The sequence below is a fragment of the Lontra canadensis genome, unplaced genomic scaffold (genome assembly GCF_010015895.1).
Source record: "Lontra canadensis isolate GAN:19392208 unplaced genomic scaffold, GSC_riverotter_1.0 scaffold23, whole genome shotgun sequence".
NCBI classification, from domain to species: Eukaryota; Metazoa; Chordata; class Mammalia; order Carnivora; family Mustelidae; genus Lontra; species Lontra canadensis.
The window spans coordinates 21,908,511-21,980,599 of record NW_022631017.1 but is presented as its reverse complement, the minus strand read 5'-3'; the positions used below and the strand labels follow the sequence as shown (position 1 = coordinate 21,980,599).

The 72,089-nt window shown below is 36.2% G+C and overlaps 1 protein-coding gene across 1 annotated transcript; it reads right to left on the bottom strand.

The window, feature by feature from the left end:
• Positions 1-15,221: 15,221 nt before the first annotated feature.
• On the bottom strand, positions 15,222-56,104 carry CUNH6orf58 (chromosome unknown C6orf58 homolog). Its single transcript, XM_032861964.1, has 7 exons — positions 55,804-56,104; positions 54,102-54,188; positions 52,233-52,417; positions 50,945-51,045; positions 46,001-46,250; positions 19,554-19,615; positions 15,222-15,378 (listed from the first exon to the last, which is right to left on the bottom strand). The coding sequence occupies exons 1-7, from the start codon at positions 56,102-56,104 to the stop codon at positions 15,222-15,224; spliced, it is 1,143 nt and encodes a 380-aa protein (XP_032717855.1).
• Positions 56,105-72,089: the final 15,985 nt, after the last annotated feature.

Sequence of the window (72,089 nt, the reverse complement as noted above, 5' to 3'; positions counted from 1 at the left end):
TGGTAAAATAATCAGCACTGTTATCAGAAAGACTTGAGTTTACATCTAAGCTCTGCCATTTTTCAACCAATGTCAACTGGTTAATCCCAAGCAATTTATCAGATTCTCCTGTACCTCAATATACTTATTGAATAAATGAAAATTATGGGAAAGAAATGAAGATGAATGAAGAGTCCACAAGATTTTTGTTCTAAAATTTGGCTAGTTTGGGGTGTCTGGGAGGCTCAGTAGGTTAAGCATCTGCCTTTGGCTCAGGTAATGATCTCTGGGTCCAGAGATCGAGCCCCACATTGGGCTTCCTGCTCAATAGGAAGTCTGCCTCTCTCTCTCTCTCCTTCTGCCCCTCCCCACTGCTCGTTCTCTCTCTGTCTCTCAAATAAATAAATAAAAACTTTTAAAATGGCTAGTTTTTAAAATTAATTATTTTTATTAACATATAATATATTATTTGCCCCAGGGGTACAGGTCTGTGAATCGTCAGGCTTACACATTTTACAGCACTCACCATATCACATACCCTTCCCAATATCCATAACCCAACCACCCTCTTCCTACCCTCCACCCTCCAGAAACCCTCAGTTTGTTTTGTGAGATTAAGAGTCTCTTATGGTTTGTCTCCCTACCGATCCCATCTTGTTTCATTTTTTCCTTCCCTACCCCCATACACCCCACCCTGCTTCTCAAATTCCTCATATCAGAGAGATCATATGATAATTCTTTCTCTGATTGACTTATTTTGCTCAGCATAATACCCTCTAGTTAAAAATTGGCTAGTTTAATAACCAAAAGGCAATGAGCATCCAGTCTAAAACCTACAATACAGTAATTGTGATACAAAATATAGGTTTGATGAATAGGACATCAATAAGATAACTTGAATCAAAACTACAGAAAGCCCAAAGCATGAAACATACATATAACAAACTACAACTCTACCATTCCTAGAAATCATATTCATTTGCTAATAACTTTTAATCATTTGTATTTGTTCCCTTTTGCTATTGTAACAAATTGCCATAAACTTGGAGTCTCCAATATAACAGATTTATTATATTACAGTTCTGGAGATCACAAATCAAAAATGGATTTCACCATACAAAACTCAAGGGGTTGGTAAAGCCTTGTGTTTTCTGGAAGCACCAGGGAAGAATTAAGTCTCCTGACTTCAGCAACTTCTAGAGGCGGCCCTCACTCTTCAGCTCATGGCTCTTCTTTTATCTTCAAACCAGTAGAGCAGCATCTTCAAATTTCTCTTTGATTCTGATCTTCCTGCATCCCTTCTTTAACTTATAAGGATCATCATGATTATAATGAGCTCTCCCAAATTATCCAGGATATCCTCCCATCCCAAGATCCTAATTTAATCACATCTGCAAAATCTCTTTTGTCATCTAAATTAACATCTTCATGTGTTCAGGAGTTCACACATGGACATCTTTTGGGGGCCATTATTTTGATACCATATTATTCATAATACTATCACTGTACTGTATGCATTCAAAGAGGGTTACAGAAGGGAGGTGGGTGGTGAAATGGGGTAACCAGATGGTGGGCATTAAGAAAGGCACGTGTTGGATTGAGCACTGGATGTTATATGCGACTAATGAATCACTGAACACTACATCAAAAGCTTATGATGTACTATATGCTGGCTAATTGAACATAATGAAAAAAAACTAAGATAGATGTAAGAAAATGACACCTAATATTTGCATAGCAATAAACACACAATAAATTTCTGAGTATATCATTACAAAGTAATAGGTGTGTTTTCTATTGATGGTTGTAATGCAGTAGGAATGGATTCTGTATCTGAAATGGTGGTTGGCAATATCTTAATTGTTAACAACATTACTAATTAAAAATTAGAGTAATTCAATTTCATGGAGTGAAATTGCAAAAAAATAAAAATAAGCAAAAAAGGAGAAAGATTTATGTAAAGAGTACAAAAATACTGCATGGAAACAGTGGGACAGAAGAACAAGTGGTTTTCTTTGGCTACTAGAACAAGAGCTAAAAAGTCATCACAAATCTAACAAAGTTGTCTTTATGTATTCTTCAGTTTTATGAGAACTCACTTCTTTTTCTTTCTGGGCGTAATATTTATTCTTTCCTTGATATACACAGACTGTTTCCCTTTCTCCATCTGTACATGACTTATCATTTCTGACTAAAGCTCTAGAGTCTACATCAGTTTACAAGTTATAGCTGTGAGCCCATATTCTTGTCAATGTACAGACTCCCTTGAGATAGATTTCATCTGGTGGAACGTACTCCCTGTACTGATTCCCCTGTTAGTTATGCACACTAGCTCCAATGAGCTGTGGACAAAGGCTAATATAGTCACAGAGTAAAATCATCCATTTTATGTAGAGAGTGAGTTGTTTTTGCAAAAGAGCATATGCACCCAACAGTTATGACCAGACTATTCATAGATGGCCACCCACACCTGAGGTTCAGGTCAAATACTGAAAAATGTACAGGAAATATATACAGAATATATTTGAAAGACATATCTGTATCTATATATTTTCTTAAACATCTATGAAAGAAGACTTCAAAAATGCAAGATTTTTTGTGGTCTCATATTTGCATTATTGCTTTAAGAAAATTAAACTTTTAAGAAGAAAATTTTGGAGACTGGAATTTATGCCACATTAATCTCCTGATTATCTTATTTTCTTATATTACCTTTATCTTTATCTTATGTTTACACCTTATGTCATTGGGTCTTGATTTTTCTATCCAAACAGTGTCTTTAACTTTTATGACTAGGCCATTGACTACTATACATCAGTTACTATAATTTTAAATGTTTAAATTAAAACTACCCATAGCTAAGAAGTATGTCCCTTTGTTATCACACTTGCCTCTTGCTACCTTTCTTTTTTGCAGAGAGTATTTTTTCTATTATTTCATTTTATCTCTACTATTTGCTTATTGCTATTCATGCCACTTTAAAAATACAAATTATTTAAAAATAACAATCTGTTGTGTTTAGGAGAGTAGCATACAACTTTAGTCTGCCATCAGGTATTGTGTCACTTTGTGTGTGGTACTAGAATATTCCCATTTCATCCTCTTCTTTGCATTTTTGATACAAATTTTACTTATACATAGGGGATAAGCAAGTTGGCATAATTTTTCTTTAAATAGCAATTGTCTTTTAGAGAAATTACTAGTGAATACACACATTTTATATTTGCTTTGTTTTTTATCATATCTAGCAGTGTTTTGTGGGTTTTTTTGTTTTTGTTTTTGTTTTTTACTTTCTGTATAGTATTAAATTCCTTCTGTCTGAAGAGCTTCCTTTACCATCTTCTGTAATGCAATACCTCAGGTGATGGCTTTCATTTTGTTGTTGGTAGTGGTAATGGTAATAGTAGCATGATAGTCATGTTGGCTTTCATTTGTTTCATTGAAAATCTTTATTTCTCAATTTTTAAGTGCATATATTTCACATTATAGTCTAGTGACTTGATGGTTTCTGATAGGATGTCTGTTGGAATCCTTACATTTATTCTTCTTTATGTAATTTGCCTCTCTGTCAAGCAGCCTTCACTATGTTCTCTTTAAATTTGGGTCCCATCAGTTTGAGTAAGATGTGTCCAGGTGTGTTTGGGGGGAATATTAATTAATTAATATTAATATTAATTCTGCTTGGTGTTCTAGGAAATTTTTAGCTCTAGGGGATTGATATTTTTCATTATTTTAAAAAAAATTTCCACCAATATCTCTTCAAACATTACCGCACCATTTTCTCTCCTTCCTCCTTCTGAGATTGCAAGTACACCAATGTTAGATTGTTTAATCACAAAGCTCCTTTATGTTCTGTTCTAGTTTTCTACTCTTTTCCTCTTTAGTTTCATTTTGATTAATTTTTGTTGACTTATCTTTGAGTTCGTTAATTTTTCCTCAGCCATGTAGATTCTACTGATGAGCCTATTAGAGGCATTTTTCACCTCTATTACCATTAATTAAAAAAAAAATTCTAATATTTCCCCTTGCCTCTTTCTCATGGTTTTAATCTCTCTGCTGAAATTACCCATTTATTTGAGCAATTATCTGTCTTTTTTCACTAAAACCTTTAATATCATAATTATTGTTTAAATTCCCTCACAAATAGTTTCAACATCTGAGTCCTAAGTGACTAGTTCTGCTGATTTCTGTGCCTCTTACTTTTTTTGTGTGACTCATAATTTTTGGTCGAAAGCCCAACACATGTGCAAGACCAGAGAAACCAGAGTAAAGAGTGTTTATGCTCAGAACTGGGGAGGGAAGAGGTGAGCAAATCTAGCCAAGAGTTGAGCTGTTGTGTTTTGTTGTGTTGTTGTATCACTACTCTGTAATGTTCTCTTGTGGTTAGGGTATAAACAGGACTGCAGGAGAATTCTACTCAACAATGCTCTTCCACCCTCAGCTTTAGCTTTTTTTCTGCATCAGCCTGTGCCACAATGAGGGTCTCTTTATGGTTTTTTATGTTTTTTTCTCTTCCTCTAAGGTTAGAAGTTTGTTATTATTTGATGCTTGTTAGCCTGGGATAGATATGCAGGGTCATTCTCCATTGTCCTGGTTCATCCTGGGCCTTAGGCCTTGCATTGTTGACTCTCCAAGCCAGAACTTTAGCCGTGACTGAACCCCAATTAAAGGTAAGCATTTCTAATGAGCTAAAGTCAGGTTGATTCCCTGCCTTTCCCACAGAGCTAGGATTTTTTTTTTTTTCTGTGCCTTCTCCCAGTTGAATAAGGCAGTCAGACTTGCTGCCTCTCTACCAGCAGATTAAGGATTTTGTGCCATTGAGTAGATATGAGGAGAAAGCTCTGAGTGGGGTGTGCCTTTTTGTCAGTCTCCCTTCCTCCAGGCACACACCAAGAAGGAGCCTTTTCCAGTTCTGCCTTGTCCCCAAACTCTAGCAAATACCCAGGAAGGCTCATGGAGAAGAACATTTTATTGCATAAGATGTGACTTTAAGTCTGAGGCTCCCATGGATTCTATTCTCTCATGCAAGCCTATACGCAGCAATATTCCAAGATCCTTCTTGGGTTGGCTATGGCTTTGGGTAGGGGGAGGGTCTGCATCACAGTTTGCCTTGTATCTCTGTCCAATTCTTCTTCCTTCTGGTTTGTTGGTCTCTATAAATGTGTTGTAGCCCAAACTCCATCTCAGCATATAAATCCAGAAGACCCAAATCAAAATAATGTATGTTGGCTAATTGAACATAATAATTTAAAAAAAAAAAAGAAAGAAAGAAAAAAGAATTTAAAATTTTTAATTATTTTTTTAAGTTGAAAATTTCCATTTTTCAATATGATTGAGTAAAAACATCTTTGCCTTCTCCATTCCCTAGCAAAACTGAACCTTTCCAGGGATTTTTTTCAATGGAAAATTTTCTGACTTTTCTGACACTAAAATCTACTTAAAATCACACCACTTACTATAGGAAAGGAATCTGAATAAGGGAGTGAAAATAAACAGGGGAGAGAGGAAGTACTTAAGGAAAGAAAATAAAATAATGAGTCTTTCTTGTATTACTAAAACCACTATTAAATGGCAGTTACAGGAAAATCCCTGGACCCTCACTGATAGATACCACAATGTGTCAGAGAGTCAAGGACTATAAGAAAACACAGCCTTGCAATCTTACCAAATGTTATAGAATTTGGGAGACAATGTTTCAATAAGCCACTAATTTAAGAAAGTATCGATTAACAAACAAATAAATAAGTGTTATTGAATGATAGAGTATGGTTCTAATTATGGTGAATTTGAGAGGAAAAGAAATGAATAATATATTACCCCTTACCTGGAATGGTTTATGATTTCATGAAGAAGGAAGATTAGATATAATTTGTATTTTAATATATTTATGCATCAAAAATTTATTTCATTTAATACACACAAAAATTTGTTTATTCAAAAAATACTTATTTGTACCTGCTATACAAGAGTCACCTTCCTTGGCCATACTTACACGGTAACAAGAAAAATAGAAATCTCTGACCCCATGAAGGTTATAGTCTCAGTCATGAATTAGATAATAAGAAACTTCATAGTTTTAGTAAATATTAATGCAAAGAAAAAATAACAACTTAGGGAAAAGTGATAAGGAATGTTAAAATACATTAGGCATCTTAAATGTAAAAAGATTCATCTGTGAGGTCTTGGTAAAGAGGAGGTATTTCAACAAAGATGAAGCTGAAAGGGAATGAGCCTTGAGGGTATCTTGGGTAGGACTATTCCAGACAAAGAGGAAGAGCAAGCATTATGGCTGGAAATTGGGAGCAGGCCAGGACTTTTAGAGGAGCAGAAAAAGACTATTAAACAAGGTGAAAAGAAGTAGGAGGTATAATTAGAGCAATATTGAATTTGGGAGGCCGATGATTAGGACTCAGGTGTAAGGGCAAATTATGTAACTTCTTGTAGTTCATTGTGAGGATTATTAAAAAAATTTTAAAAAGCTTACAATGGAATAGAGAACAAATAGAAGGCTTTTGAGCAAAGTAGCTTCTCTGGTTGAAACTAGACTATAGAGGTAATGGGAAAACAAGAATGAGCCTATTGAGATCATCCAGAAAAAATGTGCTGTTATCTTGGACCATAACAGCATGGCAATAAGTAGTTCTATTCTGGCTATATTATGAATATAGTGCTAATGTAATTTGTTAATAGACTGGTTGTGAGATATAAAAGAAAAAAGATGTTATAAATGATTCCAGGCTCTTCCTTCCCTTCCTTTCCCTTTTTTTCCTCACAATTCAGTGCAAAACCGATTAGGGAAACAAGGTAAGATGGGAAATGGGCATAGGAGAAGGGGAGACAACCTAGTGTGAAGATCAAGAACCCAAGTAAAGTGAAGAAAGTGTACCCACAAAGAGGAGTCTCAATGTAAGAAGAGTCTAAACCAGGCTAGAAAGATATTCTCAGAGAGGAGAGGCCCAGTATGGACTGCCAGAGTTCAAGTAGTAAGAGGAGGGAATTCAGTGATAGAGGCCACATAGCATGGGATATTGGAGACCAAATAGAGTGAAGAGGTCATCCATATGGAGGACAAAGTTGTGACATAGATGACAGATTGACTTATGTACAGAAAAATTAATTAAATAATGGAAGCGAGTTTTTTTCATTATTGGAAACGGATGTTACAAATATGAAAAGTATGATAATTAAAATAACCCCTATGCTGTTGAGTTAGAACTGGAGGTATTGGAAGTCTCATGGTTTTCAATATAGAGAGATTAGATGAGACACATGAATGGTCTGTGAGTAGAGACCCAAAATTCCCAAAATGATAAACATATCTACCGCTCAGATCGTGACTTCAAAATATCATTTTCTGATAAATGGAATAGAATGCCTTAGAGAAATGGCTGATTATGCTTGAGGCAGGTATGGAAAATGATAAGCTTGGAATGCCTGGTTAGTCCAGGAAACAATGAAGTGTTCTAAAATGGATGGATATATTGTCAAAGGGGCTTCCACTGGTCAATACTGAGACAACGGAAAATTTAAACCCATTGAATAAAATAACAGAACAAGAATACATAGAGATACACATAAATAAATGAATACATTTAAAAAGGAAATTTACATATGTTCAAAACCCCTTCCAAATACATATCTATAAAATAGGGTGGGAGTCAAGATGGTGGAGAAGTAGCAAGCTGAGACTACATCAGGTAGCAGGAAATCAGCTAGATAGCTTATCTAAAGATTGCAAACACCTACAATCCAATGGCAGATCAAAAGAAGAAGAACAGCAATTCTAGGAGCAGAAAATCAACCACTTTTTGAAAGGTAGGACTGGCGGAGAAGTGAATCCAAAGCGATGGAAAGATAGACCGCGGGGGAGGGGCCGGCTCCCGGCAAGCAGTGGAGCAACGGAGCACAAAATCAGGACTTTTAAAAGTCTGTTCCAATGAGGGACATCACTCCAGAGGCTAAACCAGGGTGAAGCCAACATGGGGTCAGCGTGGTCCAAGGTCCCTCAGGGTCACAGAAGGACAGGGGGTGTCTGAGTGTCGCAGAGCTTGCAGGTATTAGAATGGGGAAGCCGGCTACAGAGACAGAGCCGAGGAGTGAGCTCTCAGCTTGGGGTTACCTTGAACCGGTCTCAGGCTCGGTCAGCTCGGAGCGCAGCCGGAGGCCAGGGAGACGGTGATTGGGCGCTATTCTCTGAGGGTGCACTGAGGAGTGGGGCTCCAAGCTCTTGGCTCCTCTGGGCTGGAGATTGGAGGCTGCCATCTTCATTCCCGTACTCCAGAACTCTACGGAAAGCGCCCAGGGAACAAAAGTTCCTGAAAGCAAACCCAAGCAGATTACTCAACCCAGCGCCTGAAAAGGGTGGTGCAATTCCGCCTGGGGCAAAGACACTTGAGAATCACTACAACAGGCCCCTCCCCCAGAAGATCAACAGGAAATCCAGCCAGGGCCAAATTCACCTACCAAGGAGTGCAGGTTCAATACCAAGGAGAGCAGCGGAATTCCAGAGGAGGAGAAAGCAAAGCACGGAACTCAAGATTTCTCCCCATGATTCTTTAGTCTTGCAGTTAATTTATTTTTTTTCAATGTTTTTTTCTGCTTCTGCTAAATTTTTTTTAACTTTTACCCTTTTCTTTTTTTAATGTTTTTTAACTAGTTTATCTAATATATATATATATTTTTTCTTTTTTTATATTCTTTCTTTATTCATTTTCTTTTTTTAATTGTTTCTTTTTTTTCCTGAACCACTTTTTATCCCCTTTCTCCCTCCCCCACGATTTGGGATCTCTTCTGATTTGGTTAAAGCATATTTTCCTGGGGTATTTGCCACCCTTTTAGTATTTTACTTGCTCCTTCATATACTCTTATCTGGACAAAATGACAAGGTGAAAAAATTCACCACAAAAAAAAGAACAAGAGGCAGTACTGAAGGCTAGGGACCTAATCAATATAGACATTGGTAATATGTCAGATCTAGAGTTCAGAATGATGATTCTCAAGGTTCTAGCCAGGCTCGAAAAAGGCATGGAAGATATTAGAGAAACCCTCTCGGGAAATATAAAAGCCCTTTCTGGAGAAATAAAAGAACTAAAATCTGACCAAGTTGAAATCAAAAAAGCTATTAATGAGGTGCAATAAAAAATGGAGACTCTCACTGCTAAGATAAATCAGGCAGAAGAAAGAATTAGCAATATAGAAGACCAAATGACAAAGAATAAAGAAGCTGAGCAAAAGAGAGACAAACAGCTATTGGGCTACGAGGGGAGAATACGAGAGATAAGTGACACCATAAGACAAAACAACATTACAATAATTAGGATTCCGGAAGAAGAAAGAGAGAGGGGAGCAGAAGGTATATTGGAGAGAATTATTGGAGAGAATTTCCCTAATATGGCAAAGGGAACAAGCATCAAAATCCAGGAGGTGCAGAGAACCCCCCTCAAAATCAACAAGAAGAGGTCCACACCCCATCACCTAATAGTCAAATTTACAAGTCTTAGTGACAAAGAGAAAATCCTGAAAGCAGACTGGGAAAAGAAGTCTGTAACATACAATGGTAAAAATATTAGATTGGTAGCACACTTATCCACAGAGACCTGGAAGGCCAGAAAGAGCTGGCATGATATATTCAGAGCACTAAATGAGAAAAACATGCAGCCAAGAATACTATATCCAGCTAGGCTATCATTGAAAATAGAAGGAGAGATTAAAAGCTTCCAGGACAAACAAAAACTGAAAGAATTTGCAAACACCAAACCACCTCTACAGGAAATATTGAAAGGGGTCCTCTAAGCAATGAGAGACCCTAAAAGTAGTAGATCAGAAAGGAACAGAGACAATACATAGTAACAGTCACAGGCATTACAATGGCACTAAATTCATATCTCTCAATAGTTACTCTGAATGTTAATGGGCTAAATGCCCCCATCAAAAGACACAGGGTATCAGAATGGATAAAAAAACAAAACCCATCAATATGTTGCCTACAAGAAACTCATTTTAGACCCGAAGACAACTCCAGATTTAAAGTGAAGGAGTGGAAAACAATTTATCATGCTAATGGACATCAGAAGAAAGCAGGGGTGGAAATCTTTATATCAGATCAATTAGATTTTAAGCCAAAGACTGTAATAAGACATGAGGAAGGACACTATATCGTACTCAAAGGATCTGTCCAACAAGAAGATCTAACAATTTTAAATATCTATGCCCCTAACGTGAGAACAGCCAACTATATAAACCAATTAATAAAAAAATCAAAGAAACACATCAACAATAATACAATAATAGTAGGGGACTTTAACACCCTCACTGAAATGGACAGATCATCCAAGCAAAAGATCAACAAGGAAATAAAGGCTTTAAATGACACACTGGACCAGATGGACATCACAGATATATTCAGAACATTTCATCCCAAAGCAACAGAATACACATTCTTCTCTAGTGCACGTGGAACATTCTCCAGAATAGATCACATCCTGGGTCACAAATCAGGTCTCAACTGGTATCAAAAGATTGGGATCATTCCCTGTATATTTTCAGACCACAATGCTCAGAAGCTAGAACTCAATCACAAGAAGAAATTTGGAAAGAGCTCAAATACATGGAGACTAAACAGCATCCTTCTAAAGAATGAAAGGGTCAAGCAGGAAATTGAAGAAGAATTGAAAAAATTCGTGGAAACAAATGATAATGAAAACACAACAGTTCAAAATCTGTGGGACACAGCAAAGGCAGTTGTGAAAGGAAAATCTATAGCGGTACAAGACTTTCTCAAGAAACAAGAAAGGTCTCAAGTACACAACCTAACCCTACATCTAAAGGAGTTGGAGAAAGAACAAGAAAGAAACCCTAAACCCAGCAGGAGAAGAGAAATCATAAAGATCAGAGCAGAAATCAATGAAATAGAAACCAAAAAAACAATAGAACAAATCAACGAAACTAGGAGCTGGTTCTTTGAAAGAATTAATAAGATTGATAAGCCCCTGGCCAGACTTATCAAAAAGAGAAGAGAAAGGACCCAAATAAATAAAATCATGAATGAAAGAGGAGAGATCACAACTAACACCAAAGAAATACAGACAATTATAAGAACATACTATGAGCAACTCTATGCCAACAAATTTGACAATCTAGAAGAAATGGATGCATTCCTAGAGACATATAAACTACCACAACTGAACCAGGAAGAAATAGAAAACCTGAACAGACCCATAACCAGTAAGGAGATTGAAACAGTCATCAAAAATCTCCAAACGAACAAAAGCCCAGGGCACGATGGCTTCCCAGGGGAATTCTACCAAACATTTAAAGAAGAACTAATTCCTATTCTCCTGAAACTCTTCCAAAAAATAGAAATGGAAGGAAAACTTCCAAACTCATTTTATGAGGCCAGCATCACCTTGATCCCAAAACCAGACAAGGATCCCATCAAAAAAGAGAACTACAGACCAATATCCTTGATGAACACCGATGCGAAAATTCTCACCAAAATACTAGCCAATAGGATTCAGCAGTACATGAAAAGGATTATTCACCACGACCAAGTGGGATTTATTCCAGGGCTGCAAGGTTGGTTCAACATCCGCAAATCAATCAATGTGATACAACACATTAATAAAAGAAAGAACAAGAACCATATGATACTCTCCATAGATGCTGAAAAAGCATTTGACAAAGTACAGCATCCATTCATGATCAAAACTTTTCAAAGTGTAGGGATAGAGGGCACATACCTCAATATTATCAGAGCCATCTATGAAAAACCCACCGCAAATATCATTCTCAATGGAGAAAAACTGAAAGCTTTTCCACTAAGGTCAGGAACACAGCAGGGATGTCCATTATCACCACTGCTATTCAACATAGTACTAGAAGTCCTAGCCTCAGCAATCAGACAACAAAAGGAAATTAAAGGCATCCAAATTGGCAAAGAAGAAGTCAAACCACCACTCTTCGCAGATGATATGATACTATATGTGGAAAACCCAAAAGACTCCACTCCAAAACTGCTAGAACTTGTCCAGGAATTCAGTAAAGTGTCAGGATATAAAGTCAATGCACAAAAATCAGTTGCATTTCTCTACACCAACAACAAGACAGAAGAAAGAGAAATTAAGGAGTAAATACCATTTATAATTGCACCCAAAACTATAAGATACCTAGGAATAAACCTAACCAAAGAGGCTAAGAATCTATACTCAGAAAACTATAAAGTACTCATGAAAGAAATTGAGGAAGACACAAAGAAATGGAAAAATGTTCCATGCTCCTGGATTGGAAGAACAAATATTGTGAAAATGTCTATGCTACCTAAAGCAATCTACACATTTAATACAAACCCTATCAAAATCCCACCCATTTTTTTCAAAGAAATGGAACAAATAATCCTAAAATTTATATGGAACCAGAAAAGACCTCGAATAGCCAAAGGAATATTGAAAAAGAAAGCCAAAGTTGGTGGCATCACAATTCCGGACTTCAAGCTCTATTACAAAGCTGTCATCATCAAGACAGCATGGTACTGGCACAAAAACAGACACATAGATCAATGGAACAGAATAGAGAGCCCAGAAATAGACCCTCAACTCTATGGTCGACTCATCTTCAACAAAGCAGGAAAGAATGTCCAATGGAAAAAAGATAGCCTCTTCAATAAATGGTGTTGGGAAAATTGGATGGCCACATACAGAAAAATGAAATTGGACCATTTCCCTACACCACACACGAAAATAGACTCAAAATGGATGAAGGACCTCAATGTGAGAAAGGAATCCATCAAAATCCTTGAGGAGAACACAGGCAGCAACTTCTTTGACCTCAGCTACAGCAACTTCTTCCTAGGAACATTGCCAAAGGCAAGGGAAGCAAGGGCAAATATGAACTATTGGGACTTCATCAAGATCAAAAGCCTTTGCACATCAAAGGAAACAGTCAACAAAAGACAACTGACAGAATGGGAGAAGATATCTGCAAATGACATATCAGATAAAGGGCTAGTATCCAAAATCTATAAAGAACTTAGCAAACTCAACACCCAAAGAACAAATAATCCAATCAAGAAATGGGCAGAAGACATGAACAGATATTTCTGCAAAGAAGACATCCAGATGGCCAACAGACACATGAAAAAGTGCTCCACATAACTCAGCATCAGGGAAATACAAATCAAAACCACAATGAGATATCACCTCACACCAGTCAGAATGGCTAAAATTAACAAGTCAGGAAATGACAGATGCTGGCGAGGATGCGGAGAAAGGGCAACCCTCCTACACTATTGGTGGGAATGTAAGCTGGTGCAACTACTCTGTAAAACAGCATGGAGGTTCCTCAAAATGTTGAAAATAGAACTACCCTATGACCCAGCAATTGCACTACTGGGTATTTACCTTAAAGATACAAATGTAGTGATCCGAAGGGACACATGCACCCAAATGTTTATAGCAGCAATGTCTACAATAGCCAAACTATTGAAAGAACCTAGATATCCATCAACAGATGAATGGATAAAGATGTGGTATATATACACAATGGAATACTATGCAGCCATCAAAAGAAATGAAATCTTGCCATTTGCAACGACGTGGATGGAACTAGAGGGTAACATGCTTAGCGAAATAAGTCAATAGGAGAAAGAGAACTATCATATGATCTCCCTGATATGAGGAAGTGGAGATGCAACATGGGGCGTTAAGGGGGTAGGAGAAGAATAAATGAAACAAGATGGGATTGGGAGGGAGACAAGCCATAAGTGACTCTTAATCTCACAAAACAAACTGAGGGATGCTGGGGGGAGGGGGCTTGGGAGAGGGGGGTCGGGTTTGGACATTGGGGAGGGTATGTGCTATGGTGAGTGCTATGAAGTGTGTAAACCTGGTGATCCACAGACCTGTACCCCTGGGGATAAAAATACATTATGTTTTTAAAAAAATAATAATAAATTAATTAAAAAGAAACAAATACATATCTATAAAATACACATGTATATATAATGTAAACATATACATACTTATATATGTATACACATATGATACATATGCATGATATACAGTATATAAAAATACATATATAATATATACATATTAAAAATAAATATAACAGTATAAGAAACAAATATGAAACATACACAATAACAAATAATAAAGTAAAACATTAATATGCACATAAATATATAACAAATATAAAGAAGAACATGATTTCATTGGAGAAACCTGGCAGACACAACCTTAAACAAGTGAACATCATAAGTAATGAGAAAAATTAAAATTGTGTTCTCTTACCTGATGCACTGAAAGAATACAATATCAAATTAAGTGATATTTCTGCCAAAGATGAATAGCCTATATCTAATTATGAATAAACATAAGACAATCCAATTTGTGCAACGTTCTACCAAATATCTGGCCTATGATTTAGTGAAAAATTTATGGAAATGAAGAAAAAGCAGCATATTTAATTGGGAGAAAAAGTGAATTGGCCTAATTGATTATAGAGGCCACAGGAAAGTGACATTTCATAGACATTATTTTAGAGAAGTGGAAAGTGTTGGGCTCAGAGAGGAAGAAATGGGCAAATTAGAACTTATTTAAGAAAGATGATGATGTTGTGTACAGAGGTTGAGGAGGGGATTTGTGGTTTATTGAAAATTAAAAAAAATTATTTTGGAACCACAGTCATTTATTGCTATGATTTAGAGAAGGATGAATGAACACAAAAATGTTTACAGTTATACGAAACTCACAATTGCCTAGCAGCTGCGATCGCATTCTTTCATACGCTGAATTCAACCAATGGGTTTAAGCAAAATTAGCAGTAAAAAAGAAAAGAAAGGTTAAAACCATAAAAATGTGTCCTTTAGGCCTAATCTCTTGTACTTGCTTTGTTTCCTATGAATTGATCTCTTATCAGTCCAATTCAGGACATCAAGAGATTCAATATCCTTCCAGGAGACTGTGTTACCTCATACCTGGGAGTCAATGAAGCAAGAACTGGCAGGGGGCTCATTATCCTGTCAGTTCTCTGTCCCTTATAGAATCTCTTCCTTATATCCAAGAATTATTTCATATATATATATGTAATTGTATATTTCATTGTTTCATGCATACACTATTTTTTTTTAATTTTTAATTTTTTTAATTAACATGTAATGTATTGTTAGGCATACACTATTTTTGACAGGAAACAAGGTGCCTCTGGATCAGAAAACAGACATTCATTACTCACAGAACAACTTGGTATCAGCTCCTCATGCCGTAATTTCCACAGGTTGTTGCAACAAGGACCAGGTGTTCACCTCGGCATGTAGTGAGGTTGCACCACAGGAAAGCAATCCTGAGATTATAAGACTTGGAACTGACATAGAGCAACTGGCGTATCAGCCCATCATTCTCTACGCTAATGCATGCAACAGAGAAAAAGAGAAACCCCAATTTTACACTGAAGGGAAGGGCAGGGAGTGAGTTAAAAGAAGGTAAAATTCTTCACTACATATTCAAATTCCTTACATTCACTAAAGATTAATTTTCTTTAACAGTAATCCTTTGTTCAACTTCTCAAAGACAAGCATCTCTCCTACTCAGTTCACCATGGCCGGCCAGTGGTGATGGAGACCAGGAATAAGGTTTCTGCTCAATAAATAACTGCCAAATGAAGTCTGAGGCTTGGGAACAGTTTTCTGATAGAGCTCTCTGTCAGCTCACTTGATTATAACAAACACATAGTACGTGCATTTAGAGAAGGGCTGGGCATGCATGAGCCCATGGCCTGCATATTCCTAATAATGGCCAAGGATTCAGGTCACAGTGCAGGAGTTTTGAATTGGCGTCTCCTATGCCTCACCCCTGAATCCTCTTGGCCTCTATTTTGAAGGTGGCCACCCCTGCTAGGACTAGTTCCACATGGACTCTGATTTGCTTTGTGCATGTGAAACTTGTGGGCTACTTTTAGTCACTCCTTGGACCTTGGATCTACTGCCCTAGGTTTCTGTGCCTCTGTTGCTACCTGGAGCATCTGGAAAAACCTGTTTGGTACTCAGACTTGTGCAACCAGAATGGCAAGAGAGTTATTATCCATTGGACCACACTTGTGTTAAAAAATTATACCTGGGATTTAGTTTATGGAAATCATGACAAAGAAAACATAGAGAGGCCAACATCATTGAAAGAAGAATTTATCGACATCTGGGTGGCTCAGTCAGTTAAGCGTCTGCCTTCAGCTCAGGTCATGATCCCAGAGTCCTGAGATGGAGTCCCACAGGGAGACCACTTCTCCCTCTCTCTCTACCATTTCCCCTGCTTGTACACTCTCTCTGTGTGTCTCTCTCTTTCTCTCTGTCAAATATATAAATAAATAAAATCTTTTAAAAAAGAAAGAAGAATTTATTACTATTTCCGGAAAGAAGAGGACATGCTACACCATACCAGGACTCATGGGAAACACCAGGATGATCAGGAGGCAGATGACAGGATTGGAGGAAGGTATGGTTTGATCTTTATTGGGATTTCCTTGGCAAAGACCAGGCAGGGCAGAATAAACATTCCAGGATTGACCTTAGGCAATAAGGGTAGTCTCTGGTTGCCTGGTGTCTGGCCTTGGAATGATTTAGGGCAGAGGAAATATTGGCTTGGTGTATGAGAGATAAGAGGGTGAGTTAGGGCACAGCCTAGGGTCCATCCGTCTATACATTAGAGTCAGGTTTTAGGCAAGTTGTCCATCACCCCCAGGAATTAGCCAGCCTGAGGGGCAATCCTTTTCCAGATGTGTAAAGCCCCCAACGAATGTCAAAACATCATAACATACTGAAAAGAAAAATCATAATTAATATAATTTGAATAATGAATGATGATGGCAGATGCATAAATTCCCCCTCACTTCCATATCTCAAAGCCAAAAGTTTTAGGATACCTTTCAGAATATTCCTCATATATCCCATAACATTACACACCATACCTTAGTGGTGGTAACACCATTGTCTCTCCTTGTATTAGCTTTTCCTTTTTTCCTCCTTCCTTATCTTTCAGTATATATTCCTGGGATCACATTTCCATGTATAACTACCTGCATGCAAGCCTTTGGCTCAAATCTTGTTAAAGTTCAGACAGATTGGACATACAGGTCTGGACTTGTACATAGACTGAAATGGAAAAAGGATTTGAGTGTCAAATCTCACAAAAACCTTTCCTGAATTTTATATGGAACTATTTATTTTACATAGCTATGTGCCAAAATTTACTAATCTGAATGATTCGGATTAACAACCATCCCCCATGAGAAGTACAAGTACTTTAGGTAAAAACATGTGACCTATTGTAGTTGCTGTGAGAGAAAAGCAAACAAAGAGAAAGACAGAAATCAATGAGACCAAGACTTAATAACATTTCTCAGAAACTGAGACATAATCCACTATTTGCAAGACAGTCTATTTTGGTTGGTAAGGCATTCCCACCTCTACCCTACTCTTAGTAGGAAGAAAAATGCAAAATGGTGATCGATTTGGGATATAAAAAATAGTATAAATGTCTCCTCCATTTTCTAATAAAATCCCTACCATATTCCCAATTCCCAGCTTCAGCACCATGGTTTTCCTTCCTTCCTGAGCTTGTGTAATTGGTTTTCTTTCTGCTTCTTGAACGGGTCCCAGCCAGCAAAAAATACTATCTTAAAAAAAAAAAAAAACACAAAAACCTTTGATTAAAAATTTTCCGGTGTATTCACAGTTCCTAATGATTAGCTCTTCAGAGAGTATTAAACATCAAGTCTTCATATTCACTAATCTTTTTTTTTAAGATTTTATTTATTTATTTGACAGACAGATCACAAGTAGGCAGTGAGGCAGGCAGAGAGAGAGGAGGAAGCAGGCTCCCTCCTGAGCAGAAAGCCCGATATGGGGCTCGATCCCAGGACCCTGAGATCATGACTTGAGCCGAAGGCAGAGGTTTAACCCACTGAGCCACCCAAAAGCCCCACTAGTCTTTTTTAAACAATGTTCTCTCACTTAGAAGGATAAAATAACATATATACAAGTACAGTTGATTTTCAGGGAGAGAGATTGTTCTAGTTGTCAAAATAGTAATATTTACATTATATTAATATTAATATTTTAACTGGCAAAATATCCCATTTTTCCTTGGATTGCATGTAAAATCATCTTCTAATAGATTTGATGAGCTGTTTTAGTACTTACGGGTCACATATTTTCATATCTAGAAGTTTCTGACAACAGACTTGACAATAGGTAAAAATAGATTTCAAGTTACTTGTATTTAAAATAGTAACCAACTTTCTGGGGTGCCTGGGTGGCTCAGTCAGTTAAGCGTCTGCCTTCAGCTCAGGTCATGATCCTGGAGTCCCAGGATCGAGTCCCGCATTAGGCTCCCTGCTCAGCGGGGAGCCTGCTTCTCCCTCTCCCTCTACCCCTTTCCCCACCTGTGTTCTCTCTCTCTCTCTATCTCAAATAAATAAATAAAAATTAAAAAAAAAATAAAATAGTAACCAACTTTCAGTCATATATTATCTTTCTTGTTAAATTCTCTTTCGATTTACCTATTTAGCACTTTGTTAACTATGAGGGAATACTACAATGAAAGGAAAAAATGATGACATAATTTACTGTATAAAGTTCAATATATTTTATATGTAGGGAAACAAAATCTGAAGAGAAAAGAGTTTGCACCAAAACCCAAAACAAGACAATGATCATCCTTCATAACAAAATGGGAAATAATAAGAATTTGAGAAAATAGATGGGCTATTTTAATACCAACTGAGGTCTAAAAGTTCAGGGGATGCAATGGGAAGTATCTGGATCTCTGCATCATTCTTATTATGAAAATCTACTTTGATCAGTACTTTTTTGGGGAAAACATGTAGCAACATCTGGGCTGTCATACCAGATAGCTTAGAATAATAGCAAAACACTCCCCCTTTTACAGTAAATGAGGTTGGATATAAAATCGTGATTTAAGTATGTATATGGATAACAGTATACGGAGGTGGTACCTGTCACTGTAGTAGAAGAACCATGGGGAAGAAGGACAAAGAAAAGGAGAGAAGATACCCATCTTAACAACATATATAAATGCTAACATTCATGTTTCAAGACTTCTGGTTAATCTCTACCATCTTTTCTACCTACGCCATTTCCTGTAAGTCACAGGATTAGAAGACTCACAACACTTTACTTTTCTATCTCTTGGTATTACTTCGAGGACTGCTTTTAGATTGGACAATGGAAGAGTTCATTTTTCTTGTCATGCCTGTGAGCTGCATTTGGATTGAAGCCTTCATAAAAGTCTATAGCAGAGACTCAACTGTTCATCCTATCTGATGATTGCCAAGGATAGGTGAGATTATTTGACAAGGAGGTTGTCAACATCAAGATCTTGACTGACAGAAAATTATTACAGTTTACAGAAAAAAATTTATAAAATATTGTCTTCATTTATGGTCTTTCCCATTAATATCCAAAACCAAACCTCAAAATGAAATAACTTTGTCAATAGCAGCTCTCAAATCTGGTGAGATCAGCATTCAGTTTTTGAATAAAAGGCAACAATGATTTCACTGCTTACTGCAGGAAGGGTGAGTCATTTTGTTCAGGAATAGTCTCTGTGAGCATTGTAGTCTGCTGATCCTACAGAAATTTTTGGAAGTGCAGAACTCAGAGATTGGTTGATTTTCACACTAGCAGACTGTCTTTAGCGTTCACCCACTTTGAAGTATGTGACAGAATTTCACTTCTTTTTAAGGCTGAAAGATATTTCATTGTATGTATGTACCACATTTTGCTTAATCCACTAGCCCATTGATAAACACTTAAAATTCCTCCCCCCTTTTGGATATTGTGAATAATGCTGCTACAAACATGCATATACAAGTGTCTATTCAAATTCCTGCTTTCAATTCTTTTGGGTGTATAACCAGAAGCAGAATTGTTGGATTCTATGGTAATTAGATAGCTTATTCGAGTTTGAATTTTAAGAAGGATACTTGATTCAGTTATAGGAAAATTTTTAAATATTTTGGAACAACTTGGATATTTGCATCTATTTTTTAAGCTATAGATTTTATGAGCTCCAAACACAAATCAAGTGCAAATGACAACAATTTAGCATCAGCGATTTTTGAAGATTTAACATGCAGAAAAGAGCCTGAAATATGATGAAATGATATTTTGGATATATAAGCTTAATTGAAAAAAAAAGTGTTTGTTTTGTTTTGGTTTGGTTTGGTTTGGTTTTCTGTGGAAGAGTTCTCTTTTATTGGCACTCATGTGACTTGTGGTCCTGGAGGCCCACAGCAATAGTGACAGCAAAGGAGGCAGGACTGCCTAGTGAAGGCACCACACTCTTTCTCAGTTGGTGCCTGCTTGATCTAGCCTACCTGCTTCTTTCTCTGATTGATTTTTGTCTTAGAGAGAAATTACAGATATTTATATTATATATAATTATACTCTGTATTATATATGATTCTTATTCCCTAAAGAAAAATTCAAAATTATATAAACATCAAATTCAAAATTAAGAGGTAAACCAAAACAAAAATGAATGCATTCGTATGCTACATTAAAAAACATTATGTGTGTAATATTTTAGGTAACAGTTGTTGCATTAATAAATAATCTTCTAAATTTTAATGGCTTACTCAAAGGAATTCCAGTTCTAACTTAATGTTTCAAGGATGTTAATCCAAATGGCAGGAAGTTTTCTTCCACGGTAGGTGATTAAGGTACCCAGGACACTTCAGCAGAATTAGCTTGAAATGAAAGAACAGCATCGATCACCTTATTTTAAATGTGTAGAACCAGAATTGACCAGTTGGTTTATACAGATATAAGACATACACTTTATGGGGAAATCAGAGGAGGAGATGAATCATGAGAGAATATGGACTCTGAGAAACAGGGTTTTAGAGGGGAGGGAGTAGGGGGATGGATTGGCCTTGGGATGGGTATTAAGGAGGGCATGTATTGCATGGAGCACTGGGTGTTATATGCAAACAATGAATCATGGAACACTACATCAAAAACTAATGATGTACTGCACAATGACTAACATAACATAATAAAAAAAACTTTTTTATATGTACACACCCAGATATACACTATATTATTTTCTTTAAAAATGCAAAGTCAGGGGCACCTGGGTGGCTCAGTGGGTTAAGCCTCTGCCTTCAGCTTGGGTCATGATCTCAAGGTCTTGGGATCGAGCCCCGCATCGGGCTCTCTGCTCTGCGGGGAGCCTGCTTCCGCTTATCTCTCTGTCTGCCTCTCTGCCTACTTGTGATCTCTCTCTCTCTGTCAAATAAATAAATAAAATCTTTATAAAATAAATAAATAAAAATGCAAAATCAAATTGAAAATTAGAAGATGAAACAAAGTAAAAATAAAAATACTGTATAGAACTACTCACACGACACCACCTAGTTTCTTGGGTGGGCGGCATGTGCTGAGAAAGTTGGTTTTTGTCTGTTTATCACTGACAAGAGGGGCATAAAATTTGGTGATTTGATGATCATCTCTTGATTTTTGTAATCTTCAATTTTATTAAAAATTAGCATTGGAATTGGTAAGATATTTGAGTTGCAGAGTTGAGTAAGTTGGAATTAAATAAGCTTCGACCAATTGTCATCCACCAACAGGTATCTTGCTCTACCTTCAGGAAGAGAAATGAGGGGTGAGGTAAGGGTTTAGGGATATTTATGGAAATATTAACTTATGGGGAGGGATGTCCAGTAGTAAATAAGCGTTACTTCTGCCAAAAAGGAAAAAGAGAAGTAGGCTTTGGTCTTGTATCCTGCAGAACTATTATTTCTTGCACATTAACTAACCTGACATGTCTCTTCTGCTCAAAATCACTCTATACACTAAAATGCTTTTTATTTCTCAATAGTACCTAATTCACAAGGGTGATAATGCTTTATTATTTATTTTGTTGTATATTTAATGCTTTTTATTTTTAAAATTCAAAGTCTAGGGTGCCTGGGTGGCTCAGTGGGTTAAAGCCTCTGCCTTCGGCTCGGGTCATGATCTCAGGGGCCTGGGATCGAGCGCCGCATCAGGGTCTCTGCTCAGCGGGGAGCCTGCTTACCCCCCTCTTTCTGCCTGCCTCTCTGCCTACTTGTGATCTCTGTCTAATAAATAAATAAAATCTTTAAAAAAATAAAATAAAATAAAATTCAAGGTCTAGAGAAAGTTATTAAATGAAATGAAACTTTCCCTTTCTAACACTACTCTTTCACTGCATGGCTTTGTTTCCCATAAAATATCTTTCGAACAAAATTTGGTGCTACCTTCTGCAAGTAAAATTAAACACACACAAGTGAGTATTCAATGAATGTAAACCAATAGAGCCTTTTTTGTTTGCAAAAAACAGGATTATGTTCTTCATATTTCTTTGTATTGATATGCATCATTCTCTTAAAAGAACATATAACTTCTCATCAAATGGATTTCCATTATTTCCAGCAAAATGCTCTTGCAGATGATGCAAAAGTAACTTTCAGTGTAGGGACTATTAATAGAGTTAATTAGTGAAAAAAACTGGTGATTTGGGTTTTGATAAATAGAAATAAAAATAGTTTGTTGTAGTTTTTTTCTTTGCCTGCTACAAATGAAGTGTTTGTTAAGATTATTGTTTTTCTATAACTACTGACAGTGAGTATCAATAAACTTCTAAATTTTTGCTAGTCTGTTATTTGAGAAATGATATTTCAATGTTTTATGGGTTGTCATTTATTTGTGATTGCAGATATAAAGCATTATTCATGTACATACTTTTGTTTCTTATAAGTCTGAGCATCAAAACATAAAACTTGATTTTAAATATTAATATTTAGTTTTTATTTTAAAAAGTGTATGAACTTATATTAATTTTGCACTAATTAAATTAGTAAAATTGAATTTTGTTTTCAACCTTTCAAGATTTGGGGAGAAAAATATCACTTTTTAATATCTTTACTATCTTTCTAGAACCATTATCTTTGGTAATATAGAAACTTTAATGAGGTCCCAATTTGCAAGAAAATTTTTTGTAAAGATTTTGGAATTTGTGACCCAGCCCTTTAATTAAATGCTTCTAATAATGTACAATAAAATAAAAATCTAAAGGGTAACTTTGAACAATAATACTTTAATAAATTAGTCTTTGGTTTATAAAATTTTGTTGTTGCATCTGAATATTTCAACTTGAAAAATGTTTAATGTCACTAATCACCAGGGAAACGGAAATTAAAACCATAATAAGAAACTCCTGTCAGGATGGCTATTATAAAAAAAAAAGAGAGAGAAAAGATAACAAGCACTGGCGAGGATGTGGAGAAATTTGAACCTTCGTGCACATAGTGGGAATGCAAACTGGGAGGTCACTATGGAAAACAGTATGGACATTCCTCAAAATATAAAAAATAGAACTGCCATGTTACCCAGAAATCTCACTTCTAGGTAATTATGCAAAAGAATTGAAAGCAGGATCTCAAGAGATATTAACACTTCCATGTCCATTACAGCACTATTCATAGTAGCCAAGATATGAAAATAAGCTAAGTGTCCATCAATAGATGAAAGGATAAATAAAATGTCTCATTCATATACAATGAATACTATTTCACCTTTAAAAAGAAGGGAATTCTGTAATATGTAACAGCTTGGATGAGCCTTGTGGACAGTACACTAAGTGAAATAAGCTAGTCACAAAGACAAACACTGCATGATTTCACTTGTATAAGGTATCTAAAATGGTCAAATCATAGACTCAAAGAGTGGAATGATGGTTGTCAGTGGCTGAGGGGAAGGAAGAGTGGGAAGTCACTAGTTACAGCAGAGTTCTAGAACTAGAACTAGTTAATGCTACTGTATTGCATATTTGAAATTTGCTAAGGGTGTAAATTTTTAAAGTTCTCATATAAGAAAACGTTTCTGTAACTATGTATGGTGATGGGTGTTAACTAGACTTATTGTGATTGTTTGACAGTATATACAAACATCAAATCATTATGTTGTACACAGGAAATTAATATAATGTTATTGGAAATTATACCTCAGTTAAAGAAAAAAAGGAAGAAAGAAAGAAAGAAAGAAAGAAAGAAAGAAAGAAAGAAAGAAAGGAATTCCAACTCATCTGAAGGAAAGAATTTCTTTCTATTGTCTTCCAGAACATAGATTTTTTTTTTCCACTTCCTTTCGGACTTTCTAGCCAAATAGGTAAACCCCAGCCCTGTCATTCCCACATGAATGCGTAGGGGAGGATCATCCTATAGTCCAACCATAACAGCCATTATCTGAACCAGCTGTTAGGAAACATGGCCTATATACACTGTACATTTCCCAAGGAATTTTATCATTTGGGTTTGAGGTAATAAAATCCCCTTATTCTCCATGTATGGCTTGCTATTTCAGTTTTTAATCAATGGGTAGAGATAAGTTACATCATCTAGAAAAGAAAAATAAAACACACATATGGCTGGAATTTAATTTCCTAGCAATGTGGAAAATTATGAGTTGACAGTAACCTGGCGGCCTTATTCCCTCTCCTCAAATATCCTTCTGCTCCCCCCCTTCTTCTTCTTCTGGGACCCCAATAATTTTAATACTGTTTTCCTTTATGGTATTGCCAATTTCTTAAAACCTCCCCTCATGGTCCATTAGGTGTTTTTCTCTTGTTTCTTCAGCTTCTTTCTTTTCCATAATTTGTCTTCTATGTCACTGACTTTCTCTTCTGCATAATTTACCCTAGCTGTTAGAGCATCCATTTTAGACTGCATCTCTTTTAAAGCATTTTAAATTTTGGCTTGATTAGATTTTATTTCCACACTAAGAGGTTCTATAATGTCTTTTATGCTTTTTTTCCAAGCCCAGCTAGTAACTTTATAATCATTATTCTGAATTCGATTAGTGACTTTTTGCTTATATCCATATCAATTAGATCTATGGCAGAGAATATTACTTCTGTTTTTTTTTTCTGTGAATTTCTCCTTCTAGTCATTTTGTTCAGAGAAGAATAGATGAATGAGAGAACAAAATAAAAAATATCAACCAAGACCCCAGAGAAATTCACACTAGACAAATTTGAAGAGGTTAGAAACCAAAACGAGAGGGGAAAAAAGGTGGGGGTGAAGGGGAGCATATAATCTCACAAGTGGATCAAACGGGTGGTCCACTTGGTCCTGGGTGTATTTGGTTTATTAGAAAATACTGAAAAAAAAATGATAAAGAAAAGAAAAAATATATATATATAATTTAGAAATATAGAAAATATATTCTATATATATTTATATATGTAAGTGAAAGGAAGCCAAAAAAGAAGACAATATCTACAAATGTAAATATAAAAATGAAAATTTAAGAAAGATGTAAAAACAACGAGTTGATAAAATAAGAAACTAGTTGAAAAGGAGAAAAAGGAAGAGGTAAAGAGAATTTTAAACTGAAAGACTAAAAACTCATGAGAAAAAACCTTCAATTCTTTAAGCTATTTTCCCCTAACTTATGAGTTTTTCAGTTCTGAGTGACCCATAAACTTAGTATTCAACTGATGTCTCTGTGGATCTCCTGGCGAGGGGCCTGCTGCACTGATTCTTAGCTGTCTTTGCTGGGGTGCAGTTGTACCACCCCTTGCCTGGGCGTCAGGCTCAGTGTAAGTTGCCTCCAGTTGTTCTTTGTGGCTTTCTTCCCTGAAGGTTTTCCCATGACTTAAAAGGATGTAAAAAAAAAAAAAAAAAAAAATTAAAACGGCACCACCCGATTTCCAGTTTCCAGCCCGGGAGGTGAATGATAGCAGTCTCCACTCTTCAGTGCACCCTCAGGGAAAAGCAGTCAATCTCTTTTGTGGGCACCAAACTCCACTGACTTCTACAGTGCACAACCACACCACTCCTCCCAGGGGAGGGAGGATGATCTCACCTAGGCTCCATTGCTCACTAGCCCCCTGCCCAGGAGCAGTTTCCCAATCCCATATGCACCCATGTCACTCCTCCTGGGGAAAGGAGGAGGATTCCCCTATTTCTGCTGCTTTCAGGACCCCTACTTGGACAGTGGCCACCCAATCATTCCCTGGTTTCTGATTTATGGCAGCACCTAGCTGAGAGGCCTCTTCCGGCTCAGTGATTATAGCCAGCTTTCCTGCTCTAATGTTTATGAATTCTGCTATACAAGGAACCCCATTCTTTCTGTGACCCCAAGGATCCTGAGACCACACTGTCCCACCTAGGATTCTAACCTGCTTTGCCATCTGAGCACATTTCAGGCAGGGATGTCCCTCACAGGAGCAGACTTCTAAAAGTTCTGATTTTTCATTCCACGGCTATATCACTTTCTGGTAGCCAGCTTACAGAAACTCCCTCCCCCTGCAACTTATCTTCTGACATATCCTGTCATATCCATACCTCTTACCTTGCAAAAAGTGGTCACTTTTCTATTTGTAGAATTGCAGAAATTCTTTTCTTAGATCTCAGGTTGAATTCACAGGTATTCAGAATGAGATGATAGATAACTAGCTGAATTCAAGGGACCCGACGAAACACAGGTCCCCTATTCTTCCATCATCTTCTCTCCATACTATCATATTTTTAGCAAAGAGCCATAATAATGGGAGATTAAAGCATAAAGAAAAAGAAGACTATGGCTAGATTTAAAGGCGGTTTGACAGATCAGTCAGCTTTTACCTTGGAAATCAAGGACCTGGATCATAGAAATCCAAGAACTAGTTGAGTGAAATAAAGAAATATCAAGCAAGTATATTGTACACCCCAAACTAATTTAACATTGCATGTCAAATACACTTCAGTTAAAAAAAAAGAAAAAGAAAAACCAAGAGATATTTTGAGGATAAAATTTGTGAAAAATTACATAACTGAAACCATCTTAAAACAGAGTTGGAGAGAACACCATGAAGAAACTATCCTACCCATCTTTGAACTGGGCCAAAACCTTTGAACTGGGCTAAACGGCAATTGTTTTAGGCAATTGTGTGAAAAGTCAACAGGACATTAACCATCTTGAATCCTAAGTCTGTCTTCTTTCTGAAGACAGAGTAATTAAATAATGCAGACCAGGAATAGTTTCATTTGATAACACACACAGAATAGTCAATTTGTGTGTCACCAAAAGTGGCTCAGCCTCTTAGTACCGATAGACAACTTTTTTTCCCCTTTTATCCAAATCATGTAGTTGTCCCCCTCCTCTTTTTCATAAAACTCCTGTTTTCACCCCAGAGGAAGATAACTTTTCTGGCTACTGCGGAAATCCATACTTCCCAAATTGCAATTCTTTAATCCCAAATAAATGCTCTTTACCTCTCATTTCAGCTCTTCATTTTCAGGTTGACAGCTTCATAGGTAAAACATAGGTAAAAAGAACTCTCTCTCTTCTCTCTCAGCCTCTGTTGATTCTTAAGGAATGTAACAGACCACCATCCCGCCCAAAATGTGATTCAAACAGTAATGACATTTCACTGTGAAAGACAATGAGACCTAGTGTAGCAAAACATTGATCAGAGTATGAGATCTTTTGAAAAATCAGGCACTGATATGTACAAACCTGCAGTGGTCCTCTTGGGTAAATACTTGTTTTTCACAAAGAATATTAACAGTTCTTTTTTTCTAACTAGTGTACAGTGTTGATCTAAAACCCAACATTGTTTCTTAGGAAGGTTCTTTGCCAACATAAGAAAAAAAGAAGAAGAATTTGTAGAATAAATGGAATGAAGAGCACTCCTTCAACACAAGTGCTTAGTTTTCAGTTTTTTGGGGGAAGAGATGACCTATTCATATACGTATTTTCACCCTGGAAACAAACCTCTTAACTAGTGGTAATTAAGCCAAGCAGGATAACAATTATGAAGGAGCTATCATCACTGATGTGTGGTAGGAGCTGAGTTTTAATGCTTCATTTCCATCTGTCTGTATTACTTAAGGGAAGACTCATTATGCTTCAATACCAGAGAATTGAATATATTTTATTTTTAAAAGAACCATTTTGGAAGGGGAGGTGAACCATGAGAGACTATGGACTCTGAAAAACAATCTGAGGGTTTTGAAGGGGCAGTGGGTGGGAGATTGGGGGAGCCAGGTGGTGGGTATTAGAGAGGGCACGAATTGCATGGAGCACTGGGTGCGGTGCAAAAACAATGAATACTGTTATGCTGAAAAGAAATAAAAAAATTTTTTTAAAAAGAAAGAAGAACCATTAACTGGTCCAAGTGGTTGGTTGAACTGAATTTTTAACTAAATTCTCATTGAAATTCTAAAGGAAATGAAATTAGGGAAATCAGAGAAAGATGACTTCAAGCAATATCTGGGAGATATGATATTGATGAATTTAACTTGGTGAATGACAAGCCATCCAGCAGTTCAGCAGCCCACCTGGAGAGTCAATGGACAGTTTTCAGAGGGATCTGAAACACAGTTAAGGTGCAGGGAATGCAGACAAGCCTACCCTGAAGCTGGGTAGGTGATGAGTGAAGAAGAGAAAGGGAGTTCTCAACCTTGCCCTATACATACCATATGGAAGTGCATGGGTGTTGACATAGGGTTCACAGGCTATCATTCCCATTTTGCATTTGGCACAGAAGACATACAAATAAATGAAACCAGTACCAAATATTTGTTTAAAGGATAAAGCAAAAGGAAAAACAAACTGAATTGTACACATTTAGGCTGTGAAGAACACAGTATAAACAAGATGAGATTACATAATTGCCTGCTCTTGTTCAATATTATTTAGGAAGTTTTAACCAAAGAAGGAAGGGAGGGAAGGATGCTGGGAGGGTGAGAGAGGAAGGAAATCAAGAGGGTTTAAATATGGAAAAGAAAGAATCAAATTTATGATTATTTACCAGTGACAAGATCATGTACCTGGGAAGTCAAAGATAGTAAAAGAAACATTAACACAGATGAAAGAAAGAGTTTAAACAGCCACTGCTTCCTAGAATCAAAATAGAAAAGTTAAGCCTTTCCTGGATTTGAGGGGAAAAACAGATAAACCCAAAGAAAGAAATCAGAAAACTAAACAAAATATGTAGCAATGGTGAAATAACAGATAAATGGAACAGAAAAAGATTTTAAAAATTGGCCCAAGTATGTGAAACAATTTGGTATAGGATAAAAGTGGTGCTTAACATCAGTTTGATCTTTCAATAAAGTTTAGACTATATAACTAAAAATCATGGTAGATGACTACTTCAAAAAATTAATCATGTATCAATGCAAAAAAACCAGAATTTTTGATAATTCAGAGAGTTTGAAAAATATATAATCATAGAAATACTAGAATAAATCCTGATGAATAACCCTAAGTTAGAAGACCTTTTGAAGTTAATGTCACCAAAGGTGGAAAACAATTATGATCTGCTCAAGATTCTTTTTTTCATTAAAACAAAACAGGAAACATGGAAGTAAATTTGGAAAATGATGTGGAAACCTGTTGAAATCCAGGATTTAGTGGCTGTTCTTAGTATGTTGGGGCTCTTTTCATTGCAAGTGAATTAAGATTTTGTTTTGTATTCTCCAGGAGATTCAAACAGAGGGAGCAATTCAGGAAAATTCAGGTATAGTCTTTCAGATATATAGTTCTCAGTTTTGGTCCAAATATGGTGCTGCTATAATATTCCCAGAATACCTGGTCCAGGAACCATGCAAGGAAGCCTTGTAAAATGTGTTATTTAGATAAGCAGTGATTTCTGGTTGTTAGGAAAATCAAGCCAGCTCTAGTACGTCTGCTGTCAGAAGAAACCAGAGCACAAAAGGTATCTCTAGGAACTTGTGTTATTCACAAATTTCTAGACGTATGTTTCTATTTATCTCTTGGATATTAATGTAATTGTGCATTCCCCAGAGGTCTGGCTGCATAAAGATCAAGGTGTCCAAGAGCTGGTTTAGAAGAGGATTGGTGAAACTTACCAGTAGTCTTTCATGACACAGCAGCAAGGGTGAGGAAAACCTGTTAGAAATGTAGTAATCCAGTTTTCTTCTTCCTGGCACGCATTGGAAGAGCCCAAGAGGAAATGAATGGTACCTGACTAATAGAGTGTTATATAAAAGTATATAATATGGTTCCATGGACTAACTGTGGAAAAGAGGGAAGATAGACTCCCATATTTTTTTAAAAGATTTTATTCATTTATTTGAGAGAGAGTACCCATGCGTTGCGGAGGATTACAAAGGGAGAAGGAGAAATAGACTCCACTGAGCAGGGAGTCCAACAACACAGACGAAGGGATCCCAGGATCCCAGGATAATGACCTGAGCCAAAGGCAGATGCTAAAACCAACCCAGGTGTCCCTAGACTCCCGTATTGAACAATCTCTTTCTTTATCACACACTTGGAGTCTAGAGGAATGTGTTAAACAATCCTTGGATTCAGGTTTGAATCACATCTTCAACTTCAATATATCTGAAGTACTTTTCTACTCTGTACAAACCATGTCCAGTCCCAAAGGACTTGGGACTTTGGGTTTTAAGGCTACTCAACATGGACGCTACCCTTGTAATTACTAGAGAATAAGGAAACTTCCTCTCTGGTTCCATTGACCATAATTCCTTATGTCCCTTGATTCCTCTGCTTCCTTCCAGGTTCATCCCTCTTCTCCTCAGCCTTCCCTGGTACAAGTTGTCAAGTGTTCCATTTCACCAATTTCCAAGGACCTAGAGTTATGGGTGGAGCAGTGGGAGAGCAAGTAAGGACAAAAAAGGGCCTCTTTACAGTATAATTCCCGAGTTTCTATGCAAAAATTATCTCTGCCTCTTCCTCTGATTTACATTGCATTTCCTAAAGTTAACTTTCTATCCTAGGTTTGTCTTACACTTGTTTCCAGGAAAAAAGCTAGGTATGGGAAAAATGAACCATCACCTGTTGCAAAAGCCCTAATCTCAGTCTCTGGGAACTAGAACAATAGTTCAGTGGATAGACTGGTCTCTCCATTGTACAATACCTTGGTGAAGAATAATCTTCCACATCTTGGTAGAAGACAGAGTTACATGGGGTTCCAGGGACTTAATATGGAAGAAAAGATAGATATGGGATAGAAATATTTGTGCCTGCAGGAAGCATGGTAGATTTTACAAAAGTATGGTTTACAAGTTTTCCTGAAGAAGGTAGTCTTGTGGGTTTCCAGCAAGAAACGTAGTATTGCGGAAAATATGGGAAATGGATATGGAGATCAAGACAATTTTGTGATGTCTCCCATACAAAGATCCACAGGGGAGTTTTTATCAGTATCAGGACCCTCATCGAAAGGCACTGATTGGCAGAGTCGATCTTACACAGAGGGACACCAAGGCCATATTACATCAGAGATGTGGTTCCTAAAATGGATTAGAATACACCCTCACCCTGTTCCCATTCCCTGTTTCAAATTATCCTATAGAAGGTCTGGGGAAAGAAGCCAATGTGGTTTCCATCATAAACCCAACTCTGCTAAAGCCTGGGATCTTGTCAGTATTGTCAGTGGACCTGATAAATCTCTCCTTTCAAATATTGGCCCTTGGGGTGCCTGGGTGACTCAGTTGGTTGTGCATCTGCCTTTGACTCAGGTCATGATCCCAGGGACCTGCGATCAAGCCCCACGTCCAGCTCCCTGCTCAGCGAGGAGCCTGCTTCTCCCTCTCCTTCTGCCTGCTGCTCCCCTGCTGGTGATCAATCTCTCTTTCTCTCTCCTTGTCAAATGGATAAAAATATATATAGATAGATGATATAGATATAGATATAGATAGATATAGATATAGATATAGATATAGATATACACACATATATATATTGGCCCTCATGAGGAGGAGTCAGAGGCCCTTGTGTTTCTAAAGCTTCAGCTTAGTTAGGAAGGGCCAGGCACAGCTAATCCAGACAAGGAAAACCACCATACCAGAGCGTGGAGAAGGACTCTGACAGTGTGATAAAGATGAGCAGATAATCACAAGCTCTTCAGTACATCTTCTTAGATGTTATTCTAGCCATACCTGAGCTGACTTGTCTCTTGTGTCCCTGAATAATTTGCCAAACTGTTTCTGGTCACTGCCAAGAACAGGCTAATCTATGTCTTGCTATAAAATATTGGCAAATAATGGTGCTCACTTTATTTTAATTGTAAGTTATGGAAAATACCTAGAGGATGGTCAGGAATCTTACATCTTGCTTGGACACAGAAAGGCTCTCCAGTGCATTTTCCCCTATCAGGAGAATATGACTAAATGCCATTCTTTTGGGTTTCTCGAGGTGTTGAACTCTGAGTGTGTGTATGTGAATATTGATTTCTGATAAATCTCAGGTGATTTCTTGCTCACTTCTGAATTTCTCTTGGAGGAAATGGGGTAGAAATGAAGATATTGCAAGAGCTGCTGCTTTCTATATCCCAAGGAAACATTTTTAAAATTTTTATTAAGGTGATACATTTTTAAAGAACTGCAAGGATAACAGATGATTCTGTGATATAACAGATTTATTTAATGAAATACATTATCATCCAAACATTTATATCAACTAAAAATATATTGATGATACACGTACATATTTCCTATTTAAGGCATCTTTTAAAAACCTCAACTTTCTTTTGACACTAATGAGATTTACATTCAAAATGTATCAACTTTTAAATGTTGCAGACAATGACATTCCTTAGCTCTTAGATTATCTATGCCACAAATAACTGTTCCCTTACTGACATTTAATACAGGTATTGGTAATTAAACTAATTGTAGCAAGCTATAGTAACATCTTTTTTTCACCTGGAGCAGGATAAAAAATTATGTCCACACATCATAAAGTATCATTATCTCAAGGAAAGAGAACATCATGTACAAGTTACCTGCTTTCTCTTTTTTTTCTCCTTGCTATCTAATTAATATCAAGATTTTAAAGACCTAAACAAATAACAAGATAAAAGAATGTTAGACAGATACTAGGCTTCTAGTGCATGGTATGATGAATTCTCTGCATGTAAAAGCTCTCAGTACATGTCTAGTCCTCCAGGGAAAATTTATTGATCACATACACTATGAAATATTATTTCTTCAATATAAATATAAGTTGCTACTAAAAATCATCAGGTGATGTTGAGCTAGATATAATCTTTAAAATATTCAAATCAAACAATCAATTTTTTATATAAAGCTGTCAGGTATCACATTAAAATTGTGTTGCACTATGGAGAAATGATAAATGTTAGAATCCTGCTCTTATAATTCCCACATTTATAAAAGGGAATAGCATGGCTGCACTGTATCAAAATTGTTGGTGGACAGGTGGATTCAGAACCAAGTTGGCTGACCAGTTCTGTGCCTTGTGGCTCCCTCTCCCCTATCCTAGCTGTGAACTGCAAAGCAGCTCCAGTGCCATCTCTGGGATAAGTGAGTACATCCTCAGGAAGGGCCCCTAGCACTTACCTACTTTTTACTTCATCATTAGCAATTATTTACTTCCCAGAAAGAAGGCTCACATATCAACCACAGTGTTGCAAACCTTGCAATCTGGCTCATTTTATTCTGCAGCAGCAAGCAAATGCCTATTTTCTGCAAGAGAATGTATGCCAATGTTTTTTTAAATTTGAAAGTTATTATCAACATCAGCACTGGAAAGCTGGTTTCTAGAATGTTAATTGGAATGATCCTTTAAATGTGTTCTATTTTCTTTGTTGGGCTGATAAAATATGTAAACATGTAATTGTAAATATATTTCCAATTTATAATACCTGCTTAAAGACTGCATTAAGCAAAATAAAATATCCTCAATTATTACATAAGGTTATATATGTAAAAAGATGAGATTCTTTTGATTATTTCTAGATGATACCACAAAAACCTAAATATAATATATTCTTTTTTCCCCCTGTTTTCTGTTTTACATTCTTTTCAAATTGTATCTTAATGATTGCATGTCTAATCATAATTAATATTTATTTAAAGACATGGCCCAGTAGTGACCTAGACAGGTCATTTATCCTCCCTGTTCTCAGTTTCCTCATCTATAAAATGTAAATAGTGAGTGTACCTACCTGGCTCATAAGGGTTGCTGTGATGTTGAGGCAAGCGAACAAACGTAAGCCTTTAGAGAAGTCCTTGACACTGGTAGGTTTGGTACTATTATTATTTGCCAGATACTCTATCAGACACTTTGATATAAAATGTGTATACATGTGTATGTTTTCCAAATTTGAACTTTCCCAAGATCAAAAATGAGACTTGAGCTAATATCTGCATGACTCCAAACTACATGGACTTAATTCCCAGGCTCATGGCCTCTCAGTGTGATGGGCTGGGGCTCCTTAAGCATTCCATCTCCAATAACCACTCTGTACTTCAACATTTATTAAGCACCTACCATGAACCAAAAAGGACAGCAGTTTCAGGGAACATTCTCAGCTTCTACGGAAAGACGCAGATTCTGCCAGCACGGAAAACAGGTGGAATAAGATAACCCTTAGACAAGGCATTCTGAGTGGCAGCACATTCCCCCCAAAATAGTTCTTTGGGCTTTTTTCCCCTAAAACCTATGTTGGAGTGGGAGGGACAGAGGGAGCTTGGAGAAAAAAATCCTAAGCAGATTCCGAGGCTGAGTGCAGAGCCCAATGAGGAGCTCCATCCCACGACCCCGAGATCATAACGGGATTGGTAACCAAGAGCCGGGCACTCAGCAGACTGCACTGTCCAGGTGTCCCTACTGGTTTTTTTAGTATGGATGCTTCCTTAAATCAAAGAAATACATGGATCACTAGTACGGAATTTCAAAAACCCAAGCACATAAGACACCAGTTTTTGAGAAACAGTAAGACCTTCTCATTTTCCTTGAAATCTCTCCATATTCAGAATGTGGTCACAGGGCTCACTTGCCGGCAATTCTAGGTTAACATTCTCCTACATCATGGAGCTGTCTCCCTATCCCATTAGGCCACATGGTTTGAATGGGAGCTGTTATGTTATTTCAAATCTGACCTCCAAGCCCCAACATGTCCTGTGATATTAACAAGTCCAGGATTCGCCCCAGACTCAGGCTAGGTCAGTCATGGCACTGTGGGCTTTTTGCCTTGACTGAATACACCAAGGGTAGTCCTATGACCTAAAAAGAGTAACTCAGTATCCTTTCCTGGGGCTTTATTCAAATTAGAATTGGGGAAAGCCAGCCAGTGCCTCCTAGTGGAAGGAGAAGCAACATATTGAACACAGGTGCTAGGGAACAGAGCAAGAAGGCAGCTTCTAATAGGAAGAAAATGAAGCTTAAAAAAAAACAGAGAAGCAGAGGCAAGAGGCGGGGATAGAGAGTCCTGGAAGTGTTCATGGCTCAAAGATTGTTTAAAACTCTCTAATCACATTGGACAACAAGGTGTCCCTCCACTAGATCCCCCTTTTTGCCCCAGGTAGTTTGGTTTATCGTCACTTTAACGAAAGGAACTCTTACTAACCCAGGTAATTGCTCACTCTATCAAAAGTGTAGCTGAGTGTAAATTGTTATCCCATAATCTTTTTGGGTTTAATTCTCACAGTATGTCGGTGTAATACCAAAAAAGACTCACCCAAAAGGTAAAACAAGGAGTTAATATGTTCAAAGCTTATGTTTCATCAGGATGAATTAGAATGTTGAAGGGATGCATGCCCCCAACAACGCCAAGCACTTTGCAAATGGGTGCATGGCTTCAAGAACTGTAAGACTAAGCACTCCAAACATTCTAGTCCTTGGAATTTCATTAGTTTAGAGATTAGGTGAGTCAGAGTGACTTGACTTCATTAATTTATAAAGGTCCCGATTTCAATCCCTGTACACCAATTTAACTAAACATATATTTCCCAGATATGTAAACTCAGAAATTCAAGACTAAAGGGATTTCAATAGACTTAGTTCTTGTGTGAAATCAATCCTAAAGCAATAAACCAATTCAGATGATCTCTTCCTCTGGTTCTCTCTCTCTCCTTCTTTTGTTCCAATGGAAATAATGTAGGATCATGAGATTCCATTATACCAATGTGCTGCCTCAAAAGCAGAGTCCTAAAATAAGGATGTGACTGAGACATAGGACCAGAGAGGAAATGGAGATTCATTTATTAGTTTTATGCTTCTTAAACACAGAAAGAACATACTCTAAACTAATTAAGAACAGTATGGAATCTTTCTGGTGAATATACAGATCAAATTTCAGTTAGCTGATATGTGTAGGAATAACATAAAAAATAAAAGTATGGTTTAAAAAACACTGATTTTTAATTACTGAAAAAAATTCTATTCATTCACTTTTTCTGCATCATTGCAGTAAAGTGTACTATGGGTTCAAAATGATTTTTTAAAAAATTATTGGTAGACCAGGACTGAGACTGACCCTCCCCACCCCATACACAGAAGGGTCACTTCTCACAAACAAGTGTGACTTCCTAAATTCTTCCTTTGTGGGAATGGCCCCAGTACTTTACACTTCTCAAAAGATCACAGTATTAGATGTGTCTATGAAATGCTACTTCCCTCTACCCACTATTAGTTAATGCAGTCAATTTACTTCCTTGTCCCATTTGATTTTTATTTATTTATTTATTTGACAGAGAAAGAGATCACAAGTAGATAGAGAGGCAGACACAGAGAGAGGGGGAAGCAGGATCCCTGCTGAGCAGAGATCCTAATGTGGGGTTCCATCCCAGGACCCTGGGATCATGACCTGAGCTGAAGGCAGAGGCTTTAACCCACTCAGCCACCCAGGTGCCCCCCATTTGATTTTTTTTCTTTCTGTTTGCTTTTGTAACTATTTTCCTAAACAATATATTAGTGATTAGATTGGATATCATCAATTCCTTGCTTATTCTGGTTTTGTCTTCTGAAAATTTATTATGCACTTTGATTATCAGGTAATTTCTGCTTTTTTCTTTCAGTACCAATAGCATATGTCTGTGGCTTTCATATTAAAACAAAATTCAGGTTAGCATTTGAAAGCTCCATCAATTCTTTTTTATTTATTCAAACATTCTTTTATTTTTTCATGTATTCATCCAAACAAGACTATAACTGAGTGTTTACCAAAACTTCTATCCTGGGTCCTAGGGATGCAGCTATTATAGAAAAAAAGCTCTACCATCATGGAGCTCCCACACTGGTGTAAGAAAGCAGACAAGAAACAAAGAAACTAATAGAGCATGTGATGGGTGGAGATAAGTAATATGAAGAAAAAAATAAAGCAGGATAAAAAGGATAGAGATTACTGTGTGGGTACAAATTTACACAAAGAAGTCAAAGAATATCCTGACAATCAAAGAAGGTGACATTGGAAAAAAGAGCAGTAAGAGGTAGAGAGCTGAGGTAGGCAGTGGTTTGGAGGAAGAGCATTCTTGACAAAAGAAACAATGCTCCAAAAATCATGAGTCATGAGTGCGTTTCAGTGTTTGAGGAAGAGCAAGGAGGCCATTGTGAAAGGGGATTAGTGGGAGGAGAGTAGGAAAGAGGGAGTGAGATCTAATACAACTAGATCCTGTCAGCTGTGTGAGCCACATGTGTATATGCTGTGGGTTTTACTCTGAGAGAGATAGCAAGCCATTTTAAGTTTGAGCAGAGGAGAAACATGATCTGACTTTTAATTGAAAAGATGCTTCTGGTCATGATGTAGACATTACTTAAATCAGAAAGAGAGCAAGTGTAGAAGTATTTCCTTTTCCAAGAGTTAGAGGGTAGATTCAGTCTGTGGATGAGGCCCTGGGAAAGCCTACATACAAAAGCTTCATTTCAGCACTGGAAGTCACCAACCCCCTGGCCAGAGTAGTCTCTCTCCTGAAAGAGAGCAACACTAACAAACTTGACACTGAAGCATTCATTATCAAGTGTGGACCCAAGGGCAGGAAACACACACACACGTAGAAAGACAAATCAGGTATGTATTCTGTCAGTTCTGTTAATGAGTTTTAAAAATCTTAGTTGACTGTCCGTATTTATTTTAAAATGTTCTGGATTTTGGTTATAAATCAGCAAGACATATTGCTCTAAATTTCATGTAATTAGTTATATAGGGTAATAACAAAGGAGCCATATAAATTTAATGTTTGTTTGATTTCACAATGATTTATGATGGCTTAATATCATTTTCTTTAGATCCTAAAATTTAAAAACTCAAGAATTATTAATCAAGCAAAATAATCATAGCATTGATTTGAATTTAAAGTTAGAATGCATGGATAAAATCCTAACAAATGAGCATAAATCAAAAATATCAGAAACAAGAAAACTAATGGTTATGATCATACTAAAATTTTGAAATTACTGTTGCTCAACAAATTAGAATTGTTCATCTTTAGTTCACTAATTAAACATTGGGAGCACTCAGAAATATTGGATTAAAGATTTCAAGAATTATTTGAAAAAGCTCTAGAACTTGCTTCCTTGCATGATGTGTCCTCATTAAAATTTTCCATGCAGTCAATGAAAATAAACCTGGAAAAGATATAAAATTATTACATGTAAATTCAAGTTAATACTTAATTATTAAAATGTTTATTTTAAATAAAACTATGTATTTTCACATAAAAATTACATATTTGTTACTTGATAATTATACATATGAATTTTTTAAATTTAAAATTTATTGACAAACTCATATAAAAATCAATAAGAAATACAAATAATCAGAAAACTAGGGAAAGTGCACAAACACATCAAAAGAATTGTAAATTCATCAACAAAACTAACAGGCAACCTACACAATGGGAGAAGATATTTGCAAATGATGTATCAGATAACCCAAAAACCAAATAATCTAGTCAAGAAATGGGCGGAAGACATGAACAGACATTTCTCCAAAGAAGGCATACAACTGGCTAACAGACACATGAAAAAATGTTCAACATCCCTAACCATCAGGAAAATACAGATCAAAACTACAATGAGATACCACTTCACACCAGTCAAAATGGCTAAAATGAACAAGTCAGGAAACAACAAATGTTGGCGAGGTTGTGGAGAGTGGGGAACACTCTTACACTGTTGGTGAGAATGCAAGCTAGTACAGCCATTCTGGAAAACAGTATGAAGGTTCCTCAAGAAGTTAAAAATAGAGCTACCCTATGACCCAGAAATGGCACTACGGGGTATTTATCCCAAAGATACAGATATAGTGAAAAAAAGAGCCACATGCACCCCAATGTTCATAGCAGCAATGTCTGTGGTAGCCAAACTGAAAGGAGCTGAGATCTTCTTCAACCGATGAATGGGTAAAGATGTAGTTCATGTATACAATGGAATATTACTCAGCCACCAAAAAGGATGAAATCCTACCATTTACAATTTTTACAGTGACATGGAGGAACTGGAGGGTATTATGCTGAGTGAAATAAGTCAATCAGAGAACAATTATCATATGTTTTCACTCATATGTGGAATGTAAGAAACAGTGCAGAGGATCATAGGGAAAGAGGGAAAACTGAATGAGAAGAAATCAGAGAAGGAGACAAACCATTATAGACTCTTAACTACAGGAAACAAACTGAGGGCTGCTGGAAGAATAGGCGGGTGGGGGTATGGGGTAATTAGGTGATGGGCATTAAGAAGAGCACATGTTGTGATGAGCAGTGGGTGTTATATGCAACTGATGACTTATTGAACTCTATATCTGTAACTAATGATGTACCATATGTTGGCTAATGAATTTAAATTAAAAAAACAAAGAACTATAAATTAATACAACAGTGCAGTAGCATTTTCTACATAAGAAACTAATGTAAGTTACAGAAATTGCTATATGATAGTAATTTAGAGAAAACAAAAACCTTAATTCAGTTTTATGACAAAAATGAAACTCCTGAAAACTATTTTAAGTGCCACTCAGCAATATATAACTCATTGACTTTCATTCATTTCCTCTCTACAAATTTATTGGTAAAATCATAAACTCTGCCAAGAAAAACATACATAAAATGCCATTGTTACATTATTACCATCAGTTTATAACAGAAACTAATGCCTACAGTTATAGTAAATTTATTAAATGAAACATTACATATCTGTTAAACAGAATGAGTTGGATCAATATATCCTGATATCCAAGAGCTTGAAGAAAGTTTTCTAGTAAAAAAAATGGAGTGCAAAGCAGTGAGTATGATTTCATTTGTGCAAACAGCACAGGTCTTATTTATCCATTTATATATTTATGTTCAAACACAATTTGCACCACTTTTAAACACTGGGTGAAGAACCAAGAGGTATAAATGAAGAGAGGTGGGGAAGAAGACTTTAATTGTCATTTAATGTATCAATGTACTTAGACTTTTTAAGTTTGACTATATTATAGTTTAAGATAAGTCAGTAAAAGTAACAGTAATTTAAAATAGAGAAAAAAATAAAAGTTTTTAAAATGATTTTTGAAGAGAAGAAATATTTCAGGTTAGATCTGTTAACATACAAGAGTTAATGGTTTGAAAGTGTCCAGAACGCTTGGTCCCAGATCTACTTCTGTTTTCTTCCTACACTCTGGGGATGGGAAGATTAATTTCCATGAAGAGCTATTCTTATTTACATCGTTTAATTCTTTCCATGGAGATGGAGCATGTTACCTGTTGGTGGGTGAGAGAATTTGGCTCATGTTTCTCAGTTGGCTAGAGCTAATCTGTTATAAAGTCCCGAGAACCAAAATAGCTCTTTTCTCTTCTTTCTGTTTAAACTAGTGAGGAAGTTAGGTTAATTTGATTAATATTGAGTCAGTCAACACATCCAAAAATTTTAATGAAGTATAGATTACTGGTTATTTAAAAATGCATGGGAAAAGACAAACATACAAAGGCATTATCATACAACTGATTTCTAAACTCAATACTTTTGAAATACAAAACAATGATCATTACTCCCCAAAACTCAGTTTATTGAAACAAATTGATTTTTAAGTTGGTCTAAAACTTGTTTCACTGTTTTGTCTACAAATGTTACTAGGTTTTTCAGTTTCATCTCATAATCAGAACCTTGTTTTTGACATATTTACTTCTCAAAGTAGTATATAGTTACTTCTTGGAGTTAACGTCAGCAACTATGAGAAGCTTCTATAATAATAATTTCCTTTGCTTCCTTTTTGTTCAATATAGTCCCATTTGTATTTTGTTCTTGTTGATGCCTTTGCATTTGATGTCTAATTCAAGCACTCCTCACTAAGATCAATGTCAAGCATGTTACCTGATTGGTGGGTGAGAGAATTTTGTTTTTTTTTTTGTTTTCTCCTTTGTTTTCTCCTACCGGATTATGGCTCCAGATCTCACTGTTGAGTCTTTTGCATTTGCATTTGCATTTGCATTTGAGGTAAGATAATGGCCCAATTCATTCTTTTGCAGGTGGCTGCCCAGTTCTCCCAGCACCATTTATTTAAGAGACTGTCCTTTCCCCATTGTTTATTCTTGGCTCCTTCCTTCGCTGTAAATTAACTGACCACATACGTGTGGGTTTATTTCTGGGCTCTCTATTCTGTTCCATTGATCTATGTGTCTCTTTTTATGCTAGTACCTTACTGTTTTGCTAACTATAGCTTTATAGTATAGCTTGAAATTTGTAAGTGAGATGCCTCCAGATTTGGTCTTCTTTCTCAAGACTGCTTTGGCTACACAGGGTGTTTTTGTTGTTGAATCCACATTTTAGGATCATTTTATTTCTGTGGAAAATGACACTGGAATTTTAATACATGATGCATTAAATCTGTAGACTGTTTTGGGTAGTATGGACTTTTTAACAATATTAATGTTTCCAATTCATGAAAATGGAATTTCTTTCCATTTACTTGTGTCTTTTTCAATTTCTTTCGTTACTGTCTTACAGTTTTCAGTGTACAGGTCTTTCACCTCCTTGATTAAATTTACTTCTAGATATTTTATTCTTTTTGATGTAATTGTAAATGGAATTATTTTTCTTCATTTATAAGTTTATAGGTTATGAACACACCACCATTACATTAGATTATCCTGAATTTAACTGTATTTTACCTTTATCAGAGGGATTTATGCTTTCATATGTTCTCTTGTTATAATTAGCAACTCTTTTGTTTCAGTTTAAAGAAGACCCTTTGACATTTCTTATAAAGCCAGTTTACTGGTGCTGAACACTTTCAGCTTTTGCTTGTCTGGAGAACTCTTTATTTTTCCTTCAATTATGAAGAAAAATTTTGGCAGGTAGGGTATTCATGGTTGGGAGTTTTTTCTTTCAGTGCTTTAAATAATTCATGCCACCCTTCTGACTGGTAAAATTTCTCCTGAAAAGTCTCCTGAGTCTTATGGGAGGAGGGGAGGTTCCCTTGTACAAAATGAGTTTTCTCTTATTGCTTTTAAGTTTCCCTTTTTGTCTTTAACTTTTGACAATTTAATTCTGTGTTTTGATGTAGGTCTTTTGGGGTTCATCTTATTTAGAACCCTAGATTTCCTGAATCTGGATGTCTGTGTCCTTCCCAAGTTACAGAAATTTTCAGTCATGATTTCTTTCAATACATTTTCTGCTCCTTTCTCTCTCTCTTCTATTTCTGGGACCCTTGCAACATACGTATTGGTCCACTTGATGTTGTTCTATACATGTCTTTAACCTATCTTCATACTTTTTCATTCTTCTCTCTTTTTGCTCCTCTCATTGGATGACATCTGCTGTCTTTTTCTCAAGTTCTGGATCCTGTCTTCCACTGCAGTTGAATCTCTCTATTAAATTTTTTAGCTCTGTGATTATATTTTTTCAGGTTGGTGAATTCAGTTTGGTACTTTCTTATATTTTATATTTCCCTATTGAAATTTTTACTTTGTTCATGAATTCTTTTCCTGACCTCAGAGAGTATCTTTGTGACCATTGTTTTGAACTCTTTATCCGGTAAATCACTTATCTCCATTTTAGTAAAGTCTTTTTCTGAGGTTTTATGCTGTTCTGTTATTTGGAATATATTCCTCTGTGTCTTCATTTTCCTTGCATTTCTGTGCTGGTTTCTATGAATTAGACAAAACAGCCACCTCTCCCAGTTTTGAAGAAGAGGCCTCTGTATAAAAGATAAATTTTACCATTCAGCCATGCCCTTCCTCTTGGCTGTCTTCCAATTCTTTGTGAAACTGCATAGTGTGTTCTTAATGGCCCCCAGTAGTTGAAGGTGGGCCAAGCACTATCAGTGTCCCAAAGAGGCAGAGCTCAGTCAACACCTGGATGCCACATGGTTTTAAGCTGGATCCTCAGGTAGCAGTTTTTGTTTGTTACAGTCCTATGGAACCCATCAATTTAATTAAGCCCTGTTGGCTATTGGAGCCATGCAATCAAGGGGTATCCTCTGAAAAAAACATGGCACAGATGTGTGTACAAGTTCCCCAGGAGGTACCTTTACTCTGAAACAAAATAAAGGGAGAGTGCCAAGATGACACCATCAAGTTCTTGGTTTCTGTAGTGTTGCAGTATTAAATTAGAAAGCTGCCCCTCAGTCCATAGCTATTAGAATGAACAAACAGCCTTCTTTCATGAAAAGACTGGTGTGTTTCAGTTTGCTGCCTCTGCTCTGGACCCTTAGGAATTTGTCACAGTGTGTCTGCACAAACCTTTCAAGAATTGTCTCCTAGTTTGCTATAGCCTTCTGAGTCTTGCAGATCCAAGCCCTGCTGGCTTTCAAAACTAGATGTTTGGGAGCACATCTCTCACATGGAAGTCTTAGAAGTTGGGGTTCCGATGTATGGATGGATATGAGGTCCAAACTCATCACTCCTTAAGGAGAAGCTGGGAGTTGTGAGATCTCTCCCTATTCTGTGTTGCTTCACCACGGCTGGGGCTTACGGCAAGATTGTGTCTCAGCCTCTCCTTCCTGCATTGATGTGGATTTTTTTTCTCATTTTCCCAAAGAGTAAGAGTCATTCAGCTAGTTTCTGGATTTCTTTCAGAGTGAATTTTCCTGTCTGTAGCTGTCGGTTTGGTGTCCGTGAAAGGAGTAAGTTCAGGAGCTTCCTATGTCACCCTCTTCACTGCAGCTTCTGAGATACCCAAGTTCATTTCCTCTCACCCAACCATACATCATACTTCAGCAAACAGTTGTTTGCTGGGAAGAAACTTTCAAAGAAAGGAGGAGGTAGTGACCATTGCAGCAGAAGAGTAGGAGGTAACAAACCTCTTGGTCAGGTTAGGGGCAGCAAAAGGGGTAGCTGGCCTCAGTTTTGAATCATGAAATTCAACAAGTTTTTAAAAGCATTTTAAAATTATATTAACATGAATATCAGCTTTTGACAGTTTTAAATCTTCATGCAGTCTTCATTGTTCATTTTAAATCTCACCCATGTGGAAATAAAGTAATAAAATCTAGGCAAGCTTTGTTTTCTTACTAATTTATACCTAATGTTTCTTTCAACTTAAATATGAACTTTACTCTTAGAATATGTATAGTCAAGGATTAAAACTTGATGCACTATAGATAAAGAGATGGTTCAGAATTTTACATAATTACAAACTAAAAACTCCATGCCAATTCTTACCATCAGCAAAAATGTTAAAAAGCTAATTTGAAGCCTGAAAGGTTAATTTTATTTTGTAGATTAAATTTAATGAACTTAGCTTAAGTTTCTTGTAGAAAATCCTTCTGGAGACTAAAAAGTAGCTACATGACACTTTTAAACTTTATTGAAAACTTTATACATATGTTTCTATCAAAGATTAACTGAAAATTCTCATTTTTAAGTGTCAGTATTTGTTTTTCACTCATTCTTTGTTTTCGATATATCTGTTTTCTCTATTCTCTGCTTATTTGAAAACTCCAAGGCCTTTGATACAGACTGAATTCTGAGTGTTAGTGGAGAGTGGTTGCCATGAAAATGACAACTTGACAACAGTAAGTACCTTGTTATATAAGGTCTATACAATTACGCTGTCAAGGTTCACCATTTTTTCACCAGTAACTTTCAACATTTACTCTCCTATTTTTTTTTTTTTGTGAAAGCAATTCAAACTTGTGACACAAAGCCAAATTTCAGTAAAAGTTAATCTGTAATGAAATCTTGTACAATGGTACTTTCAAGCTTTAAATGAAATAACTTTCACTCTCCACTCAGTTCTTCACCTTGTACATCTTAAGAGGAAATCCAGTTTATACAACCCAAGCCTATGCAATTTATGCCAAATTTGGCAGGCGATTAACAAAATTCATGCTTCTCCTTTCATGGTATAGTTTGTCACACAAAAGTAGTCCATAGACAACAGTTTAATTCCCTACCCCACTGCTTCTCCAAACATGAGAGCATCTTTCTGCTGGTGGGATGTAGATTATATAGAAGTCAGGGGTTGGAACAAGCACAGATAGAAGGGGACTTACTCCTCTGTTCATTGTGTAAAGGGAAACTGCCATTGACTGAGAATATTTCACTGGAACCATTACTACAGCAAGAAGAAACTGCCATTGCATGAAAGCCTTAAATGTTTGGGGTTATTTCTTACTCAAATTAATACAAATAAGATTTCAAAACATATATTTAATGGCTTTATGTTTACTTTGCTTTTGTATCTTTCAGATTCTTTTGGAGGGGTTAAAAATCGTAATATTTTAATTATTTTAATTTAATGTTTTCAGCTTGGTTCACTGCATAAGACCATATCTAGAAAATTGAGATGATGTGGTAATTCGAAGGTACAATTATAGATTCCTTCTGTTTTTCATTCTGAAGAAAGCCCTACAGTTGAGGGGCTGCAGCAGAATATTTCATCCACAGCTAGTAAGACTAGATCAAGTGAGCTCATGTAAGTCAATTTGCTAGTTTTTCCCATTAATCATGGCATGTTTTCTTTTGAGATTTCTATTTTTTTTTTTTTTGCTACATTTAAGAGCAATGTGTAAGGTTTTTAAAAAAGTAATAGTGTAACAGCAGCAAAGGACTGTATCTGGGTTTGTGGATGAAAAGGGGACTGGAGGCTGACTGTTGGCTTCATGGATCAATAAAGATGCATAAGAAAGGACAGGCCACCCTTAGAAGGACCAAAAACTGTGGAATGGATACCCATGGAAAATCATGACTTTCTTTGACAGTATGTGTTATGATGATTTTTGTATCTAATGAAATCATTATTTCTTCCTTTATTCAATGAGATATTAATTTTCTCTGAGGTATTGCTTACAAGGCTGTTACCTGGAGAGTTGTCCACTCGGCCAAGAAAACTTAGAACAAGAAGAACCATGTTTTGAAAGTCAGTAAAGTCATGGATGAAGGGGGCTCTATCCCCATTAACAAGCATTCGTGGAGGCAGGCCCTTCTGGAATTCATATGTTCTGACCAAAGTTGTTGGAAAGAGGGCTGCCGCTAAATATTTCACAGCCACAACCCAATTTCTTCCAAAATTTGCTTCTGGCTTAGAATAATACTCCAACCTAAGAGACAAGTGGAAACACGTACAATTTTAATTAGTCCATTCAGAATTTCAGCCTCATTATTTTCTTGTTTTTGTTTTTGATTTTTTAGTTTCAAGTTTTTATTTAAATTCTAGTTAATTACCATATAGTGTAATATTGTTTCAAGAATAGAATTTAGTGATTTGTCACTTACATATAACACCCAGTGCTCATCACAAGTGAGAAACAATGGTTTAAATAAACTGCAATGGCTTAGATAAACCGCAAGCCCTAAGAACAATGGCTTAAATAAACACTAGGAAAGAGGTGAGGGCACCAGTTCAAGGCACAAAGGCATATAAGCAAAGTCAGATCAAATGGAATCCTTTCAAATGATTTAACTAAATCTGTTATTGGACAATTCATCTAATATTTCAGTTAAGATGTAGCCAAGTTAAAAAAAAATAAAAATACACCTTAAGAGGCTCATTTTAATATAAAATACAGATATACGTGCAGCAATCAATCTTAGGATCCAAGATCCAACAGTTTTAAGTATATGTAGACCATACAGAGCTCAGTATTGTCTCATGTAAAGAAAAAACCCTAATATATTCTTTAAAAAGTAACATATGAGATTTGAAGGAAATATCCCAGTATATAGTAGATTGCAAACATGTCTGCAGTTTTTCAAACTCTTTCTATCTCTGGTGTTTGTTTTTCCCAGTGCCCCTTCCCTATTACATTGGAAGGAGGTAGGAAGGAGAGAGGCATAACTTTCTGATCCTGGTTCAGCCATAAGATTTCATTTGGCCAATAGGATATTAGCCAACTTGACACCCTGTAAGCCAGAAATATGTTTTCACAATTTGGTTTCTCTCTTTTGCCATTCTGCTGTCACTATGGTAAACACTTGTAAAGCTTGTTTACTGAAGAATGAGAAGACAAGTGGAGCAGAGCTGAGCCTCACTCAATCCTGGGATGCCAATCAAAATCAGCTAACATGATGTGAGCCTAAGAATGATCAGCAGACCTGCGCAGCTGAATCTTAAACATGTGAGGAATAAACACTGGTCTATGACACTGAGATTTAGTAGTTATCACCTGTCTACATTCTCGTGAAGAAAACAAAATGAAATACAGGACAACACACCTAATAAATTGCAGACTTCTCAACAATGAAACTGAAGCTAAAAAGTAATGGAGATATGCCTTCAAAAATCTTAAGTATTACCAGCCTAGGTTTCTGTAATCAAAGCCTTTCTGTAACTCAAAGCCTCAGTCAGAAATCGTGATAGAATAATGATACTGTAAGAATGCAAATTACCTACAATTTTTTCTTCTTATACAACTGTTCTGAATCGACCAGTATATAAGTCCTGACAAACAAAGTAATCCAAGAAATAAAAAGATACAGGATACTAGAAATGGGCGATTCAACTCAAAGAAGAGAGAAAAGAAATCTAGTATAAATATACTAGAGACCTAAGAATCCTATCTGACCACCCAGGCAAAGCAGAGCAGGTCAACAGCTCCGAAAGAAACCTCTTCAAGAAGAAAAAATTGATATAATTCCAGATGCTTTTAAACATGTTGAGAAGAAACTTCCTTGGTTTGCCAACTTGAAGTAATTAGCGTTGTGTACAATAGAAAGTAAACAAAAATGTGTAAAAAATTATCAACGCTAAAGGGAATAAGATAACAAAGGAAAATAATTATAATCAGTTTAGTACATGTGATATGAAGAGCAATTAATAGTTAAAATAATGTAGCCACTGAACATTGTCCCAATCCAAATCACTAAACAATCATGCAGAGAAAGTGAGAAGTGGGAAGAATTTGCGTGGTGTGTGGGTGAGGGGAGCTAAGTGGTAATTTTCTATGGTCATGATAAAAAGGATTATACTTAAATCTACAAATCAGGAAATGTTATAGGATTTTTTATTTTTAGAAATATAGCACCAAATATCAATGTAACCAGTGGTTATAGTTGTATTCTTCCTGGATACAGCTGTTTCATTTACTTATGTATTTTTGGTGGAAGAGATGGAAAAACCTCATAGAACCATGTGACTCTTTAAATCATTGACATATACGAAGTAGATAATATACAAACTAAAAGTGATCCAAAACAAAAAATAAGAAAGCACACCTGAATTCAATATATGAATTAAAGGAACAGGAAGGAAGGAAGGAAAGAAGGGAGGGAGGGAGAGAAGGAAGAAGGAAGGAAGGAAGGAAGGGAGGGAGGGGGGAAAGGATGGATGGATTTCTGAAGAATTCCTGAAATAGAGATAGCAGCAGCTGTGGGAAGATGCTAAGATCTTCCCACAGACCATTCCCATAGATGGTCTAAGGGCCATCCATCCACTATTCTAACTCCTAGAACAGGGAGGCCGTGATCACACTCACTTGCCTGCTAACCTACCTAGAGGGAGGGAGAAGAGGTTAAGAATGATATTTTGTTCAATTAGGTGATTGCCTGCATGGTTCATCTCTCCCCAGAATTGAAAGATTCTTCATCAAGGAAGTGAATATTGTATTTTATTCCTGCTTCATTATATATTGAAAATGTGGAAACATTTTTTTATTGTTTAATAGCTTTTAATATCTTTTTAGAAAGGAAGAAGAACCTTGGTAGTTACTGACCTCATCAAATGAGTTTGTAGGCCATGTACCTTGCAGGTAAGAAAATGAGCTATGGAGTTAGGAGAAATTTGAATACTAGCCCTGCTACTCCCTGGCCATAACATTTTAAGAAAGTTCCTAAACAGCTCAACTACATACTCGGGATATAGAGAAATGAGGTGTTTTCAGGTGAGATCTTATATTAGGATACTTCGTGAAATTTCTTTTACTTATTGTACTTGAGAAACAGTAGCTGTTTAAAAAACTCATTTGAGAGAGTCATTTGTTAATACCTAAATAGAAGGTCAAGTAAGAAGGATCAAATTTCAGAGAATAAAAAGAGTTATTAAAAAGCAATTTTTTTGGTTATAATTAGTGAGGAAAGTGCTTCTAACACTATCAGAAAAAGATTTTTTAGGTCATATGCTTGTGATCAAAATAGTCATGTAAATATTTAAGATTATTCACCAAAAATTCATATGCTCTGTGATTTTGGAGTTTTTAAATAAATTTAGCCTGTTAAAAATACGGTATTTCTTTCAAAAGCAGTTCCATTACATATATAGGAATAAATACAATTAGATTAAAAGTCTAAGTCCACAGGAGACAAGAAATGTGCCTATAAGAAAAAAGTTTCTTCAATCTCCTTGAATTTACCTGAAGTACTCTTATATTTCTTAGGGACAAAGTTGGATTCTCTAGTGATTTATCTTTGTATATGAACCTGGAACATCTGTAAATGAAAAAAGTAATCTAGAACAATGACTTGCTATCAGTCATATCTTGAGGTAGGCAATCCCAGGCCAGAATCATTGTCTAATAATCTCATTTCCTGTCATCAGAATAGAAAAAGCAGTTGAGTTACAACTGCAGCCCCAAATCCTATCACTGATGCTGCCCCAGGAGAAAACTCTTCCATTGCCCAACTTAATATCTGGTTTTTGAAACCATATCAATAAAGGAGGTAAAGGAGGAAACGTGCTTTGAATCTGCTACTTACGTGATTTATTTACCTAACTGATGGTCAGTGGGAGTCAGTGGGAGAGACAATCAGTGAAATTAAGAGGCACACATCCTGCTGGCTTTACCAGTCTACTTATACAATACCAAGGACCCCAATTTTTTGGTTCCTGTTTTTTACCATACCCAGATTTCTACCCCACACTTCACTCAAAGTGGTTGACTTCACCCTCAGACAGTGTCCATGATAGCGGATTTTATGTATCAACTTGACTGGGCCTCAGGGTGCCCAGATATTTAGTTAAACATTATTTTGGGTGTTTCTGTAAGGGTTTTTTGGGAAATCTCAGTTTCCAAAATCATTTGACTGAGTGAAACATATTGCCCTCCCTAATGTGGATGGGTCATATCCAATCTTTTGAAAGTGTATTAGAACAAAAGTCTAACCCTCCCTAAAGTAAGAGAGAATTCTCTTGACTGATGGTCTTCAGACTGGAAGATAGGCTTCTCCTGGTTCCACCTATCTATCTGTCTATCTATCTACCTATTTCTCTATCTATCATCTAGCTAATCTATTAATCTATCAACTATCTATCATCTATCTAACACTATTTCCTATTGGCGCTGTTTGTTTGGAGAACCCTGACTAATACATTATCATTCACAACTAAGCACTCTAGATATAGAGAGTAACATGTAGATGTAACATGTAGAGTGGCTTGATAATCTGCTAAACTATCCTGTGTGCTAATCCTGATGCTAGTTTATCTTTTTCTTTAAGTATGTACCTACCATATGATGTGCCCATGGTTAAAATAATGAAGAAAATTTCTTTTCTTTCTTTTTATATAGAGAAATTTGTTGTATGTTTTATTTGTTGGTTGGTTGGCTAGCTGTTTTGTTAGCTATCAGTTGGTTAGTAAAAGATGTTTTTTTTTTTCCCCCACAAAATTTTGCCCCTTCTTCATAAGACACTTTTTAATCAAATCATTCTAAAAGAGTTATACTTCATCATTAAAATACTCAGTGAATAATATTATTTAATAGGAAGATTAACCATCACTTTAGAAGAGGAATAAAAAGGCATAAGTAAGGCCAAAATCATTTACTATCTTAAATAGAAATGATTTGGGATCCATTCTTACCTATCTTCAAATATTTTGCTAGCATATTCCAAGGTTGAAACATGTGCAGCCCAGAAGTACTTCAACAGGTCTTCAAAGCTACTAGAAGGATCCTGCAAATGCTATAGCAAAGGAGACATTTATTCATATTTGAGAAAATATAACAATTCCTCTCCTTAACATTTCATTGAATCCCATATATAAGCTAGAAATATTCTACAAGAGAGGAGAATTTTTGTTTCTAAGAACTATGCAGACTCTTAGTGAATAACACTCCATAATAGAGTATAATAAATATCTATTATAAGTAATACTATTGAATGCACCTATAAGAAATGAGCTGCAACAATTTTCACAAGAGTCAGTATTTTATACTGGCCAGGAGGATTTTGGTTTTGGTTTGTCATTTGTTTTTCTGCCACCATAGTAGAAATTACCAAAAAAGTTTAAAATTAAGAAAAAGAGGAAATTTTTGTTAGGATATTTAATTCAATCATATCTAAAGTAGTGAATTAATAATCTAAAGAACTAGTAAATCTATCTTTTTATTGTGGACCTTAGCCCACTTCTATGTTTAGCCAGTGTTTGCATTTTGCTTTTTGAATATTTGGTTTTGATTGTCACATAATTGTTTAGTGTGTGGGTTATTGCCATCCAGGCCTGCAAGGGCTTGGAAGTAGGTCCTGGAACCCCCCTCCCCGCCCAGCTATGGCACTGTTAGGTACAGACCCCTTGACCGGACAGGGCCCTCTAGGGGTTGGGGGAGGGTTACGGAGCTCTTTCAGTGTCCATCACCTCACCTGCTGTCAGGGATTCCTACCAAACCCTGATCTTGCCTTTGTCTTGCCTCACTCCTTTACTTTGCGAGCTACTTTCAGGTTTGATCATTAATTAATTCATTATTATGATCATTTATTAATTCAGTTGAAATAAGTTAATTGACTGTTCTAAAAACAAACTCTATAATTGTATTTCTCCCAAGAGTTAACCCTTGGTTGCCATGCAGGTTCAATTAGCCAGAATACTCTTTTCATTTAGTAAGATACATTTTGTGCTCTCACATTTATGTATAATTTAATTTAAATGAGTGGATAGGCTTTGTGTTAATGCTGTATTGGTTCAGAGGGTATTAATGGCACATAATCCCCCACTGTAAAGTAATAATATAAGTTGCATAACAATTTACATTTTTGCATTTAGGAAAATATTATATGATGAACAAAAAGACCTAGACAAAAAACATTATACAAAAAAGGAAATTCTCTTATCACCTCCTAAGAAAATAAATTATAGAACTTAAGAAAGCAACCTGGTAAAAGGCATTCCACTTGCTCATTATCTCAGGAAAGGATGATTGACAACTAGAAACATTAAGGCAAAAATTCGTCTGATCTTTGGGTGGTGGCAAAAGCATGACTTGGTCTGATGATATCCCCATTATGCCAGAATCAACCGCAGCAAGGAAAGGTAATGCACTTAGAAAGTAATTCATATCTGTAACAGCAAAAATACTTATTATTACCACAAGCACTAACAAATGTGATAGAGAATATTTTTAAGTAGTCTGTGAACTAGTAAGCAAAAATCACAAGTCCAGAAACCAAAAAGTTAGTCACTACCAAAAAAAAATTAAAAATCTCCCTAAGGATCATATACATAGCTTTTGTTAATAAACCTAGAATCATAAATAAACATAGACTCAAGCCGTTGTCTATATCTTAAATAAAAATTAATGTTGACATTTCATATTAATTTAATATTACTTAATATCCAATTTTTCAAAGTGTTAAGTAAAAAAGGAAGAAAATTATCTATTTGCACATAGAATGATACACCTCTAACTGAAGCTTTGTCATAACAATATTTTTCTAAAACATTTTAATGTGGCTATAGTGTTAACATTTTGTACTTTGTACTTAGCCAAGTTTAATGTGCAACCATGATATCACAAAGTCCTTGTTTTATATTGGGTTTTTAAAGCAAACATTTTGGGTAAGTGTTGACAGTTGATCTTTGGATAAGATCTTTGTCTTAAATTGACAATGAATTAACTTTTTTATTTCTCTCTAAATATAACCTATTCCATCAGATTTAGACATTATAATTTTGATGGCTATAAAGCTTATACTGATTCTCACTGGTGATGCAGAACATTGTCTATGATGAGACATGCATTTATGAATGCAATTCTACGCCCCGGTGGAGCAGACTGCTACTCCAAACTACTAAATCAATTGGAGAATAAAGAAGCCTGAGTTCTACATCCGTGGCCATGACTGTTTGTGGGTCTTTGAAAAGAACTGGTCTGCACAGTATTAGAAAAACATGTAAAAGTGTTATATGATATGTGTAAATCCAAGAAAGTGAAACTTAATATATTCTTGTCTCTAGTTATTGGGAAATATCTCAGAGAAATTGTGTGGAAATTAATTTTATTACTAAAGAACAAAATAGAATTAAAGAATTAGAAAATAACCTTTTGATTATTTTTGTATTAAATATGTGACTGAGCCTTTGATTACGGATTGACAAAATGATTTGTGGCACACTACTCTGACACGTTTATGGTTTTAAAGTCAAACACATTTGGTGTGAACAAAATGAGGCAAAGCCCTATTTGCTTGTTCTCTCATTTCTCATCCTTCCTCATTCTGGAGACTCCCCGTCTCTCGTGGGACCTCCCACCTGACTGCCAGTGCTGGGCTTTCAGAGGCCATGGTCCTTTGCAGTTCCTTGTTTCAGTCCTTCTGTGAAAAGCTGTATGTGTCCCGAGGAATCATTATTGACATTATGGCTGTTAAATTCTAGAATGTGGCATAAAGGCCACAAGGTACATGATGAAATAGATTCCTTCTTACAAAGGAATACTATAGTTTTGTCTCTGTCTCTAAGATTTTAGGTTGAATACTTTCCTTGGGGATGGCTACTACCTATTTTGCCATATAAATGAACCTACCAGGGGCACCTGGGTGGCTCAGTTGGTTAAAGCCTCTGCCTTCGGTTCCGGTCATGATCCCAGAGTCGGGAGATCAAGCCTCACGGCAGGCGCTCTGCTCGGTGGGGAGCCTGCTTCCCCACCCACCGGCCTGCCTCTCTGCCTACTTGTGATCTCTGTCTGTCCAATAAATAAATAAAATCCTTTAAAAAAATAAAAAATAATAAGAATAAATGAACTTACCAGCCCACCAGCTGTCCACGGAGATACACAAATGATCTCCAGATTCATAGCCACAGCCTTTCCTTCCTCTGGGATCAGCTAATCTTCCTAGAAAAGAGAAGGTGTAGGGATTATTTGTTATATACTAACATTAATTCTTGAATATCAATAACTATTTTGCTTTAATTTGTTCTCTTCTTCTTTCATTGGTCCCCAACAAGTCCCTCGCACTCAATCCTTCTCCCTTCCTTTTCTTGTCCCTTCCTTAAACACACACAACCTACAATCAAGCACATGTTTCTATGCTATCCTGTTTCCAGGTCTTGTCCTTTGGCTTAATTTCCAATATTATCAAATTAGAATAAAATTTTTCAGGTGGACTTAAACACTGGTATTTTTTATTTTTAACAAGGTAGTTATTTTCAACATGCAGCCAAGACTGAGAAACACTGCTTTGGCTCATTCTTTTATTTCCTAGTAGATTTCATTTCTATTTCCCCAGTAAAATTTCATCCACATTTCAAGTCTCAGGTTAAATTCATTTTTTTCTGATCACTCCAGCTGACTCAACTCTGGCCCTTGTTTTGCACTTTTAATGTCTATCCAAGAGTTATTGTTTATTGTTTTCTATTTTATTTCTGCTATTTTTCCTATTTCATTTGTGCTGTAAATTCTTTGATGGCAGGGAAACTATCTGAAAGTACTTATTCACACCCCATCTCTCCACTGCTTTTAGCAAATGCTGGACACTTATCAGCTCATCAATGGATGAGTTTAGTCAGACTTGATCCTGATGTGTGAATGCAAAGAAAGAGAAAGAAGAGCATTAATCTACCAGCTCATTCAGACTCTGTATCTCCCCTGAGGTTGGCATGCCTCCCATAGTAGACTTTATATTAATGATTTCTCTTGGACAGGGTTGATTTGACCCCAATGAATGCCAGATAAATAGGAGTAGATTTGGGTCTCAGGATATTCCCTAACAAAGAAGCATGACTTGTCCTCCTCAGTAGCTCCTGAATATGACCACTGCTCAGACTTAATATCAACCATAATCTACTCTCTATATTTTTTGTATTGGAATAGAACATATATCCTTATTGGTGGTATTATCAATGTGGATAAGCTCCTTCATGAGCTTCTTCTGTTGGCAAGAACAAAAATATCTAATTTATGAACCCTTGGCCCACAACGTATCTCCTAACTAAACACTAGAATGTATTTTCAAGAGGAATCAATCATTTGCAGAGAAACATTCTTATGAACAAGATGGCACTCCTTACCTATCAGCCCTATCTCCATGTATAGGTAATCACAATTGGGACTTCAAAAAAATTCAGGTTAATTTGACATCAACTTCTGTTTTTAATGTATATCCTTTTGACTGTTTTGTTCATCTAAGTGCTTCAAATGGCATCTAGCACCTAGCACGAGTTCAATAAATATTTGAAGTATGCTCAATAGATTTCAACAGATTTAATATGAAGTCTTTTTGTGTTTGGCAACTATCCCTTATGCCCCATTGTGGATTCTAGTCAAGACAGAAGCATGTAAAAGAAGGCTTTATGGAGGAGAAGTGGAGAAATATGGTTATGAGGGGAAAGAGGAAAAAGAAAAGAATCAATTTTCAAAAACATGGTATGGTATTTAGAGAATCTTACTTCCCAATTACTACGTGGTCCTATTAGTAGATCATCAGGATGAAAACAAGAGTCATTCTTACCTGTTCTGTATTGCCAGCCATGCTGGAGAGGTAAACCCCAAAAAATATTTTGTTCATTGCTAGCGACAATGTTTTCAAAATAACTCGCTGTCTTGTTCACTAGGATTTTGTACATCCCCAGTCTCTCAGAGTATATCCAGGGATCAATGAGGTACTTTCCATTCTCTACCCTGTAGTCACTGAGCTGACCAGGACTCTTCTCCCACAGTGGCGGATACAGATCTGAGAAATTATATGCTCCTGCTAGAGAAGCAGAAAAGCAACCAACTAGCACACAGGTCCAAGGAAGAGGGAAAGCCATTGTACCAAAGCTGGGGACTGAGGTTGTGGCCAGGCTTTTATTGGGAAATGGAGGAAGAAGTCATGGTATTTGCTTATATCTCAGCATGTCAACACTTTTTGTTCTTTTCCCTGAAGATGACAGAGTGAAGTTGGAAAGGCTTACCAATGAAAATAGGGTGCCTCTCTTGCTAAATAATAAATGGATTTATTGATAATAAATTTATCAATATAGTTTGTTATTCACATGATAGTCCAAACAAGCTTCTGAAACTTTTATTGCTGAATGAATAAATATTCTAAACACTTCCAAAAAAACTGCTATGAAGTTTACATTGTGTTTTTCTGCCTATTAAATTGAATACACTCCTACACATATATCTTGACCTTATTCATCTAGAAATTTAAAGATATGGGCAGTTACCTATGTCTGCTGAAAAGAATTTATATAGCAAGCCTGAAAATGTTATCATTAAAAAAAAAATTGGGGGCCCCTGGGTGGCTCAGTGGGTTAAAGCCTCTGCTTTCGGCTCAGGTCATGATCCCAGGGTCCTGGGATCAAGCCCCGCATCGGGCTCTCTGCTCAGCAAGAAGCCTGCTTTCCTTCCTCTCTCTCTGCCTGCCTCTCTGCCTACCTGTGATCTCTGTCAAATAAATTTAAAAAAAAAATTTAATTAAAAAAAAATTGACTTGCAAGTTTGGCCCTTGGCTGGCATCTATCTACTTGGCTCTCAAAGTTCCTAGTCAACAGTTAAATGACAAATGATTCACTGTACCTAGACTGTGCAAACCATATGGTTTATGCTCAATACCTGCTTTCCTTGCAGAGTCTGGAACTTTCATATATGACCAGTCCCCAGGAAGCAGCTTAGGTACTGCCTCTTTAGTGGGCATCCCTGGACAGACACATAACATATATATGCTGTCCTTCTGTTACTGGGAGAAACTGTGCTCTGTGTGACTTCTCATGGAAGAGAAAGAGCATGTAGAAATCTACATATGCATTCCTCCAGACTTGGCCTGTGTCTTTTCCCCTTTCATTCAGCTGTGAGTTCTTACTATATCCCCATAAAGAACCTTAGCCATGAGTATACTTACATGCTGAATCTTGTATGTCTTCTAGAACATATTTAAACAGAGGTCCCTGAAGGAAAACCTTCAGATACCCATTAGTTATCTCTCCCCAAATGCTAAGAAAAAACATTTAAAACATTTATTTGGTATGTTTAGTGAATATAAAAACTTCTAGCCTCCATATTGCATTAGGTATCTCTAGATCCTAGAGGAAAAGACAAAGTCTAACAGGTTTTAATTTCGGGTGTATAAGTTTCAAGAACATAAAAAAGAAATTCTCTGTGATTATAATTTCATTATAAAGAAACGGACTACCTTAAAGGACTGTGTTTTCCCCCATGCAGAAGCTATTGAACTAGTGTTTGGGGGGTAATGTAAAGGAAATTGATATATTAGTTAGCATATAAAATAGTTGAATTTTGTAACTGCTTCTGTGTCAGAATCTAAAAAATAGTTTAGCCTGGGAGTGCCTGGGTAGCTCAGTTTTTAAGCATCAGGTCAGGTCATGATCCCAGGGTCCCAGGATTGAGCCCTGCATCAAGATCCCTGCTCGGCAGGGAGCCTGCTTCTCCCTTTCCCATACCCCTGCTTGTGTTGCCTCTCTCAACATCTCTCTCTCTCTCTGTCAAATAAATAAATAAAGTCTTTAAGAAATAGGTTAGGTTGGCCTATATTATTATAGATAGGACTACTGTCAACAGAAACCTTCCAGGGTTTCCTAACCTACACTGTGATTAAAAAATATATCACCAATGATATTGGGGTACTCACTTATCATTAAAAAAAAAGCTTTAATGTGTTGCACAAATGATATGAAGTTGATATACCAGGATTTTAATAATGTGTCAATCTATATTGGGGAAAAAAAAAAAAAGAATGTTCCATTTAGTAGAAGTTTCTATTGTAGGGAAGAAGCTTGAAGTGAGCTTATGTATCCAATAGACCCAACCAGTCTATTGGCAAAAAATTCTAGTTAATTCCCAGCTTTCTTTCATCCTTGGACTCTTAGCTGGGAACATGGGTATCCAGAATTAAGGCTACAATTCAGGTATCCCTTGCATAAGGAACCACATTAGTAAGTGCCATCCACTGGGCCATGAATGGAAATGGTGTCCATGTAGCTCTTTAAAAAAGGGAAAGGTCACTATTTCATCCCTTCCTCTATGCTGAGGCTTGGGTTGTAGATGTGATAGCTACAATTCCATTTCAATGCTTATGGACAACGATACTATCTTGTTGGTATCAGAATGCAAAGCTGGAGATTGTGAGAATCCTGGAAGGCTGTGCAAGCACGAAATATAACTGAGTCCCTACATCTGGATTTGACCTGAGACAAAAACAACTTTCCTATTTCCATCACGGTTATTTGGGTTTCACCTCCACATAGTAAAAATAATGTCCTCACAAATAAGCAGTACATCTGGAAAGTCTAATTTGTAGCATCATTAGAAGCCCCTGTTTCCCCACAGGCCAAAAGTGAGGCTGAATTCTGGCATGGTCCACACTGAATTTCCCTCAACAGGACATAACTGTTTTACTTCTGTCATTTTATTTAACCAATGATCTTCTGATCACTGATTATTCCACATTCCAAAGATATTAATATAAAGGGGAAGTGACAAAAATTATTTTTTAATCTGGATCCAGAACCCAAGCATTCTGGATATCAAGAAAATATATTTCATCTTTATAAAAAAGTTAACATATGGATGAATACTATAAGACATATTTTTCTAGAACAAATGCCAACATCATGCTTAATGGGAGAATTCTGAAGAGTATTTCTTTTAAAGTCAACGATAGGATAAAAAGTAACCACTATCATTATAATCATTTAAGTTTTCTTTGCAGATACCATACAATTAAGTTAGCATAGATAAAGAAATTAGAGGTATAAAATTGTCAGTGAGGAAGAGACATTATTTTTGCAGACAATATGATAATATCTGGAAAATAGGGGAGAGTACACTAATACGGTAGCTTCAAAGAGAAAGAGAATTTCATAAATTGGCCATGTACTCAATTAATATATATAAATCAGTAGTTTTAATATAAAAACATTTAGGAGCATAAAGGAATAAATATATTGGAGGAAAAGTTCCCATTTAAAATGTCAACAAAAGGATTGAAATACCTAGGAATAAATTTAAATGTGTTAGACGAACGTGGGAAAAAATCTTTAGACACACTCATGAGAGACACAAAATAAAACTGAACAAGTTTAAAAAATGCCATGTTCTTAAATGAAAAAACTCAACATTATCAAGATGTTAATTTATAAATTTTACCACAGTCACAATGAGAAATATTAAGTAGTATAATAATAAGAAGTAGTACAGCTAAGTCTAAAGTCTTCAAAAAAAAAGTTGAGAAAATAGGAAAACTCTAAAAATAATGGCTAATAAGAATAAGAGGTAACTTCCTCTAATGTATATTAAAACCTTAATGATTAAAGTAACACACGAGAGTCATCCATATCCAGAGTCATCAGTGGGATAATGTGATCATGTGCGTATAAGCAGAGAGATCATTGGAGTAACAAAAAGAAAAAGTTTTTTGGGGGTGCCTGGGTGGCTCAGTCATTAAGCATCTGCCTTCAGCTCAGGTCATGAACCCAGCGTCCTGGGATCAAGCCCTGCATCTGGCTCCCTGCTCGGCAGGAAGCCTGCTTCTCCCTCTCCCTCCACCCCTGCTTGTTTTCCCTCTATTGCTATGCCTCCCTCTGTCAAATAAATTTTTTAAAAAAAGAAAAAAGAAAAATGTTTTTTAAAACAAGACCCCACCCCAAAACAAGTGAGCAATTTATGGGGAAATTGCTAGGGCTAGATCCGCGCACTCCTTACGGATGAGATAGGCGCTGGATTCCTACGTACAGTGGGAAAATAAGAATACTTACTGAAGTAAGATATTTGTTAAAGATACTACAAGAAATCATAAAGTCAATAGAAGAAGCTGGATTTTCTAATCCAGAAAACTCTGAACAGTGTATATAGGTGTATTGAACTAGTCAAAGAGAAAATAATTAGAAGCTTACATGTAACCCCCAAGTGAATATTCAACTTATTGTGGCGTGGACTGCTAAGTACATACACCAATAGTCATTTTCCCTCTTTCTTAGTAAGACAACAATGATATTTTTAGTGCAGGACAGTCCTTTCAGGAAAAAGGTTATATTAGTTCCTCTCACAGCAAGGTGTGACTATGTGATTAAGTTCTGCCAGTGGACTGTAAGCCAAAATGTGATGTTGCAACTTTCAGGAAATCTCCTTAAATGACAGTTTGTCTCTTATTTATTCCTTCTTCCTTCCGCTGGCTGGAATAACTTGAGACTGACAAACCCTCTTAGACTAGAAGTAATCTAACATAATAACAATAACATAGAAGAACCTAGGTTTCTGATATTTATGGAGTTCTAGACTACGCACCTCTGGATTACTATTTCTAAAAAAAAAAAAAAGAAAGAAATTTTATCTTGTACAAGATAATGTTTTTTGCAGGATTTGTTACTAATCTGAACTGACACTCTAATGACATCGTCCAGTATCTCTTGGACTCTTTCCTTAACTGTAACGTAGACATAAGGTTACCTACTCTTATATCCACTAATTATTACTGTTTCAAGTCATTGGAAGTTTGTGATAACATAGAAAATTTGGATTCGATTATTGGATAGAAAATTTGTATTTTTTTTAAAGATTTTATTTATTTAATTGACAGATCACAAGTAGGTAGCGAGGCAGGCGGGAGGCGGCTGGGAGGAAGCAGTCTCCCCGCCGAGCAAAGAGCCTGATGTGGGGCTTGATCCCAGGACCCTGAGATCATGACCTGAACCGAAGACAGAGGCTTTAACTCACTGAGCCACCAGGTGGTGCCCCAGAAAATTTGTATTTAAATGTGGAGCACAAACATGAAAACAAGTCAATCTATACTTGTGTTTGAAGCACATGCATACATGCAATAACTCAAACTCCAGAAGATCCACATGAGATGCACAGTAATACCTACTTCATAACAGGGTCACTGAGGCTTATCAGGATCAAAGCACTTACCCACAGTCACTCAGGATGCAGATGGAAAAGCCTGATCCCAGGTCTGCCTGAGGTCAAAGCCAAGGCTTTTGTAGGCTATACTATAATGTGCCACAAAATAATAATGCAAATCATATTACAGGAAAAAATCTATTTAAGAAAGAAATTGTGCTTAAACAACTCAACCTTTTATTCATATCAAGGCACTTGTCAAGATTCTTTGCCTATAATGCTGATTGAAAGTGTGAAATGACAAACGTTTGTGGAAAGTGCCAGAAAATTAAAGCCAGGAGACATGTGTCCTTGTTTCAACCTTTCACTAGCAGTGTGTACTTGGGGACTCTCATTCTAAATTTTTTCTGCAAAACAAGGACAATAAAACCATTTTCTACTTCTGCACAGTCATTGGGAAATATACTTCTATGATGCAGACAAAGGGAATAAGAGTATGAGCCTTGCAAAAAAAAATCATAAAGCCGTTTTTATTAGGATGATAATAAATATCCTGATTGAGTATATGTTTGACCCACCTCCATATTCTGAGTATGTGCTTGACTTATCCATGATTTGACTATATTCTTGAATTACTTTGAAGCTTTCATCCTTCTATTCTCCATGTTTGATCAAACAGTAGAAACATTAAAAGTTCTTTTGCATATAAAGCCCCTGGTTGCTTGTCATAGTAACCAATAAAATTTCTTAAATTGTCAAAAAGAGAATATATGGTTGACTTTTCTAAAATAAAATATCCCCAAACAGTTACATGACCTATACTTAAAATACACTTTATAGCTATTTTTAATCACATAAAATATATTTATACAAATGTAATAGTATAGTATATAGGCCATATTTTTCCTGGTAAACTATTTCTTGGATATACTTTCTGTCTTTCTGAAACAGGCTTTTACTAACTCCTGTACAAAGTTATCTTTAGTCCCTCCATTACGGCATGAACTATAAAGGGAAAAAGGAAAAACAAAAGCAAACAATCAAACAAAAAACACCAAAACTTCATCCTCTTTGGAACAGAGACATGGATGTATTGAAAATTATTATAGACTCTAAATATATTTAAAGTAAAAATGTACCCTGAATACACTAACTAGTACAGGGTAAACTTTCTGTAAGATCTGGAGCCACAACAGGGGACTATCACTAGATAACAAGTATGAAATAATAGAAGAAAAAAGAAGAAAGCGCAAAATAAATCATACTGACATGATTCTGATTATCTAACTCTTATTTCTTGATAGAGGGCACTGTCCCCATGATTCCCATTAGTTTTCTATAAGTCTTAAAGATTATCTCTTTGAAATCCCCCTCCCTTTCTTTATTGCTGACCTTACCTTATATTTTTGACAACTGAATTCTAAGAGTTACCACCCCATTCCTGGAACATTGACAAGTTGGGGTACTGTTGCCCCTAAACCTTTGCCCTCCTGGTTCAATCCATTCTACACTGCATTCTAAATAAGTCTCAGCACTGTCTTGATCTTATTATGACCACTCAAAAAATTCCTTTAAACCCTACTGCCCACTTGACCAAGTCAAGACTACAACAGTTTGCTTACCTGTGAGCTTTGCAACCTTGTCCAGCTGTTCTCTGTATCATAGAAACAATGCATTCATTGTTTCTTTGAATAAGCTATTTTGTTCTTTTCACTCTCTGATTGTGTCTTTCCCCTTTTCATCTCCACTTAATACTATCATACTTTTTATGTCAGTTCAACTTCTGCCCTTCACAAATCTTCTGTGATTTAGCACATTGCTCTGCCTGCAGTAGGTAACCCTTTTAAAGTTCTTAATTTCATTTTCTTTAGCAAATGAGATGTATTCTGAATAGGCCAGTGTAAAGAGGGTCAGGGATAGAAAGAGGAGCTCAGTCACTCTGAAGACTAACGGATGATGTTATCTTTTTTCCTCAGGATACTTTCAGGAGTTTCTCTTTGTCTTTTGTTTTCAGCAGTTCGAATGTAATATACTAATTATTTGTTTATGAATCTTGTTTGGGGTTTTCTATAATTCATGAGTTTGCAGTTTTATCCTTTGTCATTAATTCTAGAAAATTCCTAGCAATGAGTACTTCAGATATTTCTTCCACTCCATTCTGTTTTCTCTGTTCTGCTTTTCCCTATCTTTCTGGTTTTTTTCTCTGTTCCGTTTTTCTCTATCTTTCATTCATTTCAGTTTGGGTAATTTCTAGTCACTCATTTTCAAGTTCACCAATTTTTCTTGCCTCAGCAAAGTGTCTTGATGAGCCTGTCATAGGCATTCTTTCTGTTACTGTACTGATTTTTAACTTTTCCATTTATTTATCTTTTTGCTGAAATTACTTGTATAAGCTTATATTGACCACCTATTCCTCCAGAGACTTTAACATATTAATCTACATATTTAAATTCCTTTTGAGATGGTTTAAACATCCAGGATATTTCTGAGTCTGGTGCCAATTTCTTTATAGCTTTAGACTACATTTATTTCTTTGACTTTTCTTACGCCTCAAATTTTTGAACACGGCAGGATAGCAAAAGGAATAAGTATTAATCTATCTTTGTACAAATGTTACATTGAATTCTGAGCTATGGGAATTTAGGTCATCTCAGGGCAAGGAAATACTGAAGCTGGAAAATGACAAATAGTTTTTGAGATAAATACTAGAATTAAATAGTTTTTGCTTGAATGTGGGCACAAGGAATTTTCTGTTAGCCCTTTAGTGGGCGTGTGATACTTGTTTTGTTACTATGGTTGCACTCAGTGAACCAGAGGTTTGGAATTCCCGTAATGATACTTTGTGTTTTATGTTGGGAGCTGGTTTGCCAGACAATTTTTTTTTTTTTTTAAGTCTCTCTCCATCTTCATCTTTAGATTTTCCCTTTGTGATGTGCCATTCTTCAGGGAGAGTCGGCCTGTTAAATCCCATAGTGGTATTTCACACTTTCTTTTACTTGACACTTATAAGCCTGGGGGAGGTGGAAGTGTTGGATGATTTGTGATTTGCTTTGACCAATAGAATGTAGTGAAAGCAATGGTGAGCCACTTCTCAGCCTAGACCTTAAGACACCTTGCAGTTTCTGCTCTTGGCCTTCTAAAGAGAAAACACTATGAGAACCCAAGCTCCAGCTAGCTTGCGGAAGAGGCACATGGTGGAGAATCAGACGACAACCCACCAATTACCGAAACCGAGGTCATTCTATACCATCCAATTTCAATTTAGCCACCAGCTGGCCAAAGTCACATTACTGAGCCAAGGCAAGACTAACAGAAATCTGCCCAGCTAAGCCTAACCTTAACCGCTGACCCTCAAATTTTGAGCTCATGAGGGAATGTTGTTCAAGCTGCTAAGTTTTGGGGTGGTTTGTAACATAGCAATAGCCAGTTGATACAAACATACTAGTAATTGAGACTAAAAAAATTTTTCAGATTTAAAAGTAATAGTTGTGTTTTATAACCTTAAGTATAGTTCGAGACAATATCCTGTAATCAAACACATTAAAATGTATGTAATGAAAGTATGAGCATTCACACTCAAGTTAAATAAGGACTATACATAGCATTATGATTCATTTATATAAAACAAGACTGTTAAATGAAATGGTAGGATAAATATTGACTATAAATATTCTAGCACATCTTATTCATAAAGAATGTAATTCAGGTTTAATCCAAGATCTATAATACATATATGCATAAATATATACAGATATATTTAGTTATATGCACTAAATATCATTGAATCTGGTCACTTGAGGACATTAAGGAATAGAGTTTACCACTGTTGGCATGACCATTATCATTAGATTAATATTAGACGTCTGAGGATATGTCAGGAACATGACTTTCAAGTACAGAGCAACACTTAATAGGCAGGCTTTATTAAAACTTCTTTCAGTGCCTTCTATCTACTCAGCACAGATTTCTGTCTAAGCAGTCTCTTTTCTTTTTTTTTTTTAATTTATTTTTTATTAACATGCAATGTATTATTAGCCCCAGGGGTGCAGGTCTGTGAATCATCAGGTTTACACACTTTACAGCATTCACCATAGCACATACCCTCCCCAATGTCCATAACCCAACCACCCTCTCCCTACCCCCCTCCCCCCTAAGCAGTCTCTTTTCAAATCAACTTCCATAACCATGTTCTCACTAATAAAAGCACATTTTGCAAGGTCAGCAATTAAATTATTACACATATTCACAATGTAATCAACTCAATTTTTCTCTCTCCTATTGAAAACCATCGCCATCATCATCAAAACTCTCTTCATAGTTACCAGTATTAATATTAACATCATGTTAGCACTCTTCCTATTAGTCAAGATATTCAGAACAGGTGCATGGTTACAGTCTTACATACTAGTTAGATATTTTATTGTTGGTAAGAAACTTCACAGTAACCTACAGAACACTTCTGGGGGAAAAAAATCACGTTATGCACTATTAGATACGATTTTTATTGCAGTTGCTCATAGGATTATCTTTAGTTTTTAATATTTACATTAGGCAATTAAACCAAGATAAATTAATAACAAAGTACCTAAGTGAATTATAATCATTCTTCTTATATAAACTATGTTCTTGAGATAATGCAATAAATAAGAAGAGAACCTAATCTAGACTAGGAAATAAGAAAAGAACCTAATCCAGACTAGGAGTCAGGGAAGACTTTGCAGAATATTCAAGGTTAAGCAGACATTAACCAAGGAAACTAGGGGAGGAATACTCTAAACAGAAACTGAAAAACCTGCAAAATTCTGGAATATTAGAGACTGGGACATTGATGCGATTAATTAATGTTTCATCATTAAAATAACTATAAGGTGTTTGGAAATGACTAGAAAAATTACTAATGAGTCAGTTTAAGAACATTGCATAGAACCATGATCTCAAAGTCATTTTCCTTAGGACTTCAAGACTTACTATCAACCTTCTTTAACTCCCAATATTTTAGCTTAGTGCTCAGAATTGCCATAATCTGGACCTTAAAAACTTCTTGAGAGGCACTGGCTGAGTTGATGGTAGAGCATAGGACTCTTGATCTCTGGGTGAGTCAAGCCTCATGTTGGGCACAGAGCTTACTAAAGCAAAACAAAACAACACACAAGAAAAAACCTTTTGAAACTCAGCTCTCTCAATCAAACTAGATGTCATGATTCCTATAGACACTAAAGGAAATCTTTCCTCTTGATTAGTATACATTTTTCTGTGTGGGATTTAGCTTCTTTTCTGATCACCATTTTTAAAATGTTAACCTACCTTCCACACACAGCACAGTCCCTTCTCTCTGCAGTTTTCCGTATCTACAGGAGAATTCTTCTTCCTCTAAGCTCAGGTATTAGACCACTAGATGGGCACTTTAAATATTGTTGTATTGTAATTTATATTTAGATACCATCTGGCTTTCATGATGTTGTTTGGTGTATAGACAATCATTATAAATAAATAAATCTATGTTCACACAACCTAAAGTATAAAGTGGTGTGTTCACAAGGTAGTTCCATTGTAGACCCTATTTTATTTGATGCATCCCATTACTTATCAAGCCTTAATGAGATTTAATTGTGTCTAACAATTACAATTCCATATGTAATTCTTCTGTTGGGTGGTGTTCTATAGATGTGAATTATGTTTGATTGGTTGATGATGTTAATCAATTCTTCTGGGTCATTCTTAATTTTCTTCCTACTTGTTCTCTCCATTATTGAGAGTGTGGTACTGAAGTTCCAATTAATGTTGTTGAATTGTAAATTTCTTCCTTTAATTTTGTTAGATTCTGTTTCATTTATTTTGGTGCTCTATGCATAAATGTGTACATATTTATCATTTTAAGTTAATTAATTTATAATTGCTATTTCTTCCTAACAAATTTACTTTTTTGTAGTTTCTAGGAAAAGTCTGCTGGGATTTTAATTAGAATTGGATTTAATTAGGGAATTTAAGTTTTAACAACATTGAGATTTCTAGCTGATAATCATGGTATATCTTTTCACTTACTTATGTCTTCTGTAATTTCTTCAACAATGTTTACACTTGTTGGTATTTATCTTTGCACATATTTTGGTAAATGTATCCCTAAAAATTTTATGTCTGGGAGAGTACTGTAAGCAGATTTTAAAAATTAATGTAATTTCCAGTTTTTCACTGCTAGTACGGAGAAATACAATTAAACATTGTATATTCACTTTGATATCCTTTGGGGTCTTGCTAAATTTATGCAGTAGCTTCTTTTTTAAGATTTCTTAGTATTCTTATCTACAAAACCATGTTGTCTGAGAATAAAGACACTTGTTTTTTGTTTTTCAATCTACGCAATTTAATTTTTCATATTTTATTGTACTACCTAGGGCCTCCAACAAAATATAGAAGTGGTAAGAGTAGATATTTTTACTTAGATACTGGTCTTAAGTGAAATGCAATCCTTGCCATTAAATGTTACCCATAGATTTTTCACAGATGTACTTTTTCATTTTGTGAAAGTAACTTTCTATTCCTGGTCTCCTTATTTTTAATCACAAAATGTGCTGAATTTTGTCAAGTGGGATTTCTAAACCTATGGGGATGATCTTACATTTTACCCCCAAATCCTGTTAATATAATAAATTATATTAGTTAGTTTTCAAAGAGCAAATTAAGCTACTATGCTAGGATGAACTGTATTTGTCCATAATGTAGGAGCCCCCCCCCCTTTTTTTACATATACATTTACTGGTTTATTATAAAGGATACAGCTCAGGAATAGCCAAATGGAAAAGATGCATCTGGCTGAGGTATTGGTGGTGGGGGGTGTGGCTTGGAGCTTCCTTGCCCTCAGGATGCGACACCTTTCCAGCCCCTGCATGCATTCACCAACCTGGAAGCTCCAGGGACCGTTTTTATATATTGTCTAGTTCAATTTGCTAATATTACAATTAGTTTGTTTGGATCTGCTCAGGAGGCACATTGGACTGTAATTTCCTGTTCTTGTTTTCGGTGATGATAACAGGGTAAGACAATCCTCATAAGTGACTTGATAATTACTCTCTTCTGTTATTTTCAGAAAGAGTTTGTGTAAGCATGTATTTTTTTTTTCCTCACATGTCTGAGAGAATTCACTAATGAAAACATCTGGGCCTGGAAAGTTTTTATTGTGTGCAGGGAAAGATTTTTTTAAATTACATCTCCCATTTTTTAATTTGCGTATGACTATTCAGATTTTCTATTTATTTCTGTGCCAGTTTTGTGTTTAAATCTTTCAAGAAAGTTATCAATTTTACTGGTTTTCAAACTTGCACAAATTTTTGTGTTACTATCTTTTATTTTATTTTTTTAAGATTTTATTTATTTATTTGACAGATAAAGATCACAAGTAGGCAGGCACACAGAGAGAGAGGAGGAAGCAGGCTCCCCGCGGAGCAGAGAGCCCGATATAGGGCTGGATCCCAGGACCCTGGGATCACGACCTGAGCTGAAGGCAGAGGCTTTAACCCACTGAGCCACGCAGGCCCCTTGTGTTACTATCTTTGAAATATTGGTAAAATATGTAGTGATATCTTGTCTCATTCCTGATATTGGTAATTTGTGTCCTATTCTTTTTTCTTCACCAAACTGCACATTTATCAATTGTATTGACTTTTGAAATTCATTGGTTCTGTTGATTTTCTTTGTTGTTCACCTATTTTATATTTAATTGATTTATACATTTTAGTGTTTCCTTTTTATTTACTGTACTTTGTGTTTAATTTGATGTCCTTTTCATAGTTTCAGAAGACAGTTTAGGCCATTAATTGTGAGCCTTCTAAAAATTCTCATATAAGAATGGAAGTTTTATATGAGTATATAAGGGTACTTTCTCCTAAGCACTACTTTAGTTGCATCTCACAAATTTTGATATGTTGTACTTATTTTCATTGAACAAATTCTAATTTACATTATGCTTGCTTCTTTAACTCATGAATTATTTAAAGGTGTGTTGTAATTTTTTTCAATATTAGGGAGGATATTCCAGATATTTTTCTTTTTTTAAGATTTTATTTATTTATTTGAGAGAGACAGCAAAAGAGGGAACACAAGCAGGGGAAGCAGAGAGGGAGAAGCAGATTCCCCACTGAGCAGGGAGCCTGATGCAGGGCTCTATCAAGGGACCGTGGGACCATGATCTGAGTCGAAAGCAGACGCTTAACTGACTGAGCCACCCAGGTGCCCCACAGATATCTTTTTAAATTAATTTTTAATTTAGTTCTATACTCCCTGGAATGAGTTATTGTATAGGACATATATTACACATTTTAAAGCCTTTTTTATATCAAGGTTTGCTATTGTTTGTTTGTTTGTTTGTTTGTTTGTTTTGGTTGACCATATAGTCTACCTTACAGAATATTTCAATAGCACTTGAAAATAATGTGTATTCTTACAATGTTGAATGTCCTGAAAAGGACTTCCGCAGCAGGATAACCAGGTAAGTATACTTCAACACACAGAGTTTCTGTTTGTTCTTCCATCCAGGTCACTAAATGTCCTAAGTGTAAACTACAATGCCATGATTATACATTAAAAGATATGGCCTAGGAATTATATATTTCTTTGTTAAAATTCCAAAACTAACTTCTTGTTACAGAAGTATCAAGTCCCTTTCTCCTTCCAGTCTGAAAACAGTTCTTCAAAATCACATGAATCAAGGCAAACTCCTGAGAATGTCTGAGCTCTGAATTATATGCTCTGAATGGTGTTCTCTGCTAGACACACACACATGTCTTTTTCATGTTTAATAGCCATGCTTTAGAGGAACAGCTGCAGAAAGCCCTGTAGGACCTACACCAATTATAATACTACATGCACTTCTGCAAACATCTCCATGTTCATTGTCCATTGCTCATCTTTATGCTGAGAATAAATAGAATAAAGAGTAGTAATTTGAGGTACAACAGAAGTTGAAGACCTGTTTGTACTCCACAGAAATAAATAACTTTTCTCAAGTTTTAAGGCATTAAAATACTGATACATTGGACAGTTCAGCTTGTTAGTTTACCCACAAGGTCACAGTAACCAGAAATCTCTCAACTGGACCCAACCAGAGGACTGTCTATGGCTTGCCACCATCATCTGCTGCGAAGCACTGACCCCTCTCATACCAACTTGGTCATTTCTTCCCTCTCCCTCTGCACCTGCCCCACATGTGATATGCAGACGAGTAGAAACTTCTGGTCCCATAAGGAGTCAGAAAAAGAAATGCATCCTCCAAGCTTCAGGTAATGGGTTGAGCATGTGCTTCCTTCTCACCTAGTCATGCTGAGTCTGGGACCCAGTGGGAGAGGCCCACCCTCCCTTAGCCTTTGTGCTACTCTTGTCATAAATTTGATTTCTACATGTGTTATAAACCACCCATGCCAACTAATTATTATTCTTGCTTTAAACAGTCACTTATACTTTAAAGGGTTTTTTTTTTTAATGAAGAAAAATGTCTTCCATATTTTCTGCATGAATATCATGTCCAGTGCCCTTTCTTCTTGGGTATTGTTAAGCTTCAGCTACCTGGGGCTGGTTTTGTCCAGCCCTTTGATGTTTCACCTTATGTTCACCTAGGTTGTGTCAAGGCATATACTCCAGGGAACTCTATACAGACTTCCGGATTCCTCTCTGATGCTCTATGATGCAAGTGCCAGCTTCCTGCTCTCCGTAAACTCTGTTCTCTACCTCCTGAACTCAACTTAATTGCCATGTTCTGCTTGAGCTCCCCTTACTTGCCCTTTGGTCAGGAAGGTGCCTCATGGCAGGAAGCCTGGGCACCTTGAGAGCTCATCCTGTATGTTTTGCTTTTCTTGGGGATAGCAGTATCCTGCTTCCTGGCACTGTCCAAAACCACGTTTACTGTTTATTTTGTTTCATTTTTCAGGTGTTTACAAAGAGAAGACAAATCCAATGCCAACTTGTCTAACATGGTTAGAAGATGATAGTCTTTAATCTTTTGTAGAGACATTTTATCAGTGTTAAAAATAGTTACTTTATATTCTCAGTTACTAAATTTTAATTGTTCTTTTAATCACAAACAGATGTTAATTTTATCATATCTTATTTTGCTTTTGGATAATTACATTTTATTTAATCTATTAGCATGAAAAATTTCAGATATGAATTTTTCTAATATTAATTAATCCCTATATTCTTTAGTTACACCTGTTACGTTTTTTTCTCTTTTTAGTTCCTATTTAACTTAATGTGATAATGATTTGCTTAGGATACTTGCATCTATATTCATAGGTAAAATGGGTTTTTTTATTTTACTTTCTCGTGATAGCTTTGGCTGTTTTTGTTATTAGGGTTCTGATCTCTAGAAAAGCAATGCCCAACAGAACTTTCTGTAATGATGGGAAAGTTCTATTATCTTGTAACGTCCAGTATGATGGCCAGTAATCACAGATAGTTATTGAGCATTTAGAAATATGACTGATGTTACTGGGGAAATGAATTTTGCTTTATTCTCTATAGTCACATATGTTAATGGTTACCATATTGGACAGCACAGTTCTAGAATACACTGACAGTATTCTCACTTAATCCATTATTCCATTATAGAGTTCAAATAAAATCAGAATTATATGCGTCTTAAAATTTTTGCAAAATCTGCCTTTACAATCTGTTTCTTATATGTGAAGAAGTTTAACTACTTTTTAAATTAGAAAATAGTGAAAAGGGGTGCCTGGGTGCCTCAGTTGGTTAAGCGACTGCCTTCAGCTCAGGTCATGATCCCGGAGTCCTGGGATCGAGTCCCACATCAGGTTCCCACCTCCATGGGGAGTCTGCTTCTCCCTCTGACCTCCCCTCTCATGCTCTCTCACTCTATCTCTCTCTCTGTCTCTCTCTCTCTCTCTCTCAAATAAATAAATAAAATCTTTAAAAAAGAGAAAATAGTGAAAAGATGGTTGAAGCCTT

What these genes read in the sequence shown, in the direction of transcription:
- CUNH6orf58 (XM_032861964.1), bottom strand. Translation starts at nt 56,104, where the DNA reads ATGGCTTTCCCTCTTCCTTGGACCTGTGTGCTAGTTGGTTGCTTTTCT. An exon ending in AGCAAAATATTTGAAGATAG is followed by an intron (nt 46,251 to 50,944) that starts GTAAGAATGGAT and finishes CTTGTCTCTTAG; the next exon opens with GTTGGAGTATTATTCTAAGC. An exon ending in AATGACTCACCCTTCCTGCA is followed by an intron (nt 15,379 to 19,553) that starts GTAAGCAGTGAA and finishes TGCATGCATTAG; the next exon opens with CGTAGAGAATGATGGGCTGA.